General features: G+C 36.9%; 1 protein-coding gene and 3 long non-coding RNA genes across 4 annotated transcripts; 1 reads left to right on the top strand and 3 right to left on the bottom strand.

Moving 5' to 3' along the window:
- Positions 1 to 2984: 2984 nt before the first annotated feature.
- On the bottom strand, positions 2985 to 5754 carry LOC108945810 (uncharacterized). The gene is made up of 2 exons (XR_011410633.1): positions 5364 to 5754; positions 2985 to 3270 (listed from the first exon to the last, which is right to left on the bottom strand). It is a non-coding gene; the product is annotated as an uncharacterized lncRNA (long non-coding RNA).
- Positions 3259 to 3805, top strand: LOC117276359 (uncharacterized). Its single transcript, XR_004507166.2, has 2 exons — positions 3259 to 3305; positions 3344 to 3805. It is a non-coding gene; the product is annotated as an uncharacterized lncRNA (long non-coding RNA).
- An 8796-nt stretch (positions 5755 to 14550) lies between the features above and the next one.
- Positions 14551 to 15314, bottom strand: LOC138896734 (uncharacterized). Its single transcript, XR_011410135.1, has 4 exons — positions 15227 to 15314; positions 14996 to 15127; positions 14722 to 14907; positions 14551 to 14640 (listed from the first exon to the last, which is right to left on the bottom strand). It is a non-coding gene; the product is annotated as an uncharacterized lncRNA (long non-coding RNA).
- Positions 15315 to 34126: 18812 nt separating this feature from the next.
- LOC104100665 (xyloglucan-specific galacturonosyltransferase 1-like) lies at positions 34127 to 36130 on the bottom strand. The gene is made up of 2 exons (XM_070184187.1): positions 35692 to 36130; positions 34127 to 35427 (listed from the first exon to the last, which is right to left on the bottom strand). Exons 1-2 carry the CDS (start codon positions 36128 to 36130, stop codon positions 34127 to 34129), a joined length of 1740 nt encoding a protein of 579 aa, XP_070040288.1.
- Positions 36131 to 72089: the final 35959 nt, after the last annotated feature.

The raw sequence follows: 72089 nt of genomic DNA, 5'->3' as shown, positions 1-72089 counted from the left end.
TGTATATGATAATAAAATATTGTGCGCTGGGGCCTACATAAAATAATCCAATTAATTGGGTTCATATTTTATTGTCAAAGTTCTGTTCTTTTTGTAACTTAATTGGTTAATAGTGACCGTGCTTCTTTTGGTCAAAAAATATTTTTATCCAAAGTTAATATATTCGATCAAGCTTTTCGAAAGAAAAAAAAGTAAAAGTAACTTCTTTTAAAAAATATTTTAAAAAAATACTTTTAAAATTATTTTTTAAAAGTTTGACAAAATTTTGATTGCCGCTGAAAAGTGATTTTAAATTGATTAGACAAAGGAAAGTATTTTTGTAAAAAAAATCTTTTTAAAATAAGGAAGCACATCCAGGTTATAAATCTTCTAGAAACTTTCAAAGATTTCGATGAAGGAACGTTTAAGGCACTAAAAGACAGTCTACTGTTTTCCACCTGTTCAGACAATATAGATAGAGTTATAATTTATAAATATTGTCCAAACTGAATTCCAACAATGGAGAGACGGTTTAGGAAATTAAAATTGAATTAGTCTAATTATACTTCGTTTTGGATTGTTGAACCATTTCTGCTGCCGTCATCTGATTCTGGAAGGCCGATTTAATTTCATTTGAGATTTCATAAGTTTCTTATTAGTTTTTGTTTCTACCACTCGGACTAGCTTAGGTGTACAATGATAATTCAGTATAATTTCACAAATAATGTCAGGGGAAAATAGTGCGTACTATGGTGGCAAAATGGATAGGAAAAAAATAATTATTCATTCATATTATTAGCTAAAAAATGAGTTGGATAATGAACCTTTTAAAAATGGGTCAAATATGGATAAGAACAATATTATCTACTTAGAAAATGGATAACTAATGGCTTAACTTTTACATTTGTAAAAAGGCAAATTGAGGGTTCCTCAAGTTTGGAGACTTAAAAATTCTTCCAAAAGTGATCATATTCAAGAAGTCATAGGTAATATAGATAACCGTATTATTCACCGGTTAACCCATTGTCTATTCATATTAATATGGATTGGATCGGATAATTTATCCATTTTTACATTATTCGTTTTTGACTCGTCCAGTATCTGACCCGATCCGTTCGTTTGCCACCCCTAGTGTGTACGCTGACCTAACCCAATCCTAAAGGCAGAGAGACGTATTATCCGTATTAAATATGTATCCAATATTGCAAAAGTAAAAGTATCAAAACATAGCAAAACTTATAAAAAAAAGTAAAAAACGAATAATATTAGGCAATAATAACTAATCTATCCTGCACATGATAAAACTAAGCAAAATAAGCACATAATTTCTACCAATATAGCAACATTGGCTAGAGAACGGCCAAGTTAATGAGCCATTGGGTTTTCCAAAATTAGGCGAACGGCCGTAATGTTAGGTTTTAATTAGACGTGACTTTTGACTTTTAATCATTTACTAAGTTTTAAATGAAAATAAATTACGGGAAAAAGTAAAAAAATAAAAGAAAGATAAATAGCATCCTAGCCATATGTGCCAAATCAGCTAGTCTGGCTCGACTCAAACTTTCCTATCTTGTCCTTACACTATACTATGTGTCATAACTAGTTCAAAGTATGCTTAATATAAAAAAGAAAAAGCCAATTTATGGTAAAACTAAAATATCCCAAGAACACAGCTAAATTTCCCTGCAATTAATAAAAAAGAGTTTTTTCTTTTAATGGTTCAAAAGAAATCCCTTCTTCCCGATTTATGTGATATTTTTTTTTAGCTCATTCCAAAAAGAATGACTCTTCTAAATTTAAAAATAATTAACTTTATACTTTTTATTTTTCTCACAATGAAAAGTTATGATAACCACATAAATGACATGTTTAGAGCCACAAGTTTTACTAATCTTCATGTTTTTTTTACTCCCTTCAGATTCAAACTGTCACATAAATTGAAACAGAGCGGGTAGCAGATTAACTAATCATAATAGCACATGGCAAGCATGCCTTGGTGTTTGTGGCACTGTAGTACGCGCCGCGGGGGGATTTACCAAAACGGGCTCAGCGGATACCTTCATAATTTGTTTACCCGAAAAACGGATAGAGTTAAATTTGTACGTAGTTCTAAGGATATGTGGTATAACTTGACACAAATCGTAAGAATGAATAGAAATATTGAGTGTTGACTGTAGAGAATGAAAAATAAGCAAAGTTGGGAAGAACATGATTTATAGATTAAGTAAGATGAATCAATCTATGAAGCTAAAAATGATAACTCTTCAATATAGGAGTGTATGATATCTCAGTTACAATGTATGCAAAAACTTGGTCCTTACAGAAATAATAACCATCCCCTTTATAGTTGAGGGATTCTACTTTAGATATAATTAAAAATACATAGTGGAAGACCCATGATAAATCAGTTTTTCCATAATTTCTGCCAGGATTCTCTCCTCTAGTGCGATTGCAACGACTCTTGTCTATGAGCTCGATATTTACTCGAGCTTGATATCGACTCGAGCTCTCAATCTTGACTCAAGCTCGATTCTAATTCGGATCCTTGTATTGATTCGGGGTCAGTGTTGGTCGATCTCTACCTCATAAGATCGATAACTTCACTTTGTATCATAGTTCAATTTGGATTCGAACTCAATAATGATATCGAGCTCGACATTGATCGGTCCCTAGGGCTCGAAACTTGGCGACCTGACCTCGGACCTCAACCTGATATTATGAAGACGCTCTTCGACCCAATGCATTACCATTTCGACCAGTTCGTACGAAGGACTAACCGGTTTTGATCGTATACACAATTATTTTTTAGTTTAAGCGGTTGGATGAAGGACTATTTGGATAATTCTTCTAAGGAAAACTAAGAGAAATTACAGCAATACAAAGATAAAGTAGCACAAAAACAGACCCCAAGGCTGGAAGACGAAAGGCATTAAATGCAGAATAAATAGAGTTTTTCGTCCATTCAAACCAAAGTACACACATGAATGCTGCAACAGTACGAATCCTTAGAGCACAAAACAAACAATTTAAATTCCAATGGTACCCTTGCAGCTGGTAAGCATGTTTATCATGAGGTGACTAGTTTTCATTTATAACAAGGCAGAAGTAGAAATGTATAAATATAATAATGGAGAAATTTGTCAAAAAGTTATCCCTTTCCATTTTACGCCATTTCTCTCATATAAAGATGAAAAATATGTCAACAACAGGTTAATCCCTTAAGACATCACTAATACATTGGGTCCTCCCATTTTTCATCGTCAGAGCTCCAATCTTCTATATACGCAATCTCTGTCATATGAAGATGGAAAGTATGTCAAGAAAAGGTTAAGTCATATGAAGATGGAAAGTATGTCAAGAAAAGGTTAAGTCATATGAAGATGAAAAGTATGTGTCAAAGTCACCTCAGCATAACGTTCTAGTGACGGCCAATATGTACCCATTATTAGAACAACCTCACATCGAATTTCAATATTAGAAAAGTATTCAAGCTTTTCCAAACCCCCGGCCTCTTTGATCCGCTTAGTATAACCATCTTCCTCTTCAATACACTTTCCAAACTTCAATATACTTTCTACTGCTTTTAGACTGATGATCCATATACTTCCAAACTTCAATGGCTGTCTTCCCTCACAACCATATACCAGCCCTCCTCTCTTCTTCCATTACGATGCGACTTAATTCTGATCCATCGATGATTGTTTCTTAACGCCATGCTTAACTCTACTAGTTCTTTCTTCTAGCTAATTAGCAGTATTCATTCACTGTATCAGCTCAATGACATCCACTCGGCAGTTTTTAAATGGAAAAGTTTTATGGCTAATAAGAGTTTCACTAGACAATGCCTTGACTAATCCAAACTAGAGCAGAAAAAGAAAGAGTTCTGACAAAAAGACAAATCTTTCAGCATAGAAATAATCAATCTTTATAACCAAAAAAATAGCAAAGCCCGGAAAGAGTCCGAAACCAAAATAATGCATTTTTGGACTCAAGACACAAAAATAGGGAGAAAAAAGAGTTAGTGACTGCCACACTTCCTTTTTCCCGAAGAGGATAGGAAATTTTTTCAATTTAAGTGAAATGCATCGAAATGAGATTATTTATTTATTTCAGAGTCGCCACTTGGGATAATTTATGGTGTCCCAAGTCACCGATTTATTTTAAATCCCAAATCGAGGAAATTGACTCTTATTTATGGTCTACGAACACAGAAGACCGGGTAAGGAATTCTGTTAATTCGGGAGAAGGTGTGAGACACTCCAGAGTTCCGTGGTTTTAGCACAGTCGCTCAACTGTTAATAACTGGCCTAATTATCTAATTTATTTCATGTTTGAAACCTATTGTGCATTTTTTATTTTTTAACCGCATTTAATATTTATGGAATTATTTCTGAAACAAGTCACGATGTCCTACACTTATCATTTTGGTACACATTGCAAACCGCACCACATGAAATGTACCCACGATTTACCACATGTTTATTTTTATTACTATTAGAAGTTACGTTTGGGTCACATGAAATGCACACCCGAATGAGATTATGTATCATGACTATGCCACAGGAATCGTACCCATAGTCACAATGATTTATTGATCGCGCCTAAAGCAAGCTACGATGTTTAAGAGTCTGATAATTCTTCTAAGGCTTGAGATTCTTGCAAAGGCATAGGTTATGGAAATTAGTTGTGCTAAATAAAGAATTGATCATTACGAACAGTCATAGAGTTGGCATATTTGATTCAATCAATTGCTTGCACTTGTTCTCATACACTGATTCATTACTACGTTAGAGCCTACATGTTCGTGCATTAGTTTTCAACCAAAAGGGCAATGAAATGGAAACAAAAGAATACAAAACTAATTCAGAATTAAGATTACACATCCAGGCTATTCTATAATTACTTATGAAAATACGATCAATTTACGCCACTTCAACTAAAAGCTAAATCTCAGTTCATGTTCTTTCACTCTTCTTCTCCATATCCGTCAATGAGGTACTGATTTTATCTTTGTTCGGTTACCCTTTTCCTTTCAAGCATAGAATGCTAAACAGGGGCTGGAATCAAACCAAACAAACTGCTTATACTTCATAACACCAGACCCAATCTACAAATATGTTTTCTTCGAGTTCAAAAGCATTTTATTGTGTTAAAACTAAATTCAAAATCACTCAATCCATACAATAATAGCAGATGCATCAGGGATCAACCGTGATTTCAGACATTGAATAGATGGAAATTTACTTCATGCTAAGAACTAATCGAAGTGCATAAATCTAACTAGTAACAGCAGATAAAGATAACAATCTCACGCTATAATAGATCTGGAGAAAAATCTAATTTCAGTACATTAGAAGAAACCATATGAGGTAGTAGAAGATTACCTCGAAAACAACACAGGAAAGAAATGTAAACCAAATAAAGGTCGGAAAAAACGAAAATGAGCTCAACTATAATGCTACAGCAGAAACAGCTTTTGCCAATAAGTAAGATCCAGCTTAAGAACCCAGAAATGACATAGAAGAATCCTTTGGAATCAACGTTTTTTAATTGTATTTGGTTGAAATTTCACTGTTTTTGCTTTCTGGTGCTTTTCTCTTAATTTTCTGAAACTCAACTTTCAGATCTAGCCAGGTATTCTCTATCTATTCTCAAGGATTTCCCGTTGATATTGGATGAGCGTGTGTATTGGGTGAGCGCAGAGGAGTGAGAGTGAGTGAGATCAGAAAATAAAGGGAGGTCTTGCGGCTAGGGTTTTTTAGAAAGAGGGTTTGTTCTCTTGTCTCCCTTTAGGATTTGGAAAAATGGGTATTTTAAAGAGAGGGGGATCCGATTGGGCCAGGCGGGTCATGAAAATTGGGATTCTAAAGGGATGGGCTCGACTAAACCAATTTGTGTGGCTAAACTATTATATATATTTTACTCACTAATTGACTAATGACCTAATTAATTAACTAGCCTAAGAATATATGTTTTTGGTTTTTAGATATTTAAATAATGCATTTAACAATGTAATTAAATCCTAAAAATGCAATATAAAAATTAAAATGCTATGAAATTAAGATTTGAATATTTTTATGATTTTTATGATTTACGATATTCTTAACATGCATAAACAATGCGAATAAATGCAAAACAAATAAAGTAAACTTCTAAAGTTCATAAAACAATTAAAATTATTTTTGGATTATCTTTTAGGAGTAATTTCATATGTGTGGCAAAAATCAGGTGCTCACAATAACCAAAATACATATAGTGCCATTTTAAAGGGCGCTATATCTTAACAGTCGTTTGCCCGTTAAGGTATAGCGCCCTTTAAAAGGGCGCTATATTTGAATATGAAACGACGGCCAGGTATAGCGCCATTTATTAAGGCGCTATACATATTTTGTGGGTCCACCAATAATTATTCTGCGCTTAACTGACATAATAATAATTCAAATGGGTATAGCGCCCTTATTTAAGGCGCTATACCTCAAAAAATTCGACCCTCCGGATTGGGCATTGCCTTATTTAAAGACGTTAAGGATTTTATAAAAATCCATTCAAAAAAATTCTCAAGTCTTGTTAAATTTTTCTTCGTTAAGTTGTTTTGCATTTTGTCATAATGTTTGAAGAGCAAAGAATTAGGGTTTCATCATATTGGGGTGAGGGGGGTGAGGTTGTGGTCGCGAATAACTCAGTAAGCTATAATTTATCTCCACAATGTCATGTTAAGTTGTCACTTACAATGGAGTATGATAGATTGGTATCGTTGTTATGTAAAAAAATGAGTGTGAGCAAACGTTCGGTGAACCTTAAAGTAACCGGAAGATATCTGTATTCTGTCACTCTACAAGGGGTTGCTTGTTATGCTGAATTTAACATCGAGGATGATGAAACTCTAAGTGATTTTTTGAGGACTCCGGCTGAATACCGGGAATTTCTTTTAATAAAAATGTTGGAAATATACGTCAAGGCTTAAGACGTTCGCAATAATGAGGTTGCGCAAAGCAGGGATATCCCTCAATCATCGGGTGGTTATTTTGGAGCAGTTTTAGCCGAACAAGTTCCGGCTGAAAGAGTTTGGCCTGATCTAAACTTATCTCCACGGGCGAATGAGGAGCGAGGAAATAATTTCTCTCCTACTTTACATGATCCACAAGACGAGTGGTAAACTTCAGTTTTACTTTGTGTTACGATGTTTATTTTTGCTGTATTGAACTTGTATTAACATTTATATATTCCACAGGGGGTACCAACCAGATATGGATTTTATAAGTTATGAACCAATGCCCAGTTGGAAAATGTGTAGTTCTGGTGTGTTGGATCATGGTGGTCGATTCGGGAGTCATCACCAACAGGATGATGTCCATCATGGGATGTCAACACATTACGATTTGTAAGTGAAGTGATATAGCTATATGAAAAGTATTTATCAATTTGAGTAACTCATTATTTTGTTGGTTGTGCAGTGAAAATGAGCAACTTGAATGTCTTGTCCTGACTCAATTGCCTGAAGATGACATATTTAATCGGGATCTGGTAGATGCACAAAGTCAGGAAGAGAACAATGATTATGACAATAATGTCGATGAGTCCGGGGATGACACACCCTTCCCTAATGAGGGTGATGATGAGGAGGAAGAGAATGCTGGACCTGATTTGACGAGGGAGAATGCTCCACCCCCCGTTAGACCAAGAGTGTACGAGTCCCATGTGCCATTTCATTCAAGGGAGATTCCTTATCTTGACCATTTTCCAAGTATGCCAGATGTGGATGCCCTCGCAAGGGATACTGACGAAATTCGGACAGTAATGTAGGATGAGTCTAGACCAACGGTGCTGTCAAAGGGCATGCTTTTTCCTGATAAAGTATGCCTAAGTAGGGCGGTGAAAATGTACAACATAAAAGAGTGTCGTGAGATGACGGTATGGGAGTCAATTCCGGATGTATACAAGGTTGTTTATCCTAGATGTTTTATGGGTTGTAATTGGATGCTGCGTGCGAAGAAGAAGAAAATAAATATGTGGATTGTGGGTAAATATATTGGCACCCACAATTGTGAAATTGACACATTCAGTGGGAATCACTTCAACTTGGATGTTGAATTGATTTATCTTGTCTTGATTCCACACATTGAAGCGAACATAAGGTACAAGATCAAAGAGTGTATTACATCTGTCCACCAGGAATATGGGTACACTATTACCAAAAGAAAGGCATTTCTCAGGCGCAAACGTGCGTTTGAAATTATTTATGGTAATTGTGATAAGTCATTTGCATCTCTACCCAGGTACATGGCCGCATTGCAACATTTAACCCGGTACTGTTGTTGAATGAAAGCTTGAGCAGAGTACGGGAATACCAGAATATATATTCAGATACGTGTTCTGGGTATTTAAACCAGCAATTGATGGTTTTGTGCAATACCGGCCGGTAATACCCATAGACGGCACTCGTGTCTATGGAAAGTATGATATTAAGTTGTTTATCACCGTTGCAGTAGATGCTAATGGAAGTATATTTCCCTTAGCTTTTGCTATTTGTGCCAATAAAAGCCAAGAGACGTGGACACTATTTTTGAATCACTTGAAAGAACACGTTATCAATCAATGTTCAGGTATTTGTCTAATATCCGATCGACATGGTGTTATTTTAAGTTCTGTACATAATTTGTGTGCGTGGCAGGAACCGTATGCCTACCACCGTTATTGTGTGAGGCACCTGAATGCCAATTTCTAGAAGGCATATCTTAATAAGGATTTGCATGATTTAATGTGGATGGCTGCAACAGATCACCAAGAGTGTAAATTCAGGAGGCACATGGAATCTATCAGGCAAGAAGACGAGGGAGCCTATCGTTGGTTGATGCGACACGAGCTTAACAAGTGGACTTTGCATGCGGATAGTGGCAGAAGATTGGGAATTCTGACTACAAATGTGTCAGAGTCTTTCAACGGGTTGTTGAAGTCTGCACGAGGATTGCCTGTCACTGCCATGGTGCGGATGTCATTCGAGCCTCGTACTCTCGTCCATATCCCCACCTATCAACCCACCTCCTTGCTAGAGGGAGAAACGGAGGTGGTGCATCCGGAGCTAATGGTAGTAGAGGTGGCTGCAGCTGCAGGAGCCATTCCTAGGCCCAAACCTAACATACAAAGTGGACGTAAAATTTAAGGTATATTTTTATTGGGTATGTTATAATGAATTGAGTATTTGAATATGTTTTCACCTGTAGCAGCGGCAAAAATCCAGTAACGTTACGCTGGGTGCCCATGCTGGCCTGACACATCTGCACGTACAAGTAACCGAGAAAAGCAGCACCCCAGCTGTACTGGGATAAATCATCTAGCCGCTCAAGATGATGAAAAAATCTCAAGCTGACTAGGCTCCCCGAAGTGTTCGGGAACAAAACCCCTCCAAACATAAGGAGTAGCAGCAACCTCGTGTACCGGTGAATATGAAGCTCCGGTGTATCGTCTGTGATGTCAGGGTGTAATGCCTCCAAATGCTGTCGGACAGTCGTCAACTGCAGACGACTGGACCCAACTAGTGCAGTCTCTTCTGGTGGCTGTAAACTGGTGAGCTGCTGCAGCATGTCCAGATACTGCAAACCTGTCTGCTCTCTCATGGCATGCAACAGAGCAACATGGTGTCCATCAACGGGTAGCCCATACATGACCTCCACGTCCTGCAGCGTGATGGTGGCCTCGCCAATGGGCAAATGGAATATGTGCGTCTCCGGTCGCCACCGCTCTATCAGGGCCGTGATCAACGACCAATCGAGCTGTAGCCGGCCGATCTCCACAATCTTATAAAAACCCGTATCCTGGAGGCGTCTGACTATACGGGGATAGAGATGGTGGTCCCTGAGAAAGCCCCACGTGTCGTCTACTCTCTTGGCGTAGAACGTCTGGGCCAATAACTGTCCCCCTCATATGTGGGATGACCTATGATCGCCTTGTAACAACAATAACTCTAGGCTGGCAGGTCCGGGATGCAAAGGCGGAACCTCCATGTCGTCTACTATAAATTAAACAAGATTAATTATATTATTTTACTTTAATATGTTAGTTTATTGTTTTACATGTTAGTTTTATTATTTTATATGTTTGTTTGTAAATTAAATAATTAATTTTCATAATTATACACGATTTAATTATTAGATATTCATATATGGGTTCCGGGCTCGATATTTGAGGCCCAGTAACACCAAGATATCCTGAATTCTTGTATTCATAATGAGAAAATTTTCTCGATTTATCACTCAACATGTCTGTTATTTTAAATGTTAGTTTATTATATATATGTTAGTTTAGTATTGTATATGTTAGTTTTATTATTATATATTTTTATTTATGACTCACTTATTTTTTACTATAATAACATTAAATAATTAATTTTCATAATTATACAAGATTTAATTATTAAATATTCATATATGGGGTCCGGGCTCGATATTTGAGGCCTAGTAGCACCAATATATCCGGGAAATATTATTGTTTTCTCATGTTATTTTCTTACGATCGTTAACTAGAATTGGACAGAGTTTGTGTTTGAACTATCAGCTTTTTTGATGTATTTTTGGGTATAATAGATACTTAAATGATTAATTTCAATAACTACAAGGATACTACGCTAAAGGGCACTACATTTTACTATTCTAGAAGGGCACTACATTACAAATACAAGCGCTACATTAGGCCACAAGATAACACTAGAGGGACTAAAGTAACAATTTATCTATTTTACTAGTCTTTAAGCAAATAAATAATCTAAATCGGATAAAAACAACAAATAAATTTAATCACAAAACATTCACGAAAATACATATACCACCGTAAAAAGTAACTAATTAATATTTTTTTAACAACTACTAATAGTTTCTCTATTTTTACTAATTTATTTTAGTACACTAATATCATAGTCCGGATAAAAATAACAAATTAGTTAAATCGCAAAACAATCACAAAACAACATATAACACATTAAAAACAACTAATATGCACTTTTTATACGAGTTTTAACAAAAACTAAGTCGGAATACCTCAATTTAAGGTTTTTGAAAAGTTGAAGATTTGGTGATTTGGAGCCGAAACGAGCAATCCATAACGAGATAACACCTTAGCTAAGATGTGAGACCGATAATCTTTACTTTTTGTGGGAGGAGTGGGTTCCACTCAAGCGTTTTTGGTCGTTAATGGGGGAACCGCTATCATTCGGGTTTTAAAGGAGGGGGAGTTTTATGTTTAGTGGGGAAAGGAAGGAGACCGTTTTTTATGCAAGTATAGCGCCTTAATAAACGACGCTATACTTTTCCGTCTTTTCAAATTCAAGTATAACGCTCTTTAAATGGCGTTATACCTTAACGGGCAAACGACCGTTAATGTATAGCGCCATTTAAAAGGGCGCTATATGTATTTTGATCACTAACTTTTTTTTCCACCGATTTTTGTGTCTTGTGTCCAAATATGCATTGTTTTGGTTCCGGACTCGCCCGGAAATGGACACTTTAAAAATAAAAACTTGTAGAATACTGACACGAACATGCAATGAACTTCAACAGCAATTAAAAAATCAGTTAGGGAAGATTCTAAGAAACAAATTACTCACTGGTCAGATAAGTATAACCCCAAAATTAAAGCAATTTAAAAACAATGAATAGCCAAATTCAAGGACAACCAATTCAAAAACAGGCTTAACTTTCATCTTGAGATTTCATCGGATTAGCTGCATTTGATTCGAAGAGAGAGAAAGATAGATCTAGAGGGAGAGAGGGCACACTCTTCTAAGATTAGCAAAAGGAAAGTGGTGTTTTATTGTGAAATTAACTTGATCATTTTGCTTGCCACGGGAATCTGGACACTTTTAAAACAAAATAATTTGCTATGTACAACCAATCTGAAATTAGGCAATAACATGGACAAAAACTACTACTCCCCCCTTTTTTTTAAAATCATGAAAGATCTTCTTTTGCAAGGGCAAAACAGAAATTAAATAATTTTTATTTTAAAAAGTAGTTTTTTAATGAAGATAGAATAGATTTTAGGGGTTGTTTGGTTCATACGATAAGGTGGGATATAAATTGTGACTAAATTTGCCCCATGTTTGATCGTAGGGATTAGCTAATCCGGAGATAAATTTTATACTAAAAAGGTGGGATTAGCCAATCCCATCGGATATCCCACCATTGTACCAAATAACCCCGTAGAGTGAAGCTTGAAGAAGGTAGGAAAACATCTCAAATGTTATTGCGATTATCCCTTGGAACATCTCAAGAACAGTTGGTATTATAAAGCTTAAGGATAAATTAAATTTGATTGAATAAGTGATCCATTACTTTGTCACTAGTATCGCAAAGTTAAGAAATTCCAACACCAACCACAAGGATTCGTGATTTTAGTTTTAACACATTCATCCACAGTTTCAGTTTAAGGTTAAAATTTCAATTTCATTCCTCGGGGCAACTTCTTTCTTTCTCTTCCTTTATTTTATAATTGACAAAAAATAGTTCATATTTTGCAGCTTGAAAACTGAACTCTTTCACAATTTTGCAAATATATGAATGTATTAAGGGGTAAAGTATAAAATAAAAAAGGATTAGGTGTGAATCAAAAAGTAACAGATAGATTAAGGGTACAAAATGCAAATAACTCCCTATTTGACCACCCAACATTTGTAAAATGTGCACCTTAGAAGACATGCAGACAATGTATGCAAGAGCTGAATATATTTAGTTGTCCTTTTAAATCCAGACGACATACCTTTGTCCGTTGCGTGCTCCCAATAGTAATGTATGTTATAGATGCGCAGACCATCTCCTCCTCTATTCCACTCTTTAGCAAGCCCAACAGGCAATCAAGGACGTTATGTTTAACAATTCTCCGGGTTGCGAACAACAACTTACAAAATTCAGATCTTCACTTGGTTAGTAGGAAAAAATACATGTTCCACACAGTCTAATTTGCAAAGAAGAGGAATGCCCATTATGGGATATGTTTTTCATCATTTTGGGCTCAAAATGGACAATGCCTAGAGATATCTAGGAAAGTAAGGCCCCATTTTGAAGTTTACAAGCACAATTTTTTAGCGTTGAAGATGCTTTTCAACCTAATCTAGACAACTCCAAGTTTTTCTTCTTCTTCTTTTTTTTTTCTTTTAATCAAGGACAGGTTTTTTATTACCAGCTTATATACATAGAAAATTTGTCCCAAGATCTAAAAAGGCTAAGTTAGTGAATACCAGTTATAAAAAACTAAAAAATAATGTAGGCAAAAAAAGAATGCAGCCTAGATGGCCAGCGCTGGAGCTGGGAGGTGGACTTGCCCATGACTTGAAGATGACAAAGAACCTATTTTTACACCTTCAGCCGAACGATATTACTGTAAGAAGACTTTTTTAAAATATTGTAGTGGACACCTTTACCAAATGGGTGGGTTCTTCGGAGGCTATTAGAAATTAGGCAGTAAACACATCAAATTTGATGTTGAATCAGGAACATGCTAAATTATAATCTCACTACATGTTGTTTAAGATGTTTCTACCTTTCAATCACTTAGTTTATTTTAGTTTGTTACTTTTTTCATTGGTTAGTTCATCAAAGTGTTTTGGTTCAATCACGAAAGCTCCTTATACCCGCGTACCTCTTTCTGGTGCTCATCTCCCAGCTCGCTAATACGTATAACTGTATGGATGGAAGGGGAAATTACAGAACGTAAGTGATCTCTGAAACATCAATTGATGTATATATCATATACAATCGCACGTTAGATAGGAAAAAGTAGGTTAAATGAGGAAAATAAAAACATTCTACCCACTTGAAGAGATCAAGTAGCACCCGAAGAACATCAGCTTGAAAGAGGGCCTTAATCATATCACTACGGCTCATAACAGGATGAGAAATGAATTTTAATCTAGAGTAATATCCATTCGAGATGAGATCTGAAGCAACAAACAAGCTTCGAGTTTCATGGACAGGTCAAATACCGAGCTCGAAGTCATTATCGAGTTCGAGTCCAAATCAAACTATGATGAGAAGCGATGGAATTGAGATTAAAGGGCCAGAGGCCAACCAATACCGACCCTGAGTCAGTTCTGGGCCCCGAGTCAATATCGAGCTCGAACCCACATCGAGCTCTAACCCGGGAAACCGACCAATACCAAATCTGATCATGATCGAGCCAAGAGACAAGAGCCATTACAACTGCACTAAGTGAGGGAGTCTCGGCGGAAAGTAGGGAAAAACTAATTTATCATGGGTTCTCCACTATGTATTTTTAAGTATATCCAAAATAGGATCCCTCCACTATAAGAGGGATGACTATTATTCTTGTAAGGGGGACCAAGTCATTCATACACTATAACAAAAATAGTGTTGATACATTCCTATATTGGAAGATTGTCCTTTTGAGCTTCATGCATCATTTTATTTTCTTGTTCATAAATCATCTCTTTTCAACTTTGCTTATTTTCTCATCCTTTACAGTTAATATTTGATATTTATACTTCTCTTTACAATTCATGTCAAGTTATACCACATACCCTTAGAACTACGTACAAATTCAACTCATCCATTTTTCAGATAAACAGTAATAAAGTACCCAACATGCATTTTTCAGCACCTCTTCGTCAACATTTGAAGTAAGAAAGTTACGAAGAGTTGGGAATGCTAGTTTCACCTGATAATTGAATTGTAATCAGTAATGTTTAGCATCAAATAGTTGTAGATGCAAAAAAAAAATTAACAGTAATTAACCGACTTTCTCAAAATGTGGTTTTGGCCTGCCCCCACAAAATTTTGATAGAGTCCACGAGGCTTTTCTCAGCATTGAAATCTCGTTGGCGTTGTTCAAAATTTCCAGCAAAATATTCAAAGCCCCACACTCAATTAGAGCATAATCACGACCTACAACGGATTGAGCAACCTTTCCCAGTTTCTCCATCGCCTATATTTGGAAGGAAAAAATAACCAGTCTGCTATTAAACATAGCTTCAGTCTATACAGCATAGGGGTTTGCCAATTTTAAAAGATACCTGCTTACAAACATTACCATCTGAAAAATGCAAAAGCTTTAGAAGAGTTTTCACTAGCTTATTCTCAATCACTAAATCAGTTAGCTCCAACAATTCAAGAATACTGTATATGACAGCCTTAGCAGCTTCAGACTGTGACCACAAAATCATAAGAATAAAGCAAGTGTAAAGCTACAACCACAAGATACTAAATAAGAGGCACAAAAAGGTGATCAACACATCACTATCTACCTTAAGCTTTGATGAATCCTCTCTCCCTAGAATTTAATTACGTAGAGGAACAAGTTCACCAGAGTCTCGAGCATCTTCAAGAGCAGTGATCATATATGTGAATAAAAATTTGAACGTAAGTGATATGCGACTTCAAGAAAATCAGCAGAAACAAAGTTGGAGCAGTTCATACCGTAATCGAATAATTTTTGGAGTTGTTTGATTGCCAACAACTTCATTAAATCGCAATCACCATACTTAAGAACATCAACTATTGATGGAACATCCAACTATAAAACCAACAAATCAGTTACCATTCAAAACCACATTCAGACTATCGTTGGAAACAAAATACAATCAGCTTGCTAATCAACACACCTTCAGTCTATACAACATAAGGGGCCTAAAACACACCGGATTTGACCGCTTAGGGTCAATCTACCTGGTTTCTAAGAATACAAAAGACTAACATACAGATCCAGTATTCTAAGTTTTACCCATCAAAAAGCTAAATGGGTATGCACAATGTACTGATTAAATAAGAAAAAAATAAACAATATACAAAAAAATCACCTCATCGTAATCCGCCTCGGGATCCTTAGACAGTTTCCGAAGACGCTTCGCAACACCACGTGTTACCATATACATCTTAGTAAAAATCCTTTAAAAAGTAAAAACTGCAAGAAGGAAAATAGGTAGTATTATGGGGAAGGGAATGGAAAGGTAGTATTATGGAGATGGGAATGGAAGGGAAAGGAGGAAGATAATTGAATCAATGTAACCCTAAAACCGAAAGATAGAATCAAAGAGTTAACAGTAGTACCATAAAATACCTAAAAGAGAGCAAATAGCTACAAACACAATACTAGCACCAATGGCAAGGATGGACTGAATAATATGTTAAAAAAAAACTATAAACACAACACTAACACCAGAAGGACATGCAACGATGAATTATGCTATTCAAATTTTAATGTCTAATCGAAGTTTGACGTTAACTCAGACATCCGTCAAAGGAAAATTGTTAAGGCATGGGTCCTCCGACTGTTAAGGCAGTGATTCAGAGCAGAAGAGCAGAGAAGAAAGGGAAGAAGAAGAAGATCATACCTGGAACTTAGCGTTGAAGAAGAAAGAAGATCTTCTGAAAAACACTTTGAAAGCAGCGAAAGAAAAGAGTCCAAAGTAGCAAGCATTTGGATGATTTTTATTTTATTTTTAAAAAAATAGCTTTTGAGTTAAGTTGAAAAAAAGGTAATATGAAATTTGAAATTATGTTTTAACATATACTCCCTCCTTTTTAATTTAGATGAGGTAGTTTGACTCGGCACGGAGTTTAAGAAAAAAGAAGAAGGCTTTTGAAACTTATGGTCTTAAAAGTTTAAAGGGTAAAAGTTTTGTGGGGTCATAACATTTGTGTGGTTATAAAAGCTTCTCATTAAGGGTAAAATGGGTAAAATGAAGAGTTTAAAGTTGAGTTCTTTCCAAATTTAGAAATGTGTCAATTTATGTTGGAACAGACTAAAAAGGAAAATATCTCATCTAATTTGAAATGGAGGGAGTATTTACTTAACAAAAATATTGTATTTTTATGAGTTGAAAAAAGAATTTCCGAAAACTTATAAATTTTCATGACAAATACTTTTTTTTTAAATCCGGAAAAAAGGAAAAAGACCTATCCAAGTTAGCTTGAATAAATAGAGAACCTTTTTTTCTGTATGAATCAATGTAACCCGAAAACTGAAAGATAGAAGCAAAGAGTTAACAGTAGTACCGGAAAATACCTAAACGGAGCAAACAACTACAAACAAAACACTAACACCAATGGCAGGGATGGACTGATTAAAATGTCAAAAGCAACAACTATAAACACAACACTAAAACCAAAAGGACTTGCAACGATGAATTATACAATTAAAATTCGACGTTTGACATTAACTCATAGATTCGTCAAAGAACATTGTTAAGGCAAGGGTCCTTCGACTCTACACTAAATTCCCCTTTGATTGAAGGATTCATCGATGGATTTAATGGGTTGATTGCGAAATAAGGAGGATGCCGCTTCAAACAGTGTTGAGGAGAGCAGAGAAAAGCAATTGAGGATTTTTGTAGGTTTCAAGATTGTGCAAAAATCATTCTTCTCCTTTACATTCTTGTCTTTATCGGCAAAATAATTTTGCTTACCATGTACCAATTTGTGATTTTTGATATAGCTATGGCATTTTGGGATTTGTGAAAGTATAGCTTTTTCTGTGTTTGCTAAGTCGTTTGTGATATTTGTTTGTTGTTATTGATTGAATTGATTCCTCTGTTTCTCTATTGTTTTTGAATTGGTTCCTCTGTATGTTTTCTAAGGCTACTACTATTTTTGTGATTGTTCAGTAATTTTCTAAGTGTCGTTGATGCATATTGATGTTTTAGTTGAATACCACTAGTCGAGATATGAATTCAACTATGTTCAAAATTTTTGCCCGAGTATGATATATATATATATATATATATATATATATATATATATATATATATATATATATATATACTGCTTTTAATTCTATTGTTCGTTGATGGTTTAGTGTGTTATTAGGCTTATTACTGGTTTTTACCTTATTACAAAGAGGAGTTTTAGCGGCTAAAAGGTTCGCAAAATATATTTTACCTTATTAATGCATTGATAAAATAATCTGACAGGCGGCCATCGTTTTAATCTTTCCTTGCTCCTGCTTTGCATACTACTTGCTGATATAGTTAGACTTTGTTTAAAACCTCTTTAAGTTAGTGATAAAAATTCTTTGGCATTTTTTAATAAAAAAATTGATTTGGCATTTTTAACTAAATAAGCATCATGCAACTACACTTTTTTCTAAGGAAATTATCTTGAAAAAACAACAGAAACACGTCAATTATTAAGAGGGAATGAAAAAAATGAAATAAAAATTTTAAAGGGAAAAAGAAGAAAAAGTTAAAGAGAAAAGACCAAAGGTTGCATTTTCCCTAATAATTGTTGCATTCATTTCCTCTCATTAAGAACCATTTTACTTTTCCCACTTTCTCCGTATATATCACTTCTAATCTTCATTGCAACTAAAACCTGATAGAGAATGGAAGTTGCCGAGACACCAAAAGGTTCTCTCCTTTTGTCTCTCTTTAAGTGTAGGTGTTGTAAACTCTATTAATATCAACTTTATGTATGTTGTAGCTCTAGATTTGTTAATGTATGTAGGGGCGTTCTTTGAGTGGGGAGACTTATCATGTTTTCTTCTCTCATTGTTTCACTACTTTGGTAAATTTTTCTTGATTCTTATTGAGTTTTGATTACATGCATTTTTTGATACTGTAACTTACATACTGGGAAGTCAACTGACAAAAATTTCTTTTGCTCGTTAGCTTGATAATTTATGGGCAAGACAAAGGTTTGATTTAATAATTGATACTTTAGTTTCCTATTACTTATGGTTTGGGGCCAACTTCTTTTAGGAGGCCTAAGTGTTATACATTATTTTTACTGTTTGCGGCTGTCACGATCCAATTTCTCCCATAGGCGGTGATGACGCCCAACAATTACCGCTAGGCAAGCCAATAGTGAATTAAACAGGTTATTCCTCATTTTAATAAGTTTCCAAATAATTAAGTTCTATTTAATAAGAAATTAGGATTAGAAAATTTAATAAGTGAAGCGAAGATAACTGAGTGGCAAACATAGTGATATAAGTACTCCAAAATCATATATTAGTGTGTGCGCCAAGACCTGATGTCACAAGTGTATGAGCAACTAGTAGAATATACAAAACTCTAACTATTGTCTGAATATAAAGTTGACATAATGTAGATACAAAAGAGAGACTCTAGGGGCTGCAAAATGACTCAGGAAGCAGCTCACTATTAGGCCTCGGGATATTTGGGATGCGCTCTGGTAGGACCGCCAGATGCACCTGCCTCAGATCCTGCACGGTTATTGCAGAAGTATAGCGTGAGTACATAAACAACATGTACCTAGTAAGTATCAAACCTGTGAGCACCTAATTTTTTATTATATTTGAATTTTTATCACCTTCTACTATGTAAATATTTTCAGAAATTTAATATTTATTTTTTAGCTTTGTTACACTTTTTTTTATATATGGTAAAAATTAATAATAATTTAAAAAGTCAATTATTATTATTAGTATTATTTTTATTTTTATTTTTATTTTTATATTTATTTTAAAACAAAATGAATTACAAAACTGGAAAAAATAAATATTTTTTTAAAAATTTCGGATGGGAATTAAAAAAATAGGAAAATTAAAAATATAGAATTAAAAAATAAAAGTAAAAGTAGGTGGAAATTGTTTAATAAAAAAGTAAAAGAAAATTGAAAATTAAAAAAATAAAAGTAAAAGAATGTGAAAAAATTAAAAGTAAAAGAAAGTTGGAATTAAAAAATAAAAGTAAAGGTAGCTGAAATATTTAATAAAAAAGTAAAAGAAGATGATTTTTTTTTAAAAAAAAGTAAAAAAGTGGAAAATAAAAAAAAAAGTAAAGAAAATGGGAATTTAAATATAATAAGAGTAAAAAAGTGGGAAAATTAAAAAATAAAAGTAAAGGAAAGTGGGGAATTATTTATTTTAAAAAAAGAAGAAAAATGGAAAGTGGAAATTCTTTTTAAGTAAAAAATAATAAAATAAAAATAAAATCTGAAACAATTGCGAAAGTTTTTCTATAAATATAAGAGAAATGTGATGAGAAAAGAGAGGGAGAAGAAGGAAAAAAAAAGAGTAGAGGGATTTGAGAGAAATTTATTTTTTTATTCTAGGATAAGAGAATTTCTACTCGTGTCATTCTTTCTTCGTCTTTCTTTCGAAAAATCCAGCAAAATACCCAAAAATCCAGCTTCAAAGCACCCAAAATCATCCCCAAAAAATACAGTCAAAAGCCAACGCCAAAGTGAAGTCGCGTTAGAGTTCCATCGTTTGAGGTCCTGATTAATCGTTGGTTTTGGATTTTTGCTGTTTTGGAGCTTCTCTTTCACTGTATTTGCTGGAAATTTTAGCAATAAAGGTTCATTCTCTCTTTAAACTTCTCTTTGAATTTATCATATTGGATGTTTATTTGTTAGAATAGAGTCTGCTAGATTACATTGATATAAATGCTCATAAGTTTAATTATTTGCATAGTATCTCTGATTAGTTGTTCGAGGTTTATTAAGTAGTATTCTGTCTTAATTTAGTTTGGTTAGTTTATAATTAATTGTTAAGTGGGTCATATGATTTGTTTGTAAATTAATTTTAGGTATCATTAGTCAGTAATGTTAAATGACCCACGTTTTGGGCCTAAGGCAAGAAGAATAATTAAATTGTTGGCATGTTCCCAATAAACATGTAAGCCAGTTCTTCTTTATAAATCAATATAACTTCAAATGACTTCCATAATACCTATGACATTCACAATAATCTCCATAATTCAATAGCTTCACAAATAATCTCAAACTAGTTTAGGAAAATAACTTACGAACATTCGTAGTTTGCTTTAGGCGCGTTTAAATACATCATCGTGACTATGGGTATGGTTCCCGTGGTATAGTCATGATACATAACCTTAATTCGAGTGCGAGTTTCGCGCGACTCGACCACAACTTGAAATAATAATAGAAATAAACATGTTGTAAATCGCGGGTGCGTTTCACGTGACGCGATTAGCAATATGTACAAAAACAAACGAGTGTACGACATCGCGACTTGTTCAAATAAAGTTCCATAATTATTAAAAGCGACCAGAAAGTAAAAATGCACAATGGGTTCTAAACATATAATAAATCAGATAATTAGGCCAATTATTAATAGTTGAGCGACCGTGCTAAAACCACGGAACTCGGGAATGCCTCACACCTTCTCCCAGATTAACAGAATTCCTTATCCAATCTTCTGTGTTCACGGACCATAAATAAGAGTCAATTTTCTCGATATGGGATTTAAAATAAACCAGTGACTTGGGACACCATAAATTATTCCAAGTGGCGACTCTGATTAAATAAATAATCCTACTTCGAAACACTTAAATTGAAAAAACTCCCCTATCCCATATCCCCCGGGAAAAAGGAGGTGTGACAGCTCTGGCGACTCTGGTGGGGAAACGAACCCAGAACTTCTGGTTAAAGGTTCAGAATTCGAGCTTAGATGACTTTTATACTTGGCTTTTGTTTATTATATGATTTGTTTACGTGTTTGAGCCTAATGTGCTAATTGCCGCTCTTTACCGCTTTGATATTGCTATGAACTGTATATAAACTGTTACGAAAACCCTTCTTCTCTCTAAGTCTTCTAAATCTTCTGGGAAGCATGTGCTTGCGTGACTTCTTTTCTGATAGAGTCATACCCTAATTTTAGAACGAAGGATCGGACAAGTTGCAAAGCCGGTGAAGCTTCTGTATTCCCGGTACGCTGCCCCCCTCAACTCGAGTTGTCTGTTCGGGTAAGCCAAGTCTAGAACAATACACCGAGGATTTAAACTTAGAATGACATAACCTCATGTTGGATCCCCAGTAGGTACGTTTATTTGCATCACGTACATTTGACTTTGGGGGACTCAACATAGGGGTTGGGTCCGTCTAGGACAGGTGTACCCAAATCAAAAGACCATCCTGATGCATCGTTATGTGCTACTTGTACATTTATATGTTTCGGCTTGCATATTGACTGACTTCTAGAATAAGAAAAGAAAATCAAGAAAAATCAAGACTGAGGCAAGAGAGAGAAATTTACCCGATTTTTGAAAATCCAGGTATTTGAAAATCCCAAAACTCTGCTGACATTTTGAAAAAACAAAATTCAAAATACGCCAAATATTTTCAAAAAAAAGGTCATGCTTTTCTTACCGAACTACACGGGTCTAATTCTCACCGGATGTGAGATACGTAGGCAAACCTCATCGCTTCCGGCCCCCAATTTTAAAAAATCCAAAAAAGATATTTTCCTTTAATTCCTTCTTTAGAAGTTTTTCTTTGAGACATCAAATCCAAAAATCCAAAAATATTTTCTTCTTTTTTAAAAAAAAAGTCTTTCTCCCAAAATTAAAAAAAAAAATCAAAATCCAAAAATATTTTCTTTCTTCTTTAGAAGTCTTTCGTTCACCAATTCCCAAAAATAAAAATAAAAATTAAAAAAAATTGAAATCGAAAAACAAAATTGAAAATATTTTCGTTGCTAGGAGATTTTGTCGGATTATTTGTATATGAGTAAAAAAAGAGTTAGTTTATCTATTTTATTTCTGATCTTCCCGAACTACGCACGATCTGATTCATGTGGCATCATGATACGTAGGCAATCACCATCGGATTCGATCATAGCCATTAAATAAATTTAGTGAGAGAAAAAAAAAGAAGAAAAAAAGTGACAAAAAAATAACAAAGAAAACAAAGAGCGAAAAAAAAAACAAGAGTGAAAAATCCAAAAAGAGAACTCTGTGTCCAGTTTGAAAAGAAAACCGCGAAAAGTTTCCGTGAATATTCTGTCAAATGGCGTGAGCAAGCTGCCAGGGTAAAGTCTCCAATGGAATAAGCAAAAATGATTATAGTCTTCCTACAGGCCAAAGAGGCAGACTGCCTACATCCAGAACATGATGTCCGCTTTGGGCAATCCATTCGCTGAGGCTATCAAAATTGGTGAGATGGTCGAAAATGGGCCGAATCTTGAGTCAAGCTGCCGTTAAGGCAGCATCACATGCCGTTATGAATGGTTTGGGGGGTTTGATGAATAGAAATATGAGAGAAGAGGGAGCCATGATGGCTTCGAGTTTGAGAGGGCCTGCAGGTCATTCAACAAATCATATATGCTTCCTAAGGCTCTACAACACTATTATCCCTATCAAGATGCTGGTTACGTCGTGGCATTGCCTCCCAACACGATGATGAACACACAACCTTGCACGCGGCTGGAGTATTATACACAAAACCGAGCTCCACATCCCAGAAATGTATGTCCCTACCAAGATCCATATAATCCCCAACCAAATGTTCCCCAATACAATCCTCGCCCAAGAGAGCCCCTCAGAAGGAATCACTTCACCCATATTGGTGAATCATATTCAAGTTTGTTTCAAAAGCTAATCGGGTTAGGTCTGCTGCAGCCAGTGATCCCGAACTAGCCAAACCTCGAGTCCCACTCGCACCAAGATGATGCTAGATGTGAATACCACTCTGGAACAGTGGGACACGATACTGAGGACTGTTTGGACCCTCAATAGGGCAGTTGAAGACTTGATTGGAGCCGAAAGAATCATTCTTCAGGACGAAGAGGCTCTTGATGTGAAGAATAGTCCATTGCCTGCTCACAACATTGGGCCAGTCGTTGGAATGATCTATGATGATGAGGAATTTAATCTGGCACTGAAGGCCATTGCAGCCATTGCCAAGACAGAAGAAAAGCCGAAAAACGGTCTCCAAACCTGAAAGTTCCCTATCAAACGGGAGTCTCGGTAGCCGGTCTTGCTATCCTTTCTACGTACGAATTATTTCAGGGTGTAATCCGGATATTTTACTTTATTGTCTACTTTCTGATGTAAACCCTTCTATCTTTAAATTTTTTTAAAAAGATCAAATGAAATTAATATTTCATTTTCAAGGAATGTCTCTTTTCTTAATCTTGTCACTTTTCTTATTCTCTTTTCAGTTTTGTTAATGCAAGATTTTAATGACATGACATGCTTGCGGACTTCATGCCCAGATTCTAAAATACTGTCAGACCCCGAAATAATGAATCAAGAAGCAGAATGTGTTGAAGATAAGGCTTGTTAGAAAATAAACAAAGAATTGGAACAGTAGGCCTAAGCTAAGTCTAATTGAAATCGGAAGAAGTTAAAGTTCCTTCTCTTCGGATCATTGTTGAAGCCGAGATTGAGGATAAAGATTGGGTCAAGAACTGATTTAGAACAATTGAATACTGATTGATGAAAAATGATTGACCTCAGTTTACCACGGGCAATTGTACCAACAAAGAATGGCTCATGTCTACAACAAGAAAGTGCGGCCCAGGAAATTTAAGGTGGGACAACTCGTTCTGAGATGTATGCTCCCACATCATGAAGAAGCTAAAGGAGAATTGGCTCCAAATTAGAAAGGTCCATACATTTTAACAAGACTGTTTGCCAGAGGGAGCGTTGTATTTGGGAGGTATTGAAGGAAATGTCCCCGAGACAACTGTCAATATAGATGCAGTCAAAAGGTACTTCGTTTGACCCTCTATGTAGTATTAATGTTCTCTGATTGGGATGCCGAAGGCTTTCTTTCTCACAATCCAAATACTACCAATCCTTTGCAAACCCTTTGGGCCGGTTCCCTTACTTTTATTACCCTCTTTGGAACCTGAAAGTGTTATAAAAAAAATAAAAAAATAAAAAAATAAAAAAAGGAAATAAAAAGAAAAAAAAAGAAAATCAGAAATAAAGTTTCTTGAACTACTTTCGACTTGATTCCGAAAGGATACGTAGGCAGCCTCTCTCTGGGGTTCAGTCACACCAAAACAAAAATCCAAATTCCCCCAAAAGTGAAACTGGGGCAGATGTTATAATAGTTCAGCGATGGTTTCACCTGAAAGGTTCCAAAGTGGTAATTCAATCCAAATCCTTTTCACCCAAATCCTTTTCAAAGTCTTTCTAATCAATCAATGAGAATGTTCAATAATGGGAGGATACAACCGCTTGGACCTGATATAACAAAATGAGAGAAAATGAAATAAGAGAGTTGTCGTGCCCTTTTTTTCTCGCGAAATTGGGTTTCGACACGTGACAACTCTTTTAAAGGAAGGTGTTAAAAGATAGAGTCACCACCTAACAGGTTTGAGGTGCGTTAGGGCACCTATTTGCAAATAACTTTGGTTTAACTAGTTTGCCTCACAAAAGATCGGGTAAGAGCTCAAATTACCTCGAAGAGAAGGTGTTAGGCACTCTTCGAGGTCCATAACTGTGGGTCCTGGCCGAACTTGAATTATATGAATTAGTCAAATAGTTAGAGAGAAAAACAAGAAGTTAAAAAAAATCATTATCAGAAAGTCCTTGAGTAAACACAGATAATTGGTTTAAAGACAAGATGGGGGGTCCTAAGTTTTTTAGCCTAAAGGATCACCCCGTGCAACATAAATAATACTTTGTAACTCCCTAGAGGTGGGGTGTTACTCGTATTATTCAGCGGGCACAGACTATCATCTCCTGCTACCCAATTACTATCTTTAAGTTTTTACCTAAAGCGCACTAGTTAATTCTAAACCGTGCCTTATGCGTGCACTGCCTGTCCCATGCCTATGGTCCAGGAGGTGTTTGGACCTCTATTTTGGGTGGTTCTAGACTTAACTTAGGTTTCTCAAAATGATAAAACTATGCGACATACAAAACAAGCTGGACTTTATGTGAAGGCAATTAAGGGCTCAAGTTAGCCTCCACACTTAGACAACAAATGCATGCAAACAAATTAGGCGTTTGACAGTTTCAAAATTGAGACAAGTTAAAGCCATTAATCCCTATAGACATGCTTTCTATGTGACCCTGGGATTCAAACGTATAGGCAGTTTCAGAGCAAGATGCCATTTTAGATACAATTTCTAAGCGACTACACACTCGGCCTCCTGATTACAAATTATAAGCAATTAAACCTATAGACATGATATCTAGGTGATTTATGCAGTAGTTGGCAGTGATAACTATTGAAGATACTCAGAATTACTCAATTTGATCCTATATGCATGCTTTCTAATAGTGGCAACGAAACAGTGTTGAAAGTTCAATATTAACAGTTAAAAGCGAGTGGTATTACCCTATAGGCAGGATTTCTAACGATTAACGATTGAAATTGATTTTTTATACTTAGCTCCTATAGGCATGTATCCTAGGTGGGCACTATAACAATGAATTAACCAAGTAAAACCCTATAGGCATGGTATCTAATAAAACACATAGGAGCAGGATATGTTAAACGAATTAAACACTCAGTTCCTATGGGGAGGTTATCTAACAACACATAAGGTGAAAATGAGGCAGAATTGAGCAATTGGGACAAAGTGACCACAGAACCTTAGACCCTAGTATGTCAGAGTTCCCAAGGGTTTCAAGAACCCAGGGAAGTGCTCACACTAGGGAGGTTAATAGAGAAGATTTAGGGGGGCTTGGCTTTCAGCCGGACCAGAATTAGACTCATAACAAGAAACAATCAAAGAAATAATAATAAAGTAATAGGTTTGGAAAAGCATTTGCAGACACTTTAAGATAATCACATAATGAACATGAACTCGAGAAGTAAACTAATACATTAGGGCAGAGTTACATATGACAAGAAACAAGGAGCCTGGGATTGCAAAGTTAGCAGGCAAAGGCATTAGACTAGTAGAACCAATTAATACAACCAGTTTAGAACTTAAAGGATCAGATTGTACCAAACTCAGGACTAAACACTATAACATAAACAGGATCAGGTACCATAGAGGGCATCAGTCAAGGAAGAAAGGATAACAGGTTATTAGAGATACAGAATTGGATATAGCAAGAACACATAGAGTGACAATCATATTCTTAGGGGCACACTATATATTTAGAATGAAGGTCTTAAAAAAACTAAGGCATATTAATGACAAAAACTGATCATTAGAGATTCAGAATTAGGCAGAACATATGGATTAAGCCATATAATCAAGGTAGAACATTCAGATTATCAGCAATCACCAAGCTAAACATGCTTCAATCTGTCCAAATTGACTAAGCTGAGTGCAAAGACATTATTAGGCTAGTAATTATAGGAAGAATTAGACAGAAAAGAGTCAAGGAAATAGATGAAGTCATGCAGTTTCAGAAAATATGCTAACATAATGGAATAAACATTGCGAAGGTTTAGAAACAAACCAGTGATTGTTTAATAAACAAAAAAGAACAACAAATAGGACTAGAGTTTCAAACGTGTTAAGTTCCCAAGGGTTTCAAGAACCCAGGTAGTGCTCATACCCAAAAGAGGTCAGAAAAAATAGAAATCCTGCGGCCTTGGCTTTCAGCTGGCCAAGAGCCCAAAACAGAACAAGATACTTAACGAGCACAGAGTAAAGCTTTAGTTTTAGTGAAAAAATAATGATTTTTTAGTCCCCCCATCCCCAAAAGGGGAAGGGGAATGTGTTTTTATAGTAGTAGGAATCGAACAAACAAACAAGGACATATAATCAATCAGACATAAAAATAAGGAAAGAAGAGCATGCAGAATCAATTAGAACCAATTTAGGAGAAAAATCAGGCCAAACCCTAATTTTTAGGGAAAACAAATATCAACGGAATATACACAAAAACAATAACATAGGATGAATATAGACACAAATAGCACTAAAAATCAGAGAATCGAACCAATTTTGGTCTGATTTAAGGAAATATGAAAATTCTAGTTTTAGGGTAAGTAAGAATCAACAGAATATAAATGAATATTTGGACTCACAATAGCATAGGACGAATATAGACAGAATAATACTCAAAATCAGGGGTTTGAACTAATTTTGGTTCGATTTTGAAGAAAATCTGTAAACCCTAGTTTTAGGGAAAGTAAGAATCAACAAAATATAAACAAAATTGGACTCACACGGTGTAGAATAAATGTGTGTAGACGAAATATCGTCCAGATTCAAGAAATGGGAGTCAATCGGTTAGAATCAGAGTGGTAATACTTGCCATGTTTAGGCAAGTATTAGGTAATACCATAGAGAATTAACCAATAGTGGAAACATACTAATATGGTAAGGAGATGAGAGAGAAATCCCATTAGAAGAGGGATTAGGGGAGGGTTTTGAGAGGCGACAGCTAGGGTTTCTTAGAGAAGAAGAGAGAGTAGAGAGGATTTAGGGGCGGCGGGTGGTGAGAATGGTTAGGGTTTGGGCGGGTTTGGATAGTTAAAGAGAGGGGGTGAACGGGGACCATTGATTTTGAGAGATCAACGGCTGGGATTAAAGATAAATGGGGCGGGTCGTATAAAATGGGTACCGATCGAGTTTTGTAAAGGAGTGTTTGGTTTGGGCTTGAGATTTATTGGGCTAGGGTGTTGGGTTTGGGCCAGCAATTGGTTCGAAAATGGGTGGGTTTTTAGGCTAGTTCTTAAATACCCAATATTTAATAAATAAATAATTCATAAAAGTAATTAATAAATAACAAAATATCATTTGTGAAATAAAATGATTAAAAATAATTACTTAACATTATAAAAATATAAAATTCATTTTCTGCATAAATAGTGTAATTATACATGCATATGGGCTATTATTGCAAAAATATGCAATTAGCTCTAAAAATGCAAATGTAGTCATAAGAAATGCACTGAAAAATATTTAAAACCTCATGCTGGTATAAAGGATAAGTTTAGATGATTAAATTATCATAAAAAAATTTGGAGGATAATTATTGGATATTGATACAATAAAATACTGAAATAAATTAGTTCAAAGTTTTTAAATATTATGGAAAATTATGAAAAATGCTTGTATAGGTTTATAAGCTAAATGATGATGCAAATATACAATTTTGAAAGTATATATATATATATATATATATATATATGAGGAAAATATTGGGTATCAACAAGAGTCTTATTGGTGAAAACCCTCACGGGCACCGTAAGGCAATGATGAGTAGAGAAATTCAAAAATTAGAAAGTCTTTTTAATGAAAACTCGCAAAGAGCACTATAAGACGACGGTGAGAAGATAAATGAGAGAGGTCAGTCGGTGAAAACCCGCACAGGGTGCCACTCATCAAAAAGAGGTTCCTCACGACCACTAATATTGACACAGTCTTGGGCAAGGTTTCTCAGTTTCAAGGCAAGCGTTGTGATAAATTTCTGAGAGTTGGACGGTTTGCACAGATCAGGCATCTAGTCATGTTCATTGAAATCCGCATGCACTCCAGATAAGTCATTCTTTACTTTCCCCGAGAGGGACAACTCCTGTCTAATTCATTATCCACTCCATTGTTGTTTTTCTTTGAATTCCCTTCGGTCTAACTCTGTTCCAAAACTAAGGCAAAGAAGGGGTGGCAATACTGATTTACAGGGCTCTCATTTGATACAAGCTAATATGCAAAAAATGCATCCAGCCTTGGCAGGGGCACCCAAGTCGACTTAGACTGGCCATAGTGGCTGATGTTTTGAAATTGAAAAGTCTCGAAAGAAGGAAATCAAATTGAAATGCCTACAAAGGCGAAAATGAAGTCTAAAAGGTTGAGTCCCACGCGACTAATCATCTTGGCAAGGTTTGAAAAGCCAAAGATTCCCCAATGCTTTGAAGGTAAAATTTGAAAAAAAGGAAATCAGACTAAAATGCCCACGAAGGCAAAACAGAGTTGAAAAAGGTTAGGTCCCACGAGACTAACCGTCATGGTAAGGTTTGGAAAAGCCAAAGGTTCTTCGATACCAGTTGCGGTGAAATTACCATAAAAAAAGGCGGCCGAGATCAAATGACTGAAACATTCAAGGCCGCAAAACCAACCACGTTTCAAACTGACAAATTATTCTTTATTTGAAAAACAGGAAACAGGTTCAATCCAAAGAAACCTTGCAAGAAGCAGGTGCAACCAAAAAGAAACCGCGCTGAGACTAAAATAGCTCTACAACAGCTATAACCCCCCAAAAGGGGAAGTTTTCTCCAAATTCTTTCCCGCATTTTACTCATTTTCTTAATAAAAGGAAAACAAAAGAGAAAGAAAATTCCAAATTATGGTAGTATAGGGTCTCCAATCCCTAGCTGCATTTTCCAACATAGGGTCTCCACTCCCTAGTTGAAGTTTATTTTAGACATAGGGTCTCCACTCCCTAGTCTCTTTTCTAACATAGGGTCTCCACTCCCTAGTCTCTTTTCTAACATAGGGTCTCCACTCCCTAGTTGATATTTATTTTAGACATAGGGTCTCTACTCCCTAGTCGCTTTTCCAACATAGGATCTCCACTCCCTAAGTTGAAGTTATTTTAGACATAGGGTCTCCACTCCTTAGTCGCTTTTCCAACATAGGGTCTCCACTCCCTAGTCTGATTTTCCAACATAGGGTCTCCACTCCCTAATTAATTTTATTTTTAGACATAGGGTCTCCACTCCTTAGTCTGCTTTTCCAACATAGGGTCTCCACTCCCTAGTTGATGTTTTTAGACATAGGGTCTCTACTCCCTAGTCTATTTTTCCAACATAGGGTCTCCACTCCCTAGTTGTTGTTATTTTAGACATAGGATATCCACTCCTTGGTCTCCTTTCCAACATAGGGTCTCCACTCCCTAGTTGATTTTATTTTTAGACATATGATCTCCACTCCCTAGTTGATTTTATTTTAGACATAGGGTCTCCACTCCCTAGTTGATTTTATTTTAGACATACATAGGGTCTCCACTCCCTAGTCACTTTTCAAACATAGGTTCTCCACTCCCTAGTCACTTTTCAAACATAGGTTCTCCACTCCCTAGTTGATGTTTATTTTAGACATAGGGTCTCCACTCCCTAGTCTGATTTTTCAACATAGGGTCTCCACTCCCTAGTTGATGATTATTTTAGACATAAAGTCTCCACTCCCACTCCCTAGTCGCTTTTCCAACATAGGGTCTCCACTCCCTAGTTGATATTTTTAGACATAGGGTCTCCACTCCCTAGTCTGCTTTTCCAACATAGGGTCTTCACTCCCTAGTTGATGATTATTTTGGACATAGGGTCTCCACTCCCTAGTCGCTTTTCCAACATAGGGTCTCCACTCCCTAGTCGCTTTTCCAACATAAATGATAAATCACGCGCCTTCCGATCCGCATAACTCTTCTGTCTGCACCGTGCTGTACGAAGTTGCTCCTGAATCAACTTTACCTTTTTCAAGGCATCCTTCACCAAATCAGTACCATACAACTTAGTTTGTAGGAGGCGTTTGGATATATATTTTTTTTTTTTGAAAAAAAGTAGTTTTGAGTTAAGTTGAAAAAGGTATGAAATTTGAAATTATGTTTTGATATATATTTTACTTACAAAACTATTACAGTTTTGTAGTTAGAAAAAATATTTTCAAAAATTTATAAATTTTTATGGACAAATACGTTTTAAAAAAAAAAGGGAAAAAGGACATAAATTTTCCTCATTCCTATCCCATAAGTTAGGTACCATGTTTGTAGGGGTGTTCATAAAAATTTGAAAAATCGAACCAAACTAAAACTGAACCAAACCGACTAAAAAATTGATACTTTTTCGGTTTGGTTTTGGCTTGATTTTGGTTTGAATTTTGAAAACCGATCAAATTTGGTTTGATTTTAGTTTTAATCAAAAAATAACCGAAAAAACCGAAACAGACCGAATATAGAAGTAACTATTTAAAATTTATTAATAGAGAACTTTTTCTTCAATACCTTCCAAGGAAAAGTTTAATACCACTCCAATTTATTCTTCCTTTTCCTTGGGATTGGTTCTTATTTGTACATCGTTATTCTATAATTTATCTAACTTCTATTTTGTAGTTGTTGCGCAGCTACTTATTTATATAGGAGTTATAAATATTTTAATCATCTTACTGTGATGTTCATGAATAGTTCAGAATATTACAAGATTTTCATCTTTGGACCGTAGGATATGAAATTACTTTGATGGTTTATATAAGTCTTTTTATTTCACTAATTACTACTATTTCAGATACGTCATAGTACGATATTATAAGTAATAGTCAATAAATTAGAACTCATTTATCAAACATATTTTTTTCCCATTTGAACGGTTACAATAATCCTTTTAGTTGCTTTAATAAGTGCATGTTGTTGTAGCTCGTCCTTAAAAACATTCTATTAAAACTTGAAATTCAAATAAATCTAGATGGGAGATGCCTACCTATTGTCATATGCTGGGAGATATGGAAATCTAGGCGCAAAGCTAGATTTGAGGGCATAAGGTATGTAATTGGCCAGATTAATTATATCAAGTTGTTATTTTTGAACTCCACCTTTCCTTCCATCTCTTTTGATGGGAAATGGTCAGAAATACGTGCCACTATAGAGAAGATGAAGCAGAATATTTGGATTAAAAGGCTCAAATGGGATAAGCCTGAATTATCTGAGCTAAAATTAAATACTGATGGATGCTTTAAAGATAATCCTGGCCAAGCAGGTGGAGGGGGAATTCTTAGAGACCACATGGGTGATGTGGTAATGGCCTTCTCTCATTATTATGGAATTTGCTCGAACAATGAAGCTGAGGCAAATGCCATTCTTTTTTGTATTACTTGGTGTGTTCAAAATCAGTTTCTGTCTGTAAGTATTAAGTCGGACTGAATGCTTGTGGTGAATATGATAAAGGGAAGCATCAAAGCAAATTGGCAACTTCAAGAAACCATTAGTAAAATCAGAAGATTAATGGAGCATGGGCAGTTTGCAATCAATCACTGTTACAGGGAAATCAACATGGCCGCTGATACTTTGACTAACTTAGGAGTACTCAACAAATACAGAACTATCTTCAATATGACTGTATCCATGCCAACTTAGGTTAAAGCCATAGTGAAGATGGACCGAGTGAACATGCTTACTTTCAGAATTAAACCAAAAAAGGGAAGCTTTAGTATTCATATATAGTCATTTAGGCTACTTTTTGGGATCACTAACTTTAATCATTGTAAAGTAGGAGTCCTCCTCAGTTAACTTTAGTCTATAATAACATAGCTTTCCTGGTAGGTTTTATTATCTGGTAAGTTCATCTGTATAGGAATAATGTGGTTCATTCCTTAATTAGGATGAAGAGCTTAGGGGAAATGTCCCCCTCTCAAATGTATACTTTTTGGGTTACTAATCTACAGGTAGAGGTACTGCCAAACTCATCTCCACCTCAAGGAGGCTTTTGAGGGGAAAAAAATAAAATAAAATCCGTTCTGTTCTTATCACATTTCCTACAATTCTATTTGAATTTGTTGGTGTATAAATAGAAAGAATTTAGGTCAATCTTGACTCCTTTCAATACTAAAAACAATTCAAACCATTTAGCTAAGAAAGAAGAGAACAAGATCTTCTTCCATATTTGAGAATTTCTTCAAAATTTCTGCAAATTCTCGAGACATGCTTCTTGTATATATATATAGTCCCCCTAGAGGTTTGAGTTTGAAGTACGAAAACTTGAACACTAGATCAATTTCTTTTCCTTGGTCCTTTTCGCCATGTAGACCAATATTATGATGACAAGTGGTATGAGAGTCTAAACAATGAAGATTAGTGATGTGTAGAGAAGGTATGAGTAATGCCCACGAGATTGTCTACGAAGATACCGTGCATGTTAGCTAAATAGGTACGGGACAAATAATTAAGGATATTGGAAGCCACAGAGATAGAAAGGTCATTAACATCTACGAGTATGGAAGAAAATTAGCTGAATCCCTGATTATGCGGGATTGACTATCATCACTTAAGTTGTTACAAATTACTCACGTAACGGATAATTAATGTAATAAATATTATTTACGGACAGGAATTAAATAAGGCAGGCGGTTACGAACTGTGCCCTTATATAAGTCCCCCTTCCATATCTTGTATCCCCATCATGACAACTATAAAGCAATATTATCAATTGTCAATATTCTTATTATTCTCTGCCATTAGAAGATCTTGTTCTTTCCTATTGAGAGAAAGCATCAATCATCAATAAGATTCCTTCTTTTCACAGTCTTATTTTCCATTATTATTCTTTTATATTAAGAAAAATGAAGTAACTGGTTGTTAGAAATCCGAATTATTCTTTTATTTGTTTTGACCACAAAAATTATTTTTTGGTTAAACATGTGTGTGTTTGAATTATGGAAACCTTTTCTTAAGAAAATGCTCTCCCCTCACTCACAACATTAGTTTATTCGGGAAACTAGAAAAAAAAAACATAATTAACATTTAATTCTAAAAAATAAATAAATAAATAGAAATAACAAAAATTGACAGTCTACATGTAACATATCTATATTGTCATGATTCCAATTTGTTCAATCTTTCAAACAGATTATTTATAGTTATAGAGAATGCATCTTGGAATTTCTCCAGCTTAGACTTTGGATCTCCGTACACTAATCCAGGTAACAACTCATAAATAATGTATCTTCTCATGTTCTCTCTTTCTCTAGCAGGAATTTGCAGAAGCCTCTCAATAACATTGACTTTCATATTTCTCACATCTTCTTGATCTATGAAAACTGAGTATTTTCTATGATCTTCTGGTAAATGCCATGAATATTGATAGTACGCGGTAAAGGGATCAAAGATCACAGGAATACAACCTGATATTAACGAATCGAAAACTGATTTTCGTGTTGGACTATCACCTGGAGGTTGCAAGCAGAATTCAGATTCCATGAATAGCTCAATTATCGACTCGGGCTGGTCACATTTACCTGAGTTACAATTCAAGAATTTGCATTCTTCATCTTTAGCTGAAGTGCATTGGTTGATCAACATTGACCTTATGTTCTCTGGTGCACCAGGCCTAGCTGCACCAGCAAAGGACACGAGGCTTTTCCGATTTGACTGGATGATCCTGAGCTGCCACGTGATTATATCATCGTCCGATTGTGGATGGAAATAAGTAGGATGAGGTATTCCTATGTCGTTAACATGCCAAGGTTGTCGTTCAATCAAGAGCTTAACCGGATTCTGCATTTCATCTAGTTCCAATAACCTACTCCCCCATTTTGTCTCACTAGATCTTCTGAAATCCCATGAAATTTTTCCTAAAACAAAGACATGATCATTACCTGATTTTTGAAACCAATGTTTTTGTGACTCTAGCCATCTTACAAGGTCTAGTCCCAAAGTATCCTTGACATCGTTCGAGACATTCTTGAAATGCCATCTCAAGATATCCAATCCACCATAGAAAGGCACATAAAATAGCTTAGCTTCATCTGCATTGTATACTCTACAAGGATGATTCATAACGTGCGAATGAAATATCAGCTCCAATGAATACTGATGTGTTTGGTACCACCCTTTTCCAAGTTTCTGTATCGATTCACCCATTGCATCATTGCTGAAGTACTTGCAGAGATTGACCCAAGGAATCATATCTTCACATTGAGCTACCAAGTCTTTGTTGAACTTTGTAGGTAATTCATACACATAAATTCCCCTGCCATTACATGTTGTATGATTTTTGCTCGTTGCAACCCACGAACGATGCACCTGCAATTGATCCTCTACATCATTGTAAGCCATTTCTAGTTCCTCATCACCACTTTTAACCATGTTGTTTCTGAAAGCAAGAATTTGATTTCCTGCAATAGAATCAACAGATACACTTGTACTTGCTTGTTTCTCACTAGGAGTGAATGTGGAACTCTCATTGACACGCGAAATTGGGATGTCAAGAGAACTAGACTTTTGTAGCAGAACATCAACAACATTATCAGTAGATGTGGAACTTCCATTGACTATTGGTGTTGGAGTGTCAAGAGGTCTAGATTCTTTTAGCAGAACATCGACAACATTATTAGTGAATGTGGAACTTTCATTGACCATTGGCGTTGGAATGTCAAGACGACTAGATTCTTTTAGCAGAACATCGACAACATTATTAGTGGATGTGGAACTTTCATTGACCATTGGCGATGGAATGTCAAGAGGACTAGATTCTTTTTGTAGAACATCGACAATATTTGATGCTGTATCCTTCTGATCAACTAAAATGGAAAGGGAAGTGCCATTGAGAAGCGAACTCGGGGTGTCAAGATTAGGTTCAGTGCCAGCAGAAATGCAATAAAGATTGTTGAGTTTGCGAGATGAGACACAGATATGGACAACTTTACCAGAAATAATGGTAGTAGAAGAAGACCATAAGAAGATGAGAATCAAGATGAGGACTATAGTTGGTACTCTAAAGAAAAGTTTAGCTAAGAAAGAAGAGAAAAAGAAGCTAAGTTCTTTAGGTTCAACTCTTTTGTAACTCTTAGCTTTCTTCTTTGACACAGAAATGGCCATCTTGTTGGTTAACAATCTAAATTTTCTTGATCTTTCTCTTTCAGCTCTTCTTTTTTGTACTAAGGTGGATATTATTTGCTTGCCTTTTCAAAGAAATTGGGCTTAACATGCTAGCACGTACTAAGATGAAAAATCCCAATATTTGAGGGCACGTTTATATGTTCCACTGAACTTGCATACAATAGAGGAATCAGGGAAAAAGTCAACTTCACTTCTTTATATTATTTTGCATGCTACCAAATCATAAAGAGTCAAGACCATGGTATATATATAATGCCACCATTACTAGTGGTTACAAAAACTCTGTTACCAAACCTAAACATAAGTTCCATGAAATTAGTGTTGGACGTGCTTATTAAAAGAATTGATGAAAGAAATAGGTACAGTCAAACCTCTCTATAATAACCTCATTTGTTTCTAATTTTTTTAGCTGTTATAGCGAAGTGTTGTCACAGAGAACATATATTATAATATAGCATGAAAAATGGTTCCATAAAAAACTTGGCTTTTATAGTGAATAACTGTCGATATTGTTATAAAGAGGTCTGACTGTATTAAAAATAGAGTTTATTATACTTAAAATGTAGATTGGCCATGAGGATTTGTTAATTGTCCTGATCAATATCTTGTTAGTAACTAAATCCAATTCCGGAGCTAAATACACAAGAAGGAACAAGTAAACTGAGACATAGTCATCCACCAACTCACAACATACTATCCGTCCTAGCAGGCAGCTGCCGGCGGAGGAAATTGATGGGCATTGAATTATAGGTTCTACGGGTTCAACTGAACTCATTATTTTTTTGCTCGCATTATGTAATGAAGACAGCCATGGCACCAAAATCACGCCAACTAACCGGTGACTGAAATGGCTCCCCTTGGGTTGCGAAAGCGACCAGTCATATTCCTTAGCCTATCATATATCATTCTCACCAGTTCAGGGATAAGGTTGGTTGGAAATGTGTCATACTCTTAAATCTTCATCTAGCTCATCAGGGTGGTTCAGCTAGTGATAATTTATGTTCATGTGAGGAGGATACCTAGGCTTTCCTATTAAAAACATGTAAAGAAAACAACAACAACAACAACAACAAGTACGTGTCAATTCCAAGCTCAAGCTGGGGTAGAAAGCTGATGTGCCACGTAGCTGAGCTAGTCCCAATGATATACTATTTGGTATTAGGATGATTGTTCATAGATTGGCTAGATTTACGTTGACTGCCAGCCTACAATATTCCTCCTGTTTTATCCAGGCTTAGGACTGGAAATGTGAACAAGCTCGAACATACGGGGTTAAACATGTACAAGGACTCTGTTGGCAAAATAAGCTCTGGAAATGACGCAGGTCAGAAAAGGTACAAATTGAAGTTCACAAAAACCAAAAAACCTACTCAAAATTCTCACATATATAATCTCTGTAAATGTGAAAACAGAACTGACATAGTCAAACATAACCTTCAGCGGAACTGCTTGGAGCCCAGTACTGATCAAATTGAGTTAGAAAATTTGTGTAGGAACTATTGCCAAATTTAAGAGCTATGCATATACAGCTTTACAATGACATTGCTAATTGGTGTAGAAATAAGCATTAGGCAGTACGGTACCAATAGCATATGAATATCCATTCTGAATCATGGTTAATGAGGATTCATATAGCCGAATATTTTTCAGCCATGTTTGCTAAAAAACACAGATCATTCAAATGTTAAATACTTAGAAGTAAAACAAGGAAAAAGAAAATGGGTGACTTCATGTTTTAAATAGTTCAGCTACTATTAGCATGTTAAATAAATCTTATACAAGAAGCACCAGTGGTGTAGTGGTAGAATAGTACCCTGCCACGTTACAGACCCGGGTTCTATTCCCGGCTGGTGCATTGAGAGCAGTGAAGTTTACCTGGACAATTTGTGAACGATTGGTCGTCACGCGCATCTGATCTTATATGATAAGAATTGTGCATCCGAGCTCTCTTTTTCTTTTGCAAATCAGGTTTCATTATTTCCAGCTCTTTTTCGCTCACTTTCAATCTGTTCCAATCTGGAATTAATTTAACATTTAACCTCATCATTTTTAATCTGTTGCATTCACCTTTATTTTCTGAGCATCCCTGACTACCAAGTAATAAAAGTTCAAGAGATTACAATCAACTTTAGTTAAATGTTTCTTTTGGAGTTCTTGGACAACCTTACATATAATTACTACAACAGATGTCAGCATGTAACCTGACTCCAGCGAATAATCCTTTGCAATGTCCCCGTGTTTTTTGAGGATGTTTTGAAAGGTAGGTTCAAGATTCAAGGTTTAATGATTTTTCCACCAATCTTTTGATTTCTTCTTGGTTTGCTTTTACTTCTTCAATAGAGTAACATAACACATCTAAAGGACCAAATTAAGAGCAAATCAGGTTTCATTATTTCCAGCTCTTTTTCGCTCACTTTCAATCTGTTCCAATCTGGAATTAATTTAACATTTAACCTCATCATTTTTAATCTGTTGCATTCACCTTTATTTTCTGAGCATCCCTGACTACCAAGTAATAAAAGTTCAAGAGATTACAATCAACTTTAGTTAAATGTTTCTTTTGGAGTTCTTGGACAACCTTACATATAATTACTACAACAGATGTCAGCATGTAACCTGACTCCAGCGAATAATCCTTTGCAATGTCCCCGTGTTTTTTGAGGATGTTTTGAAAGGTAGGTTCAAGATTCAAGGTTTAATGATTTTTCCACCAATCTTTTGATTTCTTCTTGGTTTGCTTTTACTTCTTCAATAGAGTAACATAACACATCTAAAGGACCAAATTAAGAGTAATGTAATCACCAAACTTATAACGAGTTGAAACAAGAAAAGTGGAGTCGTTAAAATATGAGGAGGTCCTCATATGGAGTCCCACAACGGAAAACTATGTAATTTTCATGTTGAGGCCAATCCAATGTCACATGGCAAATTATAACCACACCAACATATTGAAAGGAACAACCCAGTTGTAAAAGAAATAAAAGAAAGAAGGCAATTAGCAGTAAAAGAAGACAAAGAGAAAATGCAAGAATGAGAAGAAAGAAAACGTGAAAAAGGAAAAGTCAAAGTTGGCACGCTGTAAATGTGAACAAAGAATTCGGTGCGCAGTTTGCAGTGCCGTCCTCTTTTTATTCACATTCGGTGAAAATTTTCTTTCACGTTCTGCCTATAAATAGGCATCCCTCAACTTATTTTTTCTCTTTAATTAATAAAGACCTATTTTTTATGTGGCCGTGGAGCAGAGGCGGCTCAACAGATCTCGGGGCCTGAGGCGAAATCATATTCGGAGGCCCTTAATCCCAATATAATCTCACTAGTGGGATCTGAGGATGGTAGTTTGTACGCAGACCTTACCCCTACCCTGGAATAGAGAGGCTGTTTCCGATAGACCATCGACTCCCTCCCTCCAAGAACTTCCCACCTTGCTCTTGGGGTGACTCGAACTCATAACCTCTTAGTTGGAAGGGGAGGGTGCTCACCACTAGAGCAACCCACTCTTGTCAAATATACTCATTAATGAGGGAAGAAAATTATCATAATTTATAAAGTTATTGTATAAAATAACCTCAATTAAGTAACAAAAAATATACTGTAACACTTTTTTTATTCTAATTATTTATATAAATTATATAATATATAATAGTAACAATAATAATAAAAATTTAAAATAAATTTGGGGCCCTAAGGCAATGGCCTTACTACCCAAAGCCTTAGAGCCGCCCCTGCCGTGGAGTAGTCAAAAATTTGCGAACCACGTAAATCTTGTCTTGTCTTATCTTGTGCAATTTATTATTTTTTCTCTTTTAAATAATTTTTCGCTTCTATTAGCCTTACATGCTTTCCAACAACTAGAATCAGAGCATAAACAATGTAATTCTGGTAGAAAAGTACAATATTGGTGCATGTACTATTCACAAGAATAGTGCGACACTGTTGATCATCATTTATAACACTATTTACAATAGTGAAGAACTATTCATTGATAGTGATAGTACTGTTCACCAATAGTGATCATTGTCTACCTTATACGGTTGAGATATTTTTTCTTACACGGAGTAGTATTCGTTGCTACTATTCACATAATATTTTTTTTTTTGTGAAAAATGACATTGGAAGAAGGGAAAGTTAAGAATGACAAGTTCAATGGCAAAGATTTTGGATTCTGAAAAATGCAAATAGAGGATTATTTGTACCAGAAAAAATTACACTTATCTCTGACCGAGGTAAGGCCAAAGCGGATTGGGATCTATTAGATCACCAAGCTCTTAGTGTGATTCATTTGACGCTAACACGAAATGTGGTGTTTAACATCATTAACGAGAAGACCACTGCAGGTCTGATGAAGACGTTATCAAATATGTACGAAAAGCCATTTGGTTCAAATAAAGTCTATTTGATGCGTCGATTGTTCAACTTAAAGATGATAGAAGGTAGATGTGTTATGGAACATATCAATGACTTTAATTTAATATTAACTCAGTTGAGTTCTGTTGATATAACATTTGATGATGAAGTTAGGACATTGATTCTACTATCATCTCCACCGCAGAGTTGGTCTGCAACAATAACTGCAATTAGCAGTTCATCGGGAAGTACCAAACTCAAATTGGAGGATATTAGAGACTTGGTTCTAAGCGAAAATATTTGCCGAAGAGAATCAAGTGATTCCCCAGGATCTGCTTTGAATACCGAAAGCAGGGGAAGAAGCAGCCCAAGAGGACAAAGTCATGGTCGTGGCAGATCAAAGTCAAGGATAAGAGGGCAATCCAAAAATTGCAAAGACATTACGTGTTGGAATTGCGATAAAAAAGATCACTACAGTAGTCAGTATAGAGAGCCAAAGAAGAAGAAGAACGATCAATACAAGGATGGTAATTCAGCAAATGCAATTATTGAACAAGTCGATGATGCACTAATTTGTTGTGCAGGCAGTCCAGTCAAATCTTGGATTCTGGACTTAGGTGCATTCTTTCACTCTACATTATCCAAAGAATTATTGCATAATTATATTGCTAGAAAATTAGGGAAGGTTTATCTAGCAGACGGCGAACCTATAGAAATTGTCGGGAAAGGTCATATTCATATAAAGATTTCACAAAGCACGCTATGGAAATTGTAAAATGCCCGACATGTTCCTGGCCTAAAAAAAAATCTAATATCTATGGGTCAAATTGACAGTGAAGGATATACAACTACATTCAGTAACGGACCGTGGAATAATACCAAAGGAAATTTGGTTGTGGCATGAGGCTTCAAGAAGGGAACACTGTATGCAACTGCAATACAGAGAGATACTATAGCAACAATTGAGCATGTTCGTGGTACAACATTGTAGAATCGGAGGCTCGGACATATGAGTGAGAAGGGAATGAAGTTGTTGGTGCCCAAAGAAAAGTTTCCAAACCTAAAGCATATTGAATTATGTTTGTGCGAATATTGCATTTACGGAAAACAAAAAAGAGTTAGTTTCTCAAAGGCGGAAGATGCCAAAGAAAGAGAAGTGCATACGTATGTGTGGGGACCAGCTCCTGTAACTTCTCTGGGAGGCTCGCGCTATTATGTCACCTTCATTGATGATTCCATGAGAAAGGTATGGGTTTATTTTCTAGAAAAATAATCTAATATTTTTGTTACCTTTAAAAGATGGAAAGCTGAATTTGAAAATCGGACAAACCTAAAGTTAAAATGTCTGAAGTCTGGCAATGGAGGAGAGTATAATAGTTAACAGTTCAAAGCATTCTGCTCGGAGAATGAGATCAAAATGATCAGGACAGTTCCTGAAACACCAGAACAAAATGGCGTTGCTGAGAGGATGAACAGAACCCTGAATGAACGAGCCAGAAGTATGAGAATACATTCTGGATTGTCGAAATTCTTTTGGGCTGAGGCTATTAACACGACAACTTATCTCATAAACAGGGGACCTTCTGTACCGCTGAATTTTGAAATTCCTGATGAGGTATAGACAGGAAAGGAGGTAACTCTCTCACATCTAAATATTTTGGTTGTGTTGCTTATGTGCATGTAAATTCTAATGATAGAGATAAACTTAATCCTAAAGGCAAAAGATGTTTCTTTATTGGCTATGGTTATGATAATTTTGGTTATCTATTTTGGGATGATCAAAATAGAAAGATCCTAAGACACACGAATGTCACATTTAATGAAAATGTAATGTACAAGGACAAACTTGAAGTAGAACCAACCAGTACCAACAAACAGACATCTTAAATAGTTGAGTTAGAAGAAAAGTCACGACCCAAACCGATGGGCCGCGACGGGCACCCGGTACTTTACTCAACTGAGTACCAACGTAACATATCTTTCGTATCATACTATCATAGGTAAGTGAGCCGGAGAGGCTGTCGTGAGATAAGTAGAATAAAACATGAGGAAATACTCAATATAGGGTGACCCAACTTGATATACCGATTATACATATGACGTACTGGCCTATAAGGCCGACATAATCCTTAATATACTTTAAACATAGGCCGACAAGGCCATACCAGTATCCATATACATGACATCTGTCTACAAGCCTCTAAGAGTACATAAATATCATAAAGGCCGGGACAGGGCCCGCCATACCAGTCAATACATATTCAAATCATACTGACCAAATAGGCAACTCCGGAGCAAGTGGAGTGCACAAACACCTTTTGCTGAGCTGATAGCCTACTAGGAGAACTCTCAAACTGTCTATCGGGATCTGCGGGCATGAAACGCAGCGTCCCCAGGCAAAAGGGACGTCTGTACAAATAAAGTACCGAGTATGTAAGGCATGATAGTAGTATATAAAAGACATGAAAAAAATATGGAGTAAAGAACTCAACCTGTAATTTTGAATAGCTCTGTGAATCATGAAAATTTATAATGTTATGCATGTGCATATAAATGCCATACCATGCATAGGTATATGCATACATAACATTATCAAGCCTCTGAGGGCAAACCATCATATCATCTCAGCCACTGTGGGCGAAATCATCAACGTATACCAGCTGATCAGGTGGTGGTGCATATATAACGCTATAATATTTTATCATATCCCATATACATATAATATACGCGTATATAACTCCATCTGGTCATAGATAAATGTACATGTATACATGAATGAAATGCATAAGAAGTAGGTTAATAAGATTTCTCAAAATGTCATAAGATCACTATGCCTTTGATTAATATCATGAAATAAACTTTATCAACTTGCGTATTTTTCTGAGACCCATGAACAAATGATACAATAATAAGACACATGGGGAATCAAGAATATAGACATACCTCGTATTTCTATTAATAGAGTCATTTATGAAAGTTGCGTATTTTGCTCGTTTCATTTGTATCATTTGGATCATGCCGAAAGGAAAGAAGGGATAGCCTTAACATACCTTAACTCCGTTGAGTCCTTAATACCTTCCAAGAAATTCTTCAAACAACTCAACTCAATCTACCACAGCATAAGGAGATTCAAAATCAGTGTTGTGTAAAGGCTAAGTTCGCAACTTAAACTAGTGGCTTGTTTACAAAAATGTGGGCAGCATCTCCCCTGTAACTAGGCACTCCTCCAATACCATATACCAACAACAACAATAACAACATGTAAGTATCATTTTCCAACCTTATCTCCATCACAATATACCACAAAATAACCCACACACCCGAATCACTTCATACATAAAACGACAACCAAAGTAGTGTCAAACAACCTAAATAAAATGTAACGATGAATGACCAGCCCACCATTCCGTCATTATGTGGTGTTTATCCACACAATTTGTCCTCCAAAAATTCATTAAACAGTAGCAAAATATACAGCCCAATAGCAACACGAAACAACCCACAAAACAGTCCACTACAAGTCAAATAACTCGAACTCATGGCTTCCGATCATCGTCCCGTGAGTTTTAACTATTAGGAAATGAATTTATCTACCTTCCTTGATATTTAAACACTTAATATAGAAAGTACACATTTTCTTAACTATGAAGTACTTTCCAAATCTCAAACTACAAAGAAAAAGAGAGGCGATATAGTGATACTTACATCGTAGGGATTGTTTTAATGTTATCGCTTTCTGATTCCATGCCCAAGATGATAATCTTATTTGAAGCTCTTGCAGAGAGCTTAAGAGTAAAGTTAGGGGTGTTATTTGGGCGTGCTCTCTGAAAAAATGGAGAAAGAGACGAGATGGGATGTAAATATCCCATTTTTTAAAAAGTCAAAAAGGTGCTACTTGGCACCCTATGATTGGCCCTTTTTCCAAGGCTTATAACTTTTTATCCAGATGTCGTATGAATTAACGGTTATGAGTGTTGGAAACTATATTCAAATACCTTCAATTTTGTATATAATATGTCCCAAAAATACCTCATATAGCATACAAAATGTATTTCTCAACAAGCTCTGTTACAAGGCAAATCCTTAGTCGGTTTTTCTGCAACTTTAATCCGATTTTTGCCAAACTTCATATTTTCTATCTAAACATCATATATAGCCATATTATGACTTTAAAATTATTTAAATCATGATTAACAAGTCTCATATTCATTACGTCACCTTGGGACGCACATGGTGTAACAATCTTCCCCGCTTAGAAACATTCGTCCTCGAATGTTAAACTCCCAGAAATCTATAGAAATATTGGCAGAGTCTCCTCTGTAACGGTACTACTACCAACCTAAAGGCTGTGATGTCTCAGTCTGATCCTCCTTCGGAAGTGAAAACAAGTGAGGATACCTAGTCTTCATTTCTTCTTCAACTTCCCAAGTCGTCCCTCCACATTATTGTTAATCCAAAGTACTTTAACCGAAGCTACATACTTAGTTCTTAATCTCCGAACTTGTCTATATAGTATAGCAATAGGAGCTTCCTCATATGATAGCTGCTATGTGACCTGAACATCGTCAACTGGAACGACTCTAGAAGGATCTCCGATACACTTACGGAGTATAGACACATGAAAGACTGGATGTACTGACTCCATGTTGGAAGGCAAGTCTAAATCATATGCTACCTGGCCTACTCTACGTATGATCTTATAAGGTCCAATGTACCGAGACTAAGCTTTCCTTTCTTACTGAATCTCATAATGCCTTTCATCGGTGATACCTTTAGGAATACACAATCATCTACCTGAAACTCCAAGTCTCGTCGTCGATTATCTGCATAGGACTTCTGACGACTATGAGATGCTAATAGCCTTTCCCGTATAAGCTTAATTTTCTCAAGTGCCTATTGTACCAACTCTGGTCCTACTAACTTAGTTTCCCCAACCTTGAATCATCCGATAGGTGACCTACACTTCCGTCTGAAAAGAGCTTCGTATGGACCCATATGAATGTTGGAATGATAACTATTATTATATGCAAACTCAATAAGTGGAAGATGATCATCCCAGCTACCCCTGAAGTCCATCACATAAGCCCGTAGCATATCCTCCAATGTCTGAATAGTACGTTCAGCCTGACCATCTATCTGGGGATGAAATGTTGTACTAAGAGTTACCTGATTCCCCAATCCTTTTTGGAAGGACCTCCAGAAATTAACCGTAAACTGAGCACCTCTATCTGAGATAATAGATATAGGGACACCATGAAGTCGTACTATCTCCCTAATGTAAAGCCTTGCATAATCCTCTGCTGAGTAAGTAGTCCTGACAGACAGAAAATGGGTTGCTTTTGTAAGTCTATCGATAATAATCCATATATCATCGAACTTACGTTGGGTACGAGGTAAGCCTATGATGAAATCCATATTAATCACTTCCCATTTCCAAGTCGGAATCTCTATAGCCTGTAATAATCCACAGGGTTTCTGATGCTCAATCTTAACCTGCTGACAATTTGGGCATTGAGCAACGAACTCTGCTATATCCTTCTTCATTTCGTACCACCAGTATATTCCCCAGATATCATGATACATCTTCGTCGCTCCTGGATAAATAGAATAGCGAGAATAGTGAGCTTCTCCCATAACCTGCTGGCGCAACCCTGCCACATTAGAACACATAATCGACCTCGATATCTGAGGACTACATCTCCTGTAATCTCAAATGGTGTATTCTCCTTTTGAGGGGATGTATCTCTGTAATGAGCTAGCACAGGATCCTCATACTGGCGTTCCTTCACTTCAGTTACTAAAGAGAATGTTGTCGTGTTCTGAATAGTAACTTCGGTATCACCTGAGTCCAATAATCGAACTCCAAGTCTAGCTAGCTGATGAATCTCATGGGCTATCCCACACTTCTCTGGCTATAAATATGACAGGCTACCCATAGATCTACGGCTGAGGGCGTCGGCTACTACATTCGCCTTCTTCGGATGGTATAAAATATCAACGTTATAGTCTTTCAGTAGCTCCAACCATCTCCTTTGGCATAAATTCAATTCCTTTTGATTGAAGATATATTGAAGGATCTTATTATCCGTATAGATATCAACATGAATGCCAAATAAATAGTGCGGCCACATCTTTAGTGCATGAGTCACTGCGGCTAATTCTAAATCACGGGTCGGGTAATTCTTCTCGTGCTTTCTTAGTTGTCTTTAAACATAAGCAATTACTTTTCATGGTCGTTCTGCCACTTGTTGCATGAATACATGGCTTATCTCATTGCCCACAAATACAGGAATTTCTTGTAACTCATATGATCTCAAATATCATCTTTTGATTTTTTTTCTTCCCGTTCATTAGCCATGATAAGTGACACTTTCTTATGGAGTGCATACAATGTTGTTGTGAGACTGTTGTTATAAGACCATTTCTTGTTTATGCCACTATGCTTAAGTTGAAGCCTTCTTCCTTATTCTCTCAGCTAGTCTTTCTTTGTAGTACTTAAGAGAGACCCTTTGACTCCTGTAAAGCTGTGAACTTATTACATCGTATACCCGAAAGTATTTTTGATGTTCTTACTCGCCTATAATTATCCTTCATTACTTACCTCCGCGCCCTTGTGCTTGTAAGGTTGATTCTGAACTGAAAGTTTTGACTATCTTCTCAGTGGCACCATTTTTTTTCGTAACACTTATATGGTACCTTTAACAACCCCAACTCCTATTTGAATATTTCTCATGGATTATGATGTCATCATATTTGCGAGACTGAATTCCCTATGTTGGGTTTCACTATGTTTATCTTGCACAATCTACTGATTTGTTTGTATCCTCTTGTTTAGCCATGGCTAGGCTCTTCCTGAATCAATTACTAACTAAACGTTAATCCATTCTCATATATATATTCTGTGTAATCTCTCTTGGGTTATATCCTTTGTCTTAACTTACCCCGCACACTGGCTCCTTATGTATCTAGTGTTCATTTGCACTTATTTATCAATAACATCTAGTGATGGAACCCTTACTGCCTTTCCCCGTCGTCATGCTTACATAATGTTCTGGAGTCGTATCATATCCGTAGGATCTGAATAAATGCAATCTCATTCCTTTCGCCTTTCTACCACATTCTTCCTTTACTATTCCATAGTTACCTTAACCACATAACTCCGACTTAATACCGTATCATACTATCTTTCCCCTTTAGGGGAGTACTAACATTTATTGCTATGAAGATTTACCTATAAATGTTTTACCTCTTCATATTTGGTGTCTTTTCACATCTTCACAGACTCTTACTTGCCTTGCGGTAATCCTTTTGTACCATGGATAATTTAATTTCTTACACACAAAGGTGACACCTAGTCTAACTGGCACACTTAGTCCCTTAAGCTTAACTTGGCTCACAGTGCTCACTTTAGGGAAGCGTCTTCCTGAATGACCTTTAAAAGTTATTCTTCTGTTGTCCATTCAATTATCGCCGGAACGCGATCTCTGAAATTCTCACGATGTCAACTATATCAAATCCTTCGGTCCCGAATTCATGTTCAGTTTATCGTGTTCACTAGCCCATACTAATTTCTATTACTCCGAGGTCTAACTTTTCCTTCTGGTAATCACGTATGAGTCACCAACTCATTTCTCAAAATGGGGACATGACTTTATGCCTTATACTCGTTTATTGTCTCAAGGCCTGTAACTTCTTGCCTTTTCCTTCACTTGACTATAGAATCTGTAGTCCTGTCATATTTTGATTTACCGTTATCATCCATTTATCACTTCTTACTCATAATGCTTCATCTACTTTCTTCTTATTCTCCTGCTAATATTTCTGTCTATCACCTTATTATGAAAACTTCTTCAAAATATTCTTTCACTTTTAGCCCCCTTTGATTCAACTCACTGGCTCATCGGGTTGCCTAACACTCTCTCTTTACTAGGGACGGGATCCATACTAAGGTAAATATTTATCCCTTCTAGGATTCCAATGCCAATCTTCTGAAATTTCTGAACATTCTAGTATTCATATCTGATTGTACTATTCTAGAATGCAGTATATGGGTGTCTCACAAGGAGAACCATTACCACGTTTGCAATATCCCTAAAAAATGTGAGCTAATGATAACAATCCATCCACAATTTTGGGTTACTCTAACCCCAGCTGGAAGTTGGTATCCCATCATTCTCTTAAATTATATTTGTTAGCTCCCACAGGGCATAACTGAAATGGGTGTTGTCAAGTGAATACATCTTTGTTATTGTTGAAAGTAACTCAGAATGCTTATATTTCTCTGCCTGAATTGTAAATACAGACAATATTCACTAACTGGGTACCTCGTATCCTTCTTCACCTAGCTTCTTTTACTTGTTGAAACTTGTATCTACCTTCTGATTCTCTCGTTGCTTTTTACCATAGGGTAGATAGATATTCATGCCTCAGGGCTCCTTATCAAGAAGCTCACACGTCGTAGTACACACATAATCTACTGAAGGCCTTATATTTACTCATCATAAGCATGATGCAAAATCGAGTTCCTCTGACTCAACTCTTCCACATCCACATTCAATCTCTTACCAACTATCTTTCTGGACGTAGATGTCGTTGTATAACGAATAAAATAGAATTTAGGAGTTTGAATTTCTTACAACTGAGCTCTACCACACGATTTAGAGTAAGAAAAAAGAGTGACAGTCCTAAAGGCCATGTAGCCTCCTGCTTATAAGTGTGGTCCACAACACACCCACAAATAAGACTCTACTAGACATCGCTTGTAGACTCCCTAGGACAGAACTACTCTGATACAATTTCTATCGCGACCCAAACCGATGGCCCGCGACGGGCTCCCGGTACCTTACTCAACCGAGTACCAACGTAACATATCTTTCGTATCATACTATCATAGGTAAGTGAGCTGGAGAGGCTGTCGTGAGATAAGTAGAATAAAACATGAGGAAATACTCAATATAGGATGATCCAACTTGATATACCGATTATACATATGACGTACTGGCCTATAAGGCCGGCATGATCCTTAATATACTTTAAACATAGGCCGACAAGGCCATACCAGTATCCATATACATGACATCTGTCTAGAAACCTCTAAGAGTACATAAATATCATAAAGGTCGGGACAGGGCCCGCCATACCAATCAATACATATTCAAATCATACTGACCAAATAGGCAACTCCGGAGCAAGTGGAGTGCACAAACACCTTCTGCTGAGCTGATAGCATACTAGGAGAACTCTCAACCTGTCTATCGGGACCTGCGGGAATGAAACACAGCATCCCCAGGCAAAAGGGACGTCACTACAAATAAAGTACCGAGTATGTAAGGCATGATAGTAGTATATAAAAGACATGAAAGAATCTTGGATTAAAGAACTCAACCTGTAATTCTGAATAGCTCCGTGAATCATGAAAATTTATAATGTCATGCATTTGCGTATAAATTCCATACCATGAATAGGTATATGTGTACATAACATCATAAAGCCTCTGAGGGCATCCCATCATATCATCTCAGCCACTGTGGGCAAAATCATCAACGAATACCAGCTGATCAGGTGGTGGTGTGTATATAACGCCATAACGTTTTCCCATATCCGATATACATATAATATACGCGTATATAATGCCATCTGATCATGGGTCAATGTACATGTATACATGAATGAAATGCATAAGAAGTACGTTAATAAGATTTCTCAAAATGTCATAAGATCATTTTGCCTTTGATTAATATCATGAAATAAACTTTATCAACTTGCGTATTTTTCTGAGACCTATGGACAGATGATAGAATAATAAGACACATGGAAAATCAAGAATATAGACATCCCTAGTATTTCTATGAATAGAGTCATTTATGAAAGTTGCGTATTTTGCTCGTTTCATTTGTATCATTTGGATCATGCCAAAAGGAAAGAAGGGATAGCCTTAACATACCTTAACTCCGTTGAGACCTTAATACCTTCCAAGAAATTCTTAAAACAACTCAACTCAATCTACCACAGCATAAGGAGATTCAAAATCAGTGTTGTGTAAAGACTAAGTTCGCAACTTAAACTAGTGGCTTGTTTACGTAAATTTGGGCAGCATCTCCCCTGTAACTAGGCCCTCCTCCAATACCATATACCAACAACAACAAGAATACGACAATAAAAACATGTAAGTATTATTTTCCAACCTTATCTCCATCCCAATATACCACAAAATAGCCTACACACCCTCATCACTTCATACATAAAATGACAACCAAAATAGTGTCAAACAACCTAAAAATAATGTAACGACGAACGACCAGCCCACCATTCCGTCATTATGTGGCATTTATCCACACCATTTGTCCTCCAAAACCCCATTAAACAGTAGCAAAATATACAGCCCAAAGGCAACATGAAACAACCCACAATACAGTCCACTACAAGTCAAATAACTCGAACTCACGGCTTCCGATCACTGTCCCATGAGTTCTAACTATTAGGAAACGAATTTATCAACCTTCCTTGATATTTAAACACTTAAATACAGAAAGTACACATTTTATTAACTATGAATTACCTTCCAAATCTCAAACTACAAAGAAAAAGAGAGGCGATATAGCGATACTTACATCATAGGGATTGTTTCAATATTATAGCTTTTTGATTCCATGTCCGAGATGATAATCTTGTTTGAAGCTCTTGCAGAGAGCTTAAGAGTTAAGTTAGGGGTGTTATTTTGGCGTGCCCTCTGGAAAAATGGAGAAAGAGATGGTCATAGGTGCAGTGTGCTTTGAATGATAAGAGCTTAATTTTGTTTCGTCTACTATAGGATGGTTTGTTCGAGGACGAACAAAGGTTTAAGTGTGGGGTAGTGATGTTTGGCATATTTCGATATGTGTTGATGTTACTTTACCCATGTTTTAACCACTTCTTGATGTTATTTGATCTTTAAAATTCCCAACATGGTTTAATTATTGGTTTTATGACTAATTAAGTTATGTGTGACGATTTAAGGTGTTTGGAGTGCAAAATATGAAGAAAAGGTGGTCTAGCTAGAGGAAGAAGGGTTGGATGCGTCGCATCCAACCTAGAAAAAATATCATCTTTCGTGCACCCTTATCAGTGAAGTCGGCCCATAGCGTCCGCCATAGCATCCGAGACTGGGAAGTAGAAGAGAAGGGTGGATGCGTCGCATCCACCCTCGCATGCAAAACTGGGAAGTAGAAGAGAAGGTGGATGCGTAGCGTCCACCCTCACATGCAAAGTTAAGAAATGGAGGACGAGGTGGATGCGTCGCATCCACCTTAGCATCAACCCCTGAAGCCGATTTGGACTAGGGTTAGGGTGAACTCTAGCCCACGACTTTTGGACGCAATATATAAAGCTTAAAAACGCTTTTTTTGACGGTAGAGAGATTGGAGAAGAAAGAAGCTACAACCAAGTTCAAAAACCACAGAATTCGTCTTGAGTTCTTATTCTCTCTTTCTTTTATTGATTCTTATGCACTCTTATGAAATTTTGGATGATTGCCTGAATATGAGTGGCTAAGAACCCTATTGTTCTAGGGTCATGGGTATACATGAATGTTGATGTTTGAAGTTTAATTTGACGACGTTGAGTTTATCATATTGGGTTGTTTATTTAATTCTATTTTTAATTATTTTGCTGAGTAGCTCACAGTGAAATACTATCTACGAATCTAGAGTTGAACTCGAAAGTGGGAACCCTAGATTGCATATAGAAGTAAATAGAGTAAGTTCTCATACCCGGGCATCGGGGAACGGATTCACGATTAGGATAGACATATACCTAATTGCCTTACTCGGTTGCAATACAGGAATTGTAAATGCGTTCTTGTTAAACTTAATTCCATAGACATATAGGTATTAAGTTAACTTGAATAGGCTTGTAAGAACTCGACAGATTCTTACGAGTGAAATTAACCCTGTGAATCAACAATTCAGATAAATCATTTAGTTATTTTAAACCAAGAATGCAACATGAATGTTAGATGACCCGTGACCCTGGAACCAAGTGATGTTTGGCATATTTCGATATGTGTTGATGTTACTTTACCCATGTTTTAACCACTTCTTGAAGTTATTTGATCTTTAAAATTCCCAACATGGTTTAATTATTGGTTTTATGACTAATTAAGTTATGTGTGATGATTTAAGGTGTTTGGAGTGCAAAATATGAAGAAAATGTGGTCTAGCCAGAGGAAGAAGGGTTGGATGCGTCGCATACAACCTAGAAAAAACATCATCTTTCGTGCACCCTTAGCAGTGAAGTCGGCCCATAGCGTCCGCCATAGCATCCGAGACTGGGAAGTAGAAGAGAAGGGTGGATGCGTCGCATCCACCCTCGCATGCAAAACTGGGAAGTAGAAGAGAAGGTGGATGCGTCGCGTCCACCCTCACATGCAAAGTTAAGAAATGGAGGACGAGGTGGATGCGTCGCATCCACCTTAGCATCAACCCCTGAAGCCGATTTGGACTAGGGTTAGGAGAACTCTAGCCCACGACTTTTGGACGCAATATATAAAGCTTAAAAACGCTTTTTTAAGATGGGTCCCCATTGTTGCACCTCTCGAATTGATTTTAGAAACTCTGAGTATTTTTTCTTAAGTGTTCCAATGTTGATCGGCTTTTCCGAAATATACTTCTTTGAAACCAGTATCTTCTTATAGGCTCGGAATGCCTTCTCATTAACAAAGTTTTTCTCCCAAGCAACTCGGTCTATGGGTTCACCCTCATCTTCATCACTCATGTCGACATGTAGGAGGTCATTATCCGAATCGGATTCGGACTCAGATTCTGTAGTAATCTTCTCCTTCCCTTTATCAATCGGATCACTCTTTTTGGAGGCTTTTCTTTGGTATGTCACATGCTCTCTTATCTCTATTCCTTTGCTTGGTGTAATACCCTTCTTCACTGTCCTCCTGACTAATGTTTCCTCTTCCTCTTGCTCTGAATCATCACTTAACTGCCTAGGTAGCAGTTCCATTTCTTTCTCCGTCCGCTTCCTTTTTTTCTGTGGATTTGGGCCGCCTGCTGCCCGTCCGGTAGGCTTTTTGGGCGTTTGCTTGTTACCATCTTTGTCTTGTTGCTTGGACGGTTTACTCTTTGCTGTCATTTTACGAATCTAAGTACCTGCAATGCAAAGAAATCAACAATTAGCATATGAAACAGTGAAGTTCAGCTTTAAAGCCGTTGCAACAGCTTGTACTTCCAATTATTCATAAAGTCATGCCATTCAATACTTCATGGAATTATAGCTCATGGCTTTCAGCAAGTATGTGATAACTCTCTTCAATTTTACAAATAAGCATTGCGCTATATAGATATCGTTATGCTCAACATGAGGTCTATCCTAGCGACGCTCACTAACCACGGTCAATTTCACATAGCACCTCACGCGACCCCACACCTATTCTCAAGCATATACCAATGTTGCTCGGTTACTCAGACTTCACCGACGCCTAAATTTTCCTCATGGACAATTCGTCGAATATGTGATATGCAACAAGTGTGCCTAGTTCATTCTATTAGTTGGGTAATGCGACTACCCTCCCAAAATTTGACGAGATGAAGGGAATTATAGTTTATCATCTCGCAACCATTACAACTACCAAGAATGACAGCCCTAAACCCCAGGCTTTTTCAGTTCCTTTCTTAATTACATGTGTGATATTTGAAATTGCAAAACCTACTTGTTGCTACCATTGAGAGAGGGAAGAGAGAAGAATTAGGAGAGAAGCAAAAGAAAGAAGAAGATGATGCGTACCTGTCGCGTTTGTATGCTTCGCAAGTTGAATTAAAGAGATTTGTATGCGTTTGTATGCGTCGCAAGTTAGATTAACGAATTTGTATGCCTGACTTTTTTTCTTAAGATGTGTTAAAATATATAGTACTTACCTGTGCGTGCGAGCTTAGGCGCGACGCATCCCCTCTTCTTCCTTCAAAATTTGTTGGACGCGACACAGACGCGATAGGCAGACTTCACTGCCTTGAGCAATTGGCCCGTCAATTTTTTCATGCTGAGGGGGATGCGACGCATCCGCCTCGTTTTCCCATATCTGGAATTTTTATTTTTTATTTTTTATATACATACAAGATCTAATTCCTACAAAACAATGAACTAACTAACTTGGGTGGCCTCCCAAGAAGCGCCTGATTTAACGTCGCGGCACGACGCAACATGTTCTTCATGCCTCCACTAAATCCATCGTGGTCTTGTGACGTGAAATGTCACCACCCCAATAGTGTTTTACTCTTTGGCCATTTACCAAGAATGTCGCATTGGACCCCTTATCACACAATTCTATCGCACCATGAGGTTTCACACTAACCACTTCAAACGGACCCGACCATCGAGATTTAAGCTTTCCTGGAAAAAGCTTTAGCCTTGAATTAAACAGTAGAACTTCTTGACCTGGTTCAAACTCACGATGTTGGATATGCTTATCATGCCATCTTTTGGTCTTTTCTTTATACAATTTGGCATTTTCATACGCATGCAATCGAAACTCATCAAGCTCGTTGAGTTGTAGCAATCTCTTCTCACCGGCCAAGTCCATCTCCATATTTAGCTTTTTAATCGCCCAATATGCTTTGTGTTCAAGCTCGACGGGCAGATGGCAGGCCTTCCCATAAACCAACCTGTACGGAGAAGTGCCTATTGGGGTCTTGTACGCAGTGCGATATGCCCATAATGCGTCATCCAGCTTCCCGGCCCAGTCCTTTCTATTCATACTTACTGTCTTTTCCAAAATCTGCTTGACCTCTCTGTTGGAAACTTCTACTTGACCACTCGTTTGGGGATGATAGGCAGTGGAAACTTTGTGCTTGACTCCGTATTTTGCAAGAATATTATTCAGCAGTTTGTTACAAAAGTGAGTTCCCCCGTCGCTTATCAACACTCTTGGGGTCCCAAAACGTGTGAAGATGTGCTTCTTTACAAAGCTTACCACTACCTTTGCGTCATTAGTAGGAAGAGAAATGGCCTCCACCCACTTAGAAACATAGTCGACCGCCACCAAGATGTATCTGTGCCCGTTAGAATATGGGAATGGTCCCATGAAATCAATCCCCCAAACATCAAAAATTTCTACTGCCAGAATATTTTGCAAGGGCATCTCGTGCTTCCTCGTGATAGTTCCGGTTCTTTGGCATCTATCACAATTTTTAACGAAGGCATGTGCATCCTTAAATAATTTTGGCCAATAGAAACATGATTATAGCACTTTTTGGGCGATTCTATCCCCGCCGTGATGACCTCCATATGGCGAAGCATGGCAGTCATGCAGTATAGCCTTCATCTCTTCCTCAGGAACACACCTTCTCACCAACTGATCTGCACACTGCCTATATAAGAATGGCTCATCCCACATGTAGAACCTTACATCATGTAAGAATCTTCTTCTATTGTCAGGTGTCCATTCTAGTGGCGTCACCCCACTTGCAATAAAATTCACATAATCTGCATACCATGGGGCTTCACCCGAGGTGACTGCTAATATTTGCTCATCCGGAAATATTTCTTTGATTGACCCTCCTTCAGCTACATGGTCCCGACTTTCTAATCTGGACAAATGATCGGCCACTTGATTTTCTGTCCCTTTTCGATCTCGGATCTCTAAGTCAAATTCTTGCAAGAGGAGGACCCAACGAATCAGCCTCGGCTTGGCGTCTTTCTTTTCAAATAAGTATCTGATAGCTGAATGATCTGTGTAGACGATGACTTTGGTTCCCACTAGATAGGATCTGAACTTGTCAAACGCCCACACCACTGCAAGCAACTCCTTTTCAGTCACTGTATAATTCATCTGAGCTGGATTCATAGTTTTGCTTGCATAATAAATGGAGTGAAAGATTTTATCCCTCCTTTGCCCCAACACCGCTCCAATTGCTATGTCACTTGCATCGCACATCAACTCAAATGGTTGTGCCCAATCGGGGCCAATGATAATTGGTGCAGTCACCAATCTTCCCTTCAGCTCCTCAAATGCTTTCAGACATACATTATCAAACTTGAAGGTAACATCTTTCTCTAGAAGCCTGCACAAAGGAGAAGAAATTTTTGAAAAATCTTTAATGAAACGACGATAAAAACCTGCATGACCCAAGAAACTGCGAATGCCTTTAATGGATGTCGGTGGGGGCAATTTTTCAATTGTCTCCACCTTTGCTTTATCCACCTGTAGACCATCTTTTGAAACCTTGTGCCCCAAAACTATACCTTCACGTACCATGAAATGGCACTTTTCCCAGTTTAGCACCAAGTTCGTCTCTTCACACCTAGCAAGCACTTTATCAAGGTTCATCAAACAACTATCAAAAGAACATCCAAACATAGAAAAATCGTCCATGAATACTTCTACAAATCTTTCAACCATGTCAGTTAAAATAGCTATCATACACCTTTGAAAAGTTGCAGGTGCATTACAAAGACCGAAGGGCATTCTCTTGAACGTATACGTGCCATAAGGACATGTAAATGTAGTTTTCTCTTGGTCTTCTGGGGCTATAGCAATCTGATTATACCCCGAATAACCGTCCAGGAAACAGTAGTATTCCTGGCCAGCTAATCTATCAAGCATTTAGTCAATAAAGGGAAGGGGAAAGTGATCTTTCCGGGTGGCATTGTTCAGTTTTCTATAATCTATGCAAATTCTCCATCTAGTGACAGTTCTTGTAGGAATTAAGTCATTATTTTCATTAACTACTACGGTTATCCCCCCTTTATTCGGTACACATTGAACGGGGCTTACCCATTTACTATCAGAGATTGGAAATACAATACCTGCATCAAGCCACTTAATCACTTCTTTTCTTACCACTTCTTTCATGATTGGATTTAGTCGGCGTTGGTGATCTACACTTGGCTTGTGTCCATCCTCCATGAGGATTTTGTGCATGCAGAAAGCTGGACTAATGCCTTTAATGTCAGACATTGTCCACCCAATTGCTCGCTTGTGCTCACGTAGCACCCTTAATAGCTTTTCTTCCTGTAATTTAGACAAGTGAGAAGAAATAATAACAGGTAAAGTGTCAGAACTTCCCAAATAAGCATATTGAAGGTGAGGGGGTAGGGGTTTAAGTTCCAATTTTGGAGCTTCTTCAATTGACGGCTTTGATGGGGGGCCACTTGGCCTATTCAGGGGCTCAAACGGGATTATTCCTTGCATGTAAGCACATGATGCATCTAGGATATGCATCATCTCCTCAACCTCATCATCCATCTCCAAGCTATCAAACATCATGATTGCTTTTTCTAGAGAGTCGTCTAGATATACACTCGTGTCAAGAAGTTTCTCATCCACCTCCACAACAGATATCATAGAGAGCTCCTCATAGTGGCGGGGAAGTTGGATTGCTTTGTAGACATTGAAGACTGCCTCCTCGTTGTCCACTCTCATAATCATTTTCCCTTCTCTCACTTTAATTATTGCATCGCCAGTAGCCAAGAGAGGTCGTCCCAATATGATTGGAACTTGTTCATCAGCCTCGAAGTCTAGAATAATGAAGTCAGCTGGGAAGATGAATTTTCCAATTTGCAGCAGCACATCTTCAATCACTCCTTCGGGGTAGGCTATGGACCTATCAGCTAATTGCAACATCACAGTAGTTGGTCTCGGAGCTCCCAGACCCAATTGCTTAAAAATGATAAAGGCATCAGATTTATGCTTGCACCCAAATCACAAAGAGCACGTCCCACTTCGATATTACCGATTCGCACTGGAATGGTGAAGCTGCCAGGATCCTTAAGCTTTTGGGGAAGCTTGTTTTGGACCCTTGATGTGCACTCCTCAGTAAGTGCAACCATCTCGAACTCAGTCAATTTCCTCTTGTGAGCCACTATGTCTTTTATGTACTTAGCATACTTTGGAATTTCACGAAGTACATCCACTAATGGAATATTTAATTGAACCTGACTCAACATAGAGAGAAATTTGTTGAACATGCGATCGTCATTCTTTTTCTGCAATCTTTGGGGGAAAGGTGGTGGTGGCCTTGTAACCTCCATTCGCTCTGAACTTGCATCATTTTCCTTTGACTCTTGTATTGCCTTAGGTGTCAGCTCCCCCTCGGGTATAGGTTTTTCCTTTATCTTCTTTGGCACTTCCTCTAGTTCCCTCCCGTTTCTAAGTGTAACTGCATTAACTTGAGGGTTCTTCTCTGTATCACTGGGAAGTGAGCCTGTAGGTCTAGTATTTTGGTTTGCTGCTAACTGCCCCATTTGCCTCTCAAGATTTCTGAAATCGGTCCTGAGCTGTTGATTGTCTAGCAACAACTTTTTCAGCAAGTCATTCGTACTTTCTTCCATTTGTTGGGGTGGCTTCTGAGGTTGAGTGAAATCCCTTGAGGTCTATACTGATTCTGATTTTGTTGATTTCCGCCCCATGAGAAGTTAGGATGATTCCTCCAGTTTGGGTTGTAAGTGTTCCCATATTGTGCATGTTGATTCATAGAACCTCTGTTTTGTTGCCCCACATAGTATATAGATTCAGGATTCGTGGGGCACAGGTCAATCATATGACTGTCTCCGCATATTTTGCAACAAATAGACATCTGCTGTACATGTTGCATTTGTTGTGTTGTCATTCTATTCATCTGATTTGCCAATATTTCTATATCGGCTCTCATGGCAGAAAAGTCATCAACACCAGATTATGCACACATTAAGTCTGTCCTATGCCCTACCAGGAAGGATGCAGAGTGGAAGCATGGGAGTATGGAGTACCATTCTATAGCCAAGGAATTCATCAGTGAGTTAGCACGTGTGGCTCTAAATTTCATATGTAACCGCCTGATGCCATGCCAACACAAAACTTCATATTTTCTATCCAAACATCATATATAGCCATATTATAACTTTAAAATTATTTAAATCATGATTAACAAGTCTCATATTTATTACGTCACCTTGGGACGCACAAGGTGTAACAAGAAATCTCAGAAAATGAAGTGGCTAGAGGGATTACAACTGATTCTGAAATTGAAGATAAAGAACCAGAAGATGAATCTGGATCAGAACCAGAACTGGAAACAGAGATAGAATCAGATGCAGAACCAAATTCGGAGTCAGGACTTGAATCAAAATCGGCATCAGTTACTCTTGAACCTACATTAAGGAAATTTAAAAGAGTCATGAATGCTCCAGATAGGTTAACCCTCTCTCCCCACTATTTACTTCTGACTGATGCTGGAGAACCAGAGCATTTTTTTGAAGCAATGCGGGTGATAAACTCTGATAAGTAGAAGCTAGCCATGAAAGAAGAGATGCATTCTCTTCAAAGAATAAAATATGGATACTTACAGAGTTACCAAAAGGAAAGAAGGCATTGCAAAACAAGTGGGTGCACAGGGTCAAGGAAGAGCATGATGGTAAAAAGAGATACAAAGTACGATTAGTAGTAAAAGGCTTTCAGCAGAAGGAAGGAATTGACTACGTACACCGAGATCTTCTCTCCTGAAGTAAAATAACTACTATCAGGTTGGTGTTAAGTATCGTAGCTACAGATAATTTGCATTTGGAGCAGCTAGATGTTAAAACTGCTTTCTTGCATAGTGATTTTGAAGAAGACATCTTTATGAAGCAACCTGAAGGTTTTCAAGTTTCTGGTAAAGAAAACCTTCTGTGTAAGTTGAAGAAGAGTTTGTATGGTTTGAAACAAGCTACCCAATAATGGTACAAGAAATTTGATGGATTCATGCATAATAATAGTTTCACACGATTTGAGATAGACCATTGCTGTTATACCAAAAATCTTGATGAATCCTATATCATTTTACTGTTGTACGTTGATGATATGCTAATTGCAGGATCTAGAATAAATGAGATCAACAGGGTTAAGCAACAACTGGCGGAGGAGTTTGAAATGAAAGACTTAGTACCATCTAAGCAAATGCTTGTGATGAGGATTAGCAGAAATAGGTCTGGAGGAATCTTAAAGTTGTCTCAAGAAAAGTACATACAAAAGGTAATAAGCAGATTCAGTCTTCATGATGCAAAGACCAGAAGCACTCCACTCGTAAGTCATATTAATCTGTCGAAGGACCAATCACCTAAGACGGATGAAGAAAGAAAATACATGTCCAAAGTTGCATATGCTTCAGCAGTAGAAAGTTTGATGTATGCTATAGTTTGCACTAGACCTAACATAACCCATGCAGTTGGAGTTGTCAGTAGATACATGTCAGATCCTGGAAAGGAGTATTGGGAAGGTGTAAAATGGATATTGCGATATCTCAAAGGCACCTTAGGTATGGCACTTTGTTTTAAAGAGAACAATATTATCTTACAAGGTTTTGTTGATGCAAAATTAGGCGGCGATCTGGATAGTCAAAAAAGTACCACAAGTTACGTGTTCACCTTGGGTGGTACTGCTGTTAGCTGGATGTCCAGACTTCAAAAAAGTGTTGCTCTATCTATCACTGAAGCAAAGTACATGGCAATCTTAGAAGATGTAATAGAGATTATTTGGCTCAAGAACTTTCTTAAAGAGCTCGGTAAAGAGCAGGACAATTGTGAGCTTTTCAGCGATAGCCAGAGTGTAATTCATCTTGCTAAGAATCCAGTATTTCATGCAAGATCAAAGCACATCTAGTTGAGGTATCATCATATTCGAGAGTTGATAAGTGAATGAACTCTTTTCCTACAGAAGTTACCAGGATCGAAGAACCCGCCAGACATGTTGACCAAAGTTGTCGGTGTTGATAAACTGAGGTTGTGCACCGCCTCAGTTAGCCTTCAAGATTGATAATGTGAAGGCGCCACTAGAGAATATCAAATCTTTTTTTTTAATTTTCTTTCTTGATGTATATGGGTTTGAGGGGGAGATTGAAAGGAACAAACCCATTGTAAAAGAAATAAAAGAAAGGAGACAAAAGAAGTAAAAGAAGACAAAGAGAAAATGCAAGAATGAGAAGAAAGAAAACGTGAAAAGAAATAAAAATTCAAAGTTGGCAGGCTGCAAATGTGAAAGAAGAATTCGGCATGCAGTTTGCGATGCCGTCCTCTTCGTATTCACATTCCCTGCAAATTTTCTTTCAGCAGACGTTCTGCCTTTAAATAGGCATCCCCTCCTTCAGTTGTATATCATCCCTTAACTTCTTCTTTCTTTTCAATTAAGAAAGAGTTATTCTTTGTGTGGTCGTGGTGTAGGTAAAAATTATTGAACCACGTAAATCTTGTCTTGTCTTGTCTTGTCCAATTTATTGCTTTTCTCTTCTAAATTTTTTTCTCTTATATTAGTCTGACACGCTTTCCAACACATATATCTTTAATTATGCCGATTAACTATATGTGGATCTATCTCTTGAAAACTTCAACCGGATTCATATATAAACAGACCACCTAGATGTACATGCTTTATTGTGTTTGGGTTGACAGATAACTGCAGGACAAGGAGCCATTAGTTTAGTAGTAAAGCCTAATGCTTGGGACCCAAATCCATAATCCATATGAAGCATAGTATTATTGAACCCAGTATGTTTGATATGGAGCATAAATTTATATATAAAAATTATTAAAATTGTAATAAATAATATATATATGAATCCGTAACTTTAAAATATAATAGGTTCAATGCTAAATACTTTAAATATTGAACCCATAGAATTAAAATTCTAGATCCGCCTCTGATTATAGTTTACCTTAGGAGGCTTATACTACTTCTATTTTATTATGTTTAGTCGTAACTCGTACGTGATTGTTTGGATTTGTAATTTTGCAGTCTATTTTACCTTCTTCAATCACATTAAGAGGCTAATACGATCTATTTATTTCAGTCGCATTCTCCATTACCTCATTTCATACGAAAAATGAGCTTAGCTACAAGTTATAAAGTCTATAATTTTATGTGCAAAACACAAATACAACTAATAGAATGAATTGAACGTTGAATTAAGCTGGGGAGCTGGGGCTAGCACCAGTTAAACATTCACTTGAGGTCACTTGTTCGAAATTATATATAATTATCATATTATACTAAAAGTGGGAAGTCATTTAGTCAAAAGTTAGATTACTAAAATGTCCTTAAAAATTAATAGACTTTTATAACATTATTAAATAAATATATTATTTTTTATTATACTCTTTAGAAGCTAAAATATTCTTTCAATAGAAATGTATTAAAAGGTAAAATTAATTCATAATAAAAGTCTTTTTATCATCATAATGCATGGTGTTTAGTCTCTTTAGTTTCCTGCTATTATTACACATTTAAATGCCATCACTTACTTGAAACTGTTACAAAGAATACGCCGTGCATTCCCATTAAGCTATTGATTCATAATGTATGTATTTAAGGCTTACTTTTAATTAATGCCTTTAATTGCTTAAATATATTTTCATTTGATTTTATTATTCACCCATAATGTTTCTTTGTTGACTTTTCGTCCAGATGGGTTCCATTTAGAGATCCCATAATAGTAGTAGTAACTATTTTTGCCTTACACAAATGTTGCAACTTATTATAAGAAGATGAAGAGGAAAGATCGAAGGTTACATATTTCGTAATTAATAATTGCGGACCTTTCAGTTCCTCTTTATTGAGGACCGTTTTACTTTTCCCTATCAGGATTTCTACGTTCATATCATTTAATTTCTAAAATCTATTTCAAACATTATTAGAGATATAGGAAGCAGCCCAAGACATCAGAAGGTTCTTTCTTTCCGGTCTATCTTTATGTATAGATATAATATAATCTCAAGTATCAGCTTTCTGTATGATGCAACTCCTAATTTCAGTATCTTATCCTTCACTGCAACCCTTCCCCCCCTCCTCTTCCATCACATGGATTCATAGCCAGTTTATGAGCATTATTGTGTCTCTCTGCTTGATATCTAAGGAGTTCTCTATCGAGAAATTTGTGTGTTCATAATCTTTATCTTTTAATTTATTTGTTACCAATGGAAGTAGTATATAATTTAGAATTTCAGATTTTAATAATTTTTAACCAAATGTATTAGTAGGCATTAAAATTCGTTGCAAGTGTTCATGAGATTAGCATTCTACATGCAAAAATAACCTATTGCTCGTAGATATTCTATGAACATATGGATTGAGGTTAATTAATAACCAGTACTGGCTCAATATATGTATGCAAGTTGGATTCTTTATGGAGTACTCCTATATCTTTACATTGAACTCTACTAACCGGTCATCAAAAGAAAGCAATAGCACATGTACGTTGTACGAGATTGATTGTAGGAACAAAGTTCAATATTACTAAAAATATCATATCACTTGGAACTTTGCTGCTGGTATGGTAATTTTATTTGAAAAATGAATGTCAATCTACATATATAGGCAGTCTTAGTTTCTTTTACATTGTCATGTCAAATTTAAGAAAAACTTAAAAATAATTGTCATTTACTTACATTTTAGTAATGTTGAAGGAAGCAGAGGCAAATCTAAAATTTGTAGTACATGGGTGTACTACTAAAAAAGACTAAGAGAGAATATATTAAGTGGGAATTGATCCCTTTATTTCTCTTCGCAACTAACTCAACCTTGTCATGACCCAAAATCCCACTAGTCGTGATGACACCTAACCCAACCCGTTAGGTAAGCCAATTTTCATCTATCTGATTCCAATGAAATTAATTTAAAGAAAATATCTAAAACCAATACATCTCCCCAAGAACTGGTAGTACAAATCATGAGCTTCTAAGAATAGAGTATACAAAGCGGAAATGAAATAAATACATAGTCTGTTTGAATAATACATAAACAGAGTTTTTATAGATCTAAGGCTATCCTAAACAAGAGGCAGCTACAACAGGAACACAGGTACATCTTCAAGTCCCGCAACTATCGAGCACATCAACAACAGCAGCCAACATCTGCATGTAATATGCAAAAGTATAGTATCAGTACAACCGACCCCATGTATTGAGTAAGTAACAAACCTAACCGTAAGTTGAAAGTAGTGACGAGCTTCTACCAAGGTCAAGTCCAAAATCACTAGTCCACAACAATTCATAACAACATAAAGCAAATAATACCAGAAGAAACACAGAGATAAAATGCTCAGCAAAATCATGATTTCAAAAATAATAGTTCTTCCTTTCAAATACATTAGTGATAACCCGAATCGTTTGCCGAAGTTGCCAAAAATATGAATAGTTTGAAAACAGTAATTTTTCCAAAATCCTTTCAATAATAACTAAAATATCTCATTTTCTTTCTCAGAAAACCAGCATAAAACAAATGCATCACTATGCCCATCTGTCAATATATAAGAGAAATCATGAATAATGTGATACCGTACAACATGAGGAAAATACATCTCTATGCATGTATGTAATGTGTGCATGTCAACGCAATGTATCTCAAAGATTGCACACATGTACTCACACTCTCAGAGTACTCAATCTTATTGTCTCGCATTCTCTCTCACTGTGCTCATCACACTCAATCACTCAGCGCTATACAATACCTGTTGCGCGTGCAGCCCGATCCCTATTTATAGTCGACTGCGCTCACTGGGGTGTACAGACTCATGAGGGTCTCCTACATCCCAAGCGCTATAAGCACAGACAACTCACGTGCTGTACGGAAAACTCACGTGCTATAATATCATATCTGGATCCGCACGGCCAACTCACGTGTTGCACGGACAACTCACGTACTATAATAATATCTGGATCCACATGGCTAACTCACGTGCTATAATAATATCTAGATCCGCATGGCTATCTCACGTGCTATAATAATATCTGGATCCGCACGACCAACTCACGTGTTGCACGACCAACTTACGTGCAATAGTATAATATATAGATCCGCACGGCCAACTCACGTGCTGCACGACCAACTCATATGAAATAATAATATAATATATATAAAGCCAACATGGCATGCTGCGGCGTGCAGTCCGATCCACAAAATATCCTCATAATCAGGCCATCGGCCTCCCTCAGTCATCAATCTCTCCAGTCTCTCTCTCATGGGCTCATAATGTCATGAAAATAGCCCTAAATGATGATGTGATGTATTAATAAATAATAGCAGAGGCTCAGATATGATATGCAATGAAATGAATATGAATGAGTATAAATTTCAATTTAAAATAAATATTTCACAACAATATGACTTCTGTGGGTCCCAATAGTACTGACACATAGCTTCAACATGATTTTTAATATGCTTTTCAGCTCAATTTCTTTAACTCATAAAATCGCATTGGAAAATGCCAAGATCATTTAACTATAAAATTCCACATAAATAATTATTTCACTATTTCTATATTGCACGCCCATACGCCCATCACCTAGTATGTGCGTCACCTCCCAACAATTCACGAAATTCATATATTCAGGGTTCATACCCTTAACTCCAAGATTAGAAGAGTTACATACCTCGAACAAGCCAAATCCAATGTCGAGCAAGCTAATCATGCTCCAACAATTCCACTCTGCGTGTATCAACTTCCAAACGGCTCGAATCTAGTCACAATTAATTTGACTCAGCCCACAAAATTTATAGGAATTAATTCCATATCAAAATACTAATATTTCCACAAAATTCAAAATAAAGCCCCAAAAGTCACCCGTGGGGCCCATGTCTCGGAATCCGACAAAAGTATACAAAATATTAACGCCCATTCAACCACGATTCCAACCATATAAATTTTACTCAAATCCGACATCAACTCGACCCTCAAATCTCCAAATTAAACCAAGATGGTTTTCACAATTTTTCCACTTAATTCACCAATTAAATGTTAAAAACAACTATGGATTCGGGTAATTTAACCAATATTAAGTTAAGAACACTTACCCCGTTGTTTCCTCTGAAAATCTCCCAAAAGTCTTCTCAATCCGAGCTCAAATCCATCAAAAATTGAAAATGGGACGAAGTCCCATTTTCAGAACATAAACTCATTGCCCAGGCTTTTCTTCTTCGCGAACGCGGTCAGTGCCTCGCGTTTGCGAAGCCCAAAATAGCTCCTGTACAAATTCCTCCTTCGCGAATGCGACATCACCCTCGCGTTCGCGAAGCACAAAATGCCTCTGCCTCAATGCCTTCTACGCGAACGCGTTCAACACATCACGAATGTGATTCTTCGTTCCCCCTCACTACGCAAACGCGACACCCCCTACGCGAACGCGTAGACCAATAGTCCGGGGTCCTCAGTTGCTTCCTCTCTTCTTCGCGAATGCGTAACACCTCTCGCGTTCGCGATGCACACCCAGTCCACCCTTCGCAAACGCGTGCTTCTCTTAGCGAACGCAAAGAACAAATATTGCCAGCCTCTCAATTCCTCTTTGCGAAAGAGGCTCCACTCGCGAACGCGATGAAGGAAACTAGATGGTGCATCAGAAAAATTCCAGCAGAATTCCAAGTCCATAATCCAACCCATTAACCATCCGAAACTCACCCGAGCCCCTTGGGACCTCAACCAAATATAGCAACAAGTCCTACAATATCATATGGACTGAGTCGAACCCTCAAATCACCTCAAACAACGCTAAAACCATGAATTAGGCCCCAATTCAAGCCTAATGAACTTTGAAATTTCTAATTTTTACAAACGACTACGGAACCTCTCAAATCATGTCCGATTGACCTCAAATTTTGCACACAAATCATAAATGACATAACAGAGGTATTCTAATTTTCAGAATCGGATTCCGACCCCGATATCAATGCTAAAACCATGAATTAGACCCCAATTCAAGCTTAATAAATTTTGAAATTTCTAATTTCTACAAACAACTCCGGAATCTCTCAAATCACGTCTGATTGACCTCAAATTTTGCACACAAGTCATAAATGACATAACAGAGGTATTCCAATTTTCAGGATTGGATTCTGACCCCTATATCAAAAAGTCAACCCCCCGATCAAACTTCCCAAAAATTCAACTTTCGGCATTTCAAGCCTAATTCCACTACGGACCTCCAAATAATTTTCCGGACACGCTCATAAGTTCAAAATCATTATACGGAGCTATTGGAATTATCAAAATTCGAATCCGAGGTTGTTTATACATAAGTCAATATCCGGTCAACTATTTCAACTTAAGCTTCCAACATGAAAATTCATTCTTCCAAGCTAACTCTGAAATACCTTAAAACCAAAACCGACAATTCACACAAGTCATAATACCTCGTAGGAATTTATTCAAGACTTAAAATAGTTGAAAGGAACGTAAATGCTCAAAACGACCGGTCGGGTCGTTACAATCTCCCCCACTTAAACATATGTTCGTCCTCGAACGTGCCAAGAGTTGTTCTTAACCTTTAAATCTCTATTCCACCTTACCACGCACATACCCGGGGGTAATCTCATGTCACCCTATTCTATATAGCCCTGACCACACAACATAACTGAAAATCATTAATTTAACATTAGCCCAAAAACCTTGGAGCCAAATTTCTAATATCCAAAATTATTTTCAAGATCCGAATCTCCCATCTACACATTGTATAAGCCTGAACAAGTTGTATCAAGCTATAGCCATAACCCCAGATATGATCACATTGCATACTACACAACTCACATGCTCACAGCACCATTCCCGATCACAGTAATTACTCCAAACCAACCAAGTACTAGTATAAAACCTCATATCAAGCCAAACCTCGTTCCAAATCCTTCATACACTGCCAATGATGAAAGAAACAATCAAAAATTCATAACCACTCATCAGATCAACTAGCCATGGAGCTCTCTCGCCCCAACCAAAACCATAAACCTCTTGAATATACCGTAATCAAGCCTGATAGTACCCATTCTAGGTCCAATGACCTTATATTATTAAACACAACTATTCCATAGACATGCCTCACCAATATAACTCAGAGCCACAACCCGTGCAATCCATGCACCAATAAGCAACAATTCAAATGTACCCAGTAATGGAAAATGACTCAAATGACAGAATTGCCCTGTCAGATTAACAAGTACCGCCACAACGAAACGCTAAAAATTCATCATACACCGTAGAACCATCACCCGATTCTAACACAAGGTTCATACCTTAACATAACTCTGCTGCAATGCGTGACCCCATCCAAACGCTGGTCCATAATATATACCTCGAGCCACCCCACTCAAAATCAATAACCACAGAGAGGCAAAGGACAAAAATGCCACACAAAACCTGAAAGAACATAACCATTACGCAATCGCTCATGCAATACCCAAATATTCTCAAATTTCGCTATAAAGCTTAAATAGAACCGCACCATCTATGCACATAACCAATGAATCACAACTCCTCATAGCATAAAGAATTAACTCACAGATCATTTTAGAACACATATAAGTTCAACATCAACCGAATGACACATCCCTCAACAATAGCAGTATGGAGCCAACCATTCTGGCTCGGTGTAGAATACATATCTTAATTGGGACTACCTATGGACCCCAAATCAACTCTCGTCACAACAATAGATAAATAACCCTCCAAAAATTCACCGTGACTGATTCATAATACATCATATCATATGACTCGCTTCGGTCACGACTTCACAGTCCACAACCACTAAACAATCTGCTCTTGAGAACTCCCAGTCTCCAAATCCATAGAATACACGAACCACTATTTTTGATTCCCTCAAATATAAATCTCTCTAACTCAACCAAGCCACGCATGTCGCCAAACCAAAGAGTATTGCCACAAAGCACCTGTAGAAAACCCCCACATCATAAGCACTCAAAGAACTGATCATATCCATTACCATACTGATCCAACCTACTACCAAGCTGTCTTATTTCTCCAAGTCCCTTCCGAATTTGTCTTGAAATTGATACTTCTCCTTGCTAAAACACCGCGATCTTTAACCACAACTCACCCCACAAACCTTAGCATAGAACCACAATGCCCTACAACCCATAAGCAATTGTATTCTTCTTAAGCACCTTTAAAAATACCACAATTGTAACACCCACTCTGAAAATACCTTATGTGAATTTGAAATTGTTCTCCTCACCCTCCTTATACTACAACATAGAATCCATAGTCATATAGAATTTACGCAAGTCCAGGCACCATCCATTGTAAATCTCAGGTTTTACCCATACACAAGTCCGGAGAAATTCTCAATTGCTATATAAAATTCTCAAACCCACTAGAACTTTCTCGGGAGTCACCCACTTTGCTCAATTCTAATTGCATAGCCCAAATGGGTCAAAAGACACATGCCCCATTAGCACAACAATACTTAAAGAAGTAACTCTACTTTAATACCCCCAATCAAATTCATACTCCGTGCGTACTACATATTTTGAAAATAACAACTCACTCATCCCATGATTTTCACATACTCATAAAGTACAATATAACCCGTATCCAAGAATTCATTTACTCAAGTCATTCTCGAACTCTATCTCTGCAAGTCATAACTAATCCGCAAGTATGCCTCAAACCAAAACTAAAATTTAATATATAACCATGAAATTAAGCCGTCTGCAGCAGGCTCCCCCACTTGGATCAAAGTCATAAATTTAAACACTCCATAACTCACAATATCCATACTCTACTATTGCCCTAATACTTCTGTCAGTTCAACAAAAACTTCTTCTCAAGCTCATACAACGCCAACCATAAAATACCCCAAATCATCTGCTAAGCTCGCAATCATTCTCTTGATACTCAGGTCAACTTTCTTCGAATTCAAATCTCCACACATACGCCCCAATTGCAGAAAAGAAACCCTTCACTCACATTACAAGGAACACACCTACATAGATTACTCTCCAGGAGATAACCCACCTCCCTAGCCTCAATTGGCATCTTGTTATGTATATTCGCAGCCACAATTTCTACGCAATCACTAAATCTTTTCAAGGCTAAACTTATTACAAGACACGAGAATTTTGTCTGTCCCAAAATTTAACAATGTAAAAGATCCTTCAAAATATTCATATTCGAGATTATACATCACATCAAAATGGAAATCAAGCACCCAACGGCCTTCCTTTACACATCAAGGAAACACTTCTCTCCACATTCACATCGTCTTAACACATCATGCAGTTACATCATACTCATCACAAAGCTATTTCACCGCTCATCGAGCCATAAATTCTACTGTAGGGTCATTACCGGACATATAAGTCCAATTGTACAGGTTACAACTGATGCTACCGAGCTTAAGCTACGGTCTAACCATGGCCTCAAGTCCTCCAGACTGGCCCATCACCAAAACACAAAATACTCACCTCGAACCTCGTTCATAGAATCACAAGCCGCCAATGCACAACTGATACCGAGCGCTCGTGTGCGCATACGAATACGTGGAAGGAATTCAAAGAGTTATGTCCCAAGCTGAATCAATCCCACACGATAAGGAAAGAAAGATGGGAAGTATATATCCTAAATGCCCTGTAGCCTCTCGAAGATAAATATGCACATCATCATACCGATCCGCAAGACTCTATTAGACACTTGCTCATGACTTGTAGAACCTATGAACCTAGAGCTCTGATACCACCTTGTCACGATCGAAAATCCCACTAGTCATGAAGGCACCTAACCCAACCCGTTAGGTAAGCCAATTTCCATCTATCCGATTCCAATGAAATTAATATAAAGAAAATATCTAAAACCAATACATCTCCCCAAGAACTGGTAGTACAAATCATGAGTTTCTAAGAATAGAGTATACAAAGCGGAAATAAAATAAATACATGGTCTGTTTGAATAATACATAAACAGAGTTTTTATAGATCTAAGGCTATCCTAAACAAGAGGCAGCTACAACAGGAATGCAGGTACATCTTCAAGTCCCGCAACTATCGAGCACAGCAACAACAACAGCCAACATCTGCATGTAATGTGCAAAAGTGTAGTATCAGTACAACCGACCCCATGTACTGAGTAAGTAACAAACCTAGACGTAGGTTGAAAGTAGTGAAGAGTTTCTACCAAGGTCAAGTCCAAAACCACTAGTCCACAACAATTCATAACAACATAAAGCAAATAATACCAGAAGAAACACAGAGATAAAATGCTCAGCAAAATCATGATTTCAAAAATAATAGTTCTTCCTTTCAAATATATCAGTGAAAACCTAAATCGTTTGCCGAAGTTTCCAAAAATATGAATAGTTTGAAAACAGTAATTTTTCCAAAATCCTTTCAATAATAACTAAAATATCTCATTTTCTTTCCTAGATAACCAGTGTAAAACAAATGCATCACTATGCACATCTGTCAACATGTGAGAGAAATCATGAATAATGTGATACCATACATCATGAGGAAAACACACCTCTATGCATGTATGTCATGTTTGCATGTCAACGCAATGTATCTCAAAGATTGCACTCATATACTCACACTCTCAGAGTACTCAATCTCATTGTCTCGCATTCTCTCTCACTGTGCTCAGCACACTCAATCACTCAGCGTTATACAATACCTGTTGCGGCGTGCAACTCGATCCCTGCTTATAGTCGACTGCGCTCACTTGGGTTGTACAGACTCATGAGGGGCTCCTACATCCCAAGCGCTATAAGCACGGACAACTCAGGTGCTGCACAGACAACTCATATGCTATAATATCATATCAGGATCCGCACGGATAACTCACGTGCTCTAATAATATCTGGATCTGCATGGACAACTCACATGCTATAATAATAT

This window comes from Nicotiana tomentosiformis, chromosome 8 (genome assembly GCF_000390325.3).
Source record: "Nicotiana tomentosiformis chromosome 8, ASM39032v3, whole genome shotgun sequence".
Taxonomy (NCBI): Eukaryota; Viridiplantae; Streptophyta; class Magnoliopsida; order Solanales; family Solanaceae; genus Nicotiana; species Nicotiana tomentosiformis.
This window is presented reverse-complemented; position numbering and strand designations above follow the sequence as displayed.

Bases quoted from the DNA above. Each gene is read 5' to 3' on its own strand.
- LOC104100665 (XM_070184187.1), bottom strand. From the start codon at position 36,130: ATGGCCATTTCTGTGTCAAAGAAGAAAGCTAAGAGTTACAAAAGAGTT. The intron at 35,428-35,691 runs GTCTTGACATTC...ATTCTATTGCAG, and splicing joins TCTGCTAAAAGAATCTAGTC to GAAATCAAATTCTTGCTTTC.